Below are 72,089 nucleotides of genomic sequence, written 5' to 3'. Positions count from 1 at the left end.
CATTCAGTGTTTAAATACAGATTAGAACTTTTTCTTGATTGTCTTTACTGTACCAAAATGGGATATTTGACAATAAAAATCTTATTCATGCAGAATTACAGACCTTTTTTTAAAAAAAAAATATTTATAAGAAACTACAACAAAAATAGTCAATGAAAACCAGAAAGTACAAGGTCATATTATTTTTATACTAGAAAGAATCTTTGTTAGCTTCAAACCAGATCTTACCTTATACAGAAAAAAAAAAGATGCTAAGTTTTCTGGCACATGGTATAATGGTGTTTTGTTGTTGTTATTGTTGTTGTTGTTTTTTTGTTGTTGTTGTTTCTAACCTTAATAAATTTAATATATATAAATATTTTTAGATGTCACCGCCAAAAGTTTTGTATAAAACTCTAATGATCAACTATACATTTTTCCAAGGACATGGGGCAGAAAAATCATGAGATAACAAAGTAATTTCCTGATCCTGTTGTATACATAGTTAACTTTTATGCAATCATAAATCTCTTTGCTGTCTAGGTAGAGTTTATTATGACATTTCAGTTTTTACCGAAACAAAAATATAGAAATTCTGAGAAGGATACTATTCTATTTCTAGGCAAGAGACAAAAGCTTTTCTAACATTCATAAATTACAAAGATAAGACAGTTTGTTAGAATAAGGTATGGTAGGTTAACCTTTATCAGCAACAAGACCCTCTGCCCAGATGCTCTTTCATTGACCCTTCTGAACAGTACAAGGGAAGGAAATAATATTAAAACAGGGAGATCGCTTTCCAGTTACTTTCATGCGCAAAACAAACTTAACTTGGGAAAAATTTATTTAATTTATTGCCAGTTAAAAATGCAGAGGGATGATGAGAAACAAGAGTAAAGTGCCTTCCCCCTAAGCCCCTATTCTTCCCAGGCTCAACTTCACTTCTTCATCCCCAACTTTTCTACCTCCCACACACATCAAGTAGTGCAGATGAAATAGGGAATAGGAGATTGTGGTCAGTTTAAAATAGTTGTTTTTTTTTTCTGACACTCGTTGCTCCTCACAGTTATCTTGAGCTCCAGCATGGATCATTCTGTGGACTGCAGTCGTTCAGGGAAATATTAACCTTCTCCATTGGGGGTTCCTCTACAGGTATCTGTACAGGTTCCTCTACAGGCGTGGATATCTGCTCCAGAAAAGTCGTCTACATGGACTGCAAGGAATCTCTGCTCCAGCACCTGGAGCAACTGTGAGTAAACACATTATGGCAACCAGGCTCTTCCTTAAGGTAAGGTGGGAAAGAAAATCAGGCTTATTGCTGGAAGCTTGCACTTCTTTTATCTAATGCAGTTCAATTAGTCTGACCATTTTATGCACTATGCAATTTATGAATTGCTGCCTAAATTGTTTTTTATACATTTATGCATCCTCTGAAATCACCAAAGTCAAGTAAAGGACTTGTTAATGTGCTTTCAATTAAGAATTAAGGTAATCCTATTACATAAGAACAGTCAAATAACATTGAGGTTTAACCTCAGAAGGCAGCTCTGACCATGAACCAGGGCATTTTTTTTTCCCACAGCATTTTCCTGGAAAAGCTGTCTGTCCATGGCTTGGACAAGCCTATCATAGAATCATAGAATAATCCAAGTTATTTACTTGATATCCCCCAAGGATTATCAAGTCCAACTCCTGGCTCCATATAGTTTTACTCAAAAATTCAGACCATATGACTAAAAGCACAGTCCAAATGCTTCTTAAATTCCAACAGACTTTGTGCTCTGACTGTGTTCTTGGGGAGCCTCTTCCAGTGCACGACCACTCTCTCAGTGAAGAACCTTTTCCTGATACCTAACCTGAACCTCCCCTGTCTCAGCTTGACTCCATTCGATTGAGTCCTTTCACTGGTCACCAATGCCTGCCCCTCCACTCCCCCTCGTGAGGAAGCTGTAGACCATGAAGAGATCTCCCCTCAGCCTCCTCTTTTCCAGTTTGAACAGGCCAAGTGATCTCAGCCACTCCTCATATATCTTCCCCTCTAGGCACTTCACCATCTTCATAGCCCATCTATGGACACTCTCCAACGGTTCTACATCCTTTTTTTACTGTGGTGGCCAGAACTGCACACATTAGATGAGGCTGCATCAGTGCAGGCTAGAGCGGGACAATCAATTTCCTCAACTGACTAGCAAAGCTGTGCTTGATGCATCCCAGGATACAGTTGGCCCTCCTGGTTGCCAGGGCCCATTCCTGGCTCATATTAAGCTTGCTGTCAACCAAAACCCCCAGATCCCTCTCTGCGGGGCTGATCTCCAGCATCTTGTTCCCTAGTCTGTACAGTTAGCCAGGGTTGCCCCTTCCCAGGTGCGGGACCCAGCACTTGCTCTTGTTAAACTTCATATGGTTGGTGATTGCCTAGCTCTCCAATCTGCCCAGATCCCTCTGAAAAACCTTTCCACCCTTGATGAATCAACAGCTCCTTCCAGTTTGGTATCATCAGCAAACTTTCTCAAAACACCTTCTAGTCTTACATCCAAATCATTTATGAAAACATTGAAAAGAACTAGCCCTAAAATGGCAGCCCTGTGGGACCCCACTGTTGATTGGCTGCCAGCCTGATGTAACCCCATTTACCCTTTGAGCCCTACCCATCAGGCAATTATTCACCCATCATATGATGTTTTTATCTAGGTGTATGCTGGACATTTTGTGCGGTAGGATCCTATGAGAAACCAACTTTTCAGCTGGCAAAATGAGAAATATAGGTATAATATTGTTAAATAATTAAAAATGAATTAGAAACCATTAAACAGAAAAAAAAATAATAACAAAATTAATTAAAACAAGTAAAAATAAATGGTAATGCCAAATATAAGATGGCACCAACAACAGATAAAATTTTTCAATTAAATAGATAGAATCATAGAATCATAGAATATCCTGAGTTGGAAGGGACCCATTAGGATCATCAAGTCCAACACCACGCAGGTCTATGCAAAATTTTAGACCATGGGACTAAGTGCACAGTCCAAACACTTCCTAAATTCCACCAGGCTTGGTGCAGTGACTACTTTCCTGGGGAGCCTGTTCCAGTGTGCAACAACCTTCTCAGTCTTAGATAAAACATTGCAATTCACTAAATGAGACCATGCAGGAGCAGGTGACCTGGCAGGAGCTGCTGCCCGTGGGGGACCCAGGTTGGAGCAGTTTGCTCCTGAGGGATGGACCCCATGGTACGGACCCATATCTGAAGCAGTTCTTGAAGAGCTGCTGCCTGTGGGAAGCCCAAGCAGGATCAATTTAGGGAGGGATCCCGTGGGTGGGATCCCACATTGGAGCAGGGGCAGAGAGACCGTGAAGCAGTGGTGGAAACGAAGTGCTATAGACTGACTGCAGCCCCCATTCCTCATTCCCCTGTGCTGCCTGAGTGGAGTACACAAAAGAAGGCGGATGAGGGAGGAAAGTGTTTTTAGATTGTTTTGAGTTTCTCACAGCTCTAGCTTGTACATAATAGGTAATAAATCTTATTAATCTCCCTGTGCTGAGTCTGTTTTGCATGTGATGATAGTTGTTGAGAGATTTCCCTATTCTTATCTCAATCCTTGAGCCCTTTTCATCATATTTTCTCCCCCTTTCACTTTGGGATGTGGTTGAACTCAGCTGCATGGTATGAGTGGAACCAGCACAAAGAGATATAGTTCCAATGATAAAATCATATTTTACTCATTGCAAACAAAAATAAGAAGGGAATGCATTAAAGTAGCTTAATAGTAGCAAAAGATTTTTACTTTGAAGTATGCAGATCTCACACAACATCAAGATATATTAACAGCTGTCTTGTTTAATATTTGGAGCACATAGCATCATAGAATCATAGAATGGTTTGGATTGGAAGTGACCTGAAAGATCATTTAGTTCCAACCCCCCATGCTCAGCGTTATACCATGGGCAGATAAAACACTCACTAGATCAGGTTGCTCAAAGCTCTATCCAAACTGGCCTTAAACACTTTCAGACATGGGACATCCACATCTTCTATTGGTAACCTGTACCAGTGCTTCACCACCCTCACAGGAAATAATTTCTTCCAAAATCTAATCTAAGTCTACCTTTTTTTTTTGTTTCTAACCATTACTCCTTGTCCTACCACTACAATCCCTGACAAAAAGTGTCATCATCCCTTCACCCCCTCCAGCTTTCCTCTAGGCCCCCTTTAGGTAGTGGGAAACTGATATAAAGTCTCCCTGGAGCCTTCTCTTCTTCAGGCTGAACAACCCCGACTCTCCCAGGCTGCCTTCATAGGAGAGGTGCTCCAGTCCTCTAGTCAACCTTGTGGCCCTTCTCTGGATATGGTCTAATAGGTCCATGTCCTTCTTTTGCTGGGGGCCCCAGAGCTCAACACAGTATTCCTGGTAGGATCTCACAAGAGCAGAGCAGAGGGGGAGAAGCACATCCCTTGACCTGATGCCTACGCTTCTGTTGATGCAGTACAGGATACAGTTGTCTTTTTGGGCTGCAAGTGCACATTACCATCTCATGTTGAACTTCTCAACCAACTGTCGTGGTTCCGCTCGAGTGGGCAGCCAAACTCCACCACAGCCGCTCTCTCACTCTCCTTCCTCAAAGAGGAATGGGGAGAAAATATGTGAAAAGGGCTCAAGGATTGAGATAAGGACAAGAAAATCATGCAATAATTATTGTAACGGGCAAAACAGACTCAGCATAAGAAGATAGTAAGATTTATTGCCTATTACTAACAAGCGAGAGAAGTGAGAAACAAAGGAAAAAAAAAAAAAACAAAAGCACTTTCCCCCCCATCCGCCCTCTTCCACCTCCTCCCCCTGAGCGGCGCAGGGGAACGGGGGAATGGGGGTTATGGTCAGTCTACAGTGCTTCTTCTCTGCTGCTCCTTCTCAGTCACTCTCGTCCCCTGTGCTGTGGGGTCCCACCCACGGGATGCAGTCCTTGATGAACTGATCCGGCGTGGGCTTCCCACAGGCTGCAGCTCTTCCAGAACTGCTCCAGATATGGGTCTGTACCACGGGGTCCATCCCTCAGGAGAAAACTGCTCCAACCTGTCTCCCCTATGGGCAGCAGCTCCTGCCGGGTCACCTGCTCCTGCGTGGTCTCCTCTCCACGGGCTACAGGTCCGGCCCGGAATCTGCTCCGGCAGGGGTCTTCCACAGGCAGCAGCCTCCGTCGGTGCAGGGCCACCTGCTCCACTGCGGTCTCCTCCATGGGCTGCAGCGTGGAACCCTGCTCCACCATGGTACTCCATGGGCTGCAGGGGGACATCCTGCTTCACCATGGTCCTCACCACAGGCCACAGGGGACTTCTGCTCCGGCGCCTGGACCACCTCTCCCCCTCCTTCTACACTGACCTTGGCACCTGCAAGGCTGTTTTCCCACTCCCTTCACTCTCCCGGCTGCTGTGTGGCGCAGCATTTTTTTTTTCCCTGTCTTAAATATGCTCTCACAGAGGCGCAAAACAACATCGCTTATTGGCTCAGCTCTGGAAAACAATGGGGCCCTTCCCAAACATGGGGCAGCTTCTAGATCCTTCTCACAGAAACCACCCCTATGGCCCCCTGCTACCAAAACCTCGCCACATAAACCCACTACACCAACACCAACAGGTCCTTCTTCTCAGGACTGCTCTCAACCCATTTTTCACTCAGCCTGTATTTTTGTTTGGGATTGCCCCAGCCCAGATGCCAGACCTTGCCCTTGGTCTTGTTGAACCTCATGAGGTTCACACAGGCCCACTTCTCAAGCCTATCAAGGTCCTTCTGGATGGCATCCCTTTATCCCAGCACATTGGCTACACCACACAGCTTGGTGTCAACGGCAAATTCACTGAGGGTGTACTAAATCCCACTGTCCATGTCACCAACTAAGACGTCAAATAGTGCTGGTCCCAATACTGACCCCTGAGGATCACCACTCATAACTCATTACATGCTATTATTACATATCACTTGTTAGTTAGTTCTTCCTGTTTAATTTCTTCTTTCATACACTTCTATTACTTTGGCTTATGAATTGTAAATTATAGAAGTGTTTTGACATTTTTCATAAATATTCAAAATAAATTAATAAATAGTCTAATAAATTATTTTAGAATGCTAAAAGAATCATATGCCCATCAAGGTGACCCATTTGTTTTTATATATTAAAAAAAAAAATCTGCTATGTAGAATTATGTTTTTAATAAACTGCAGACTTGAAAGGACACAAAAATTTTCTGTTTTCCTCAAAGGAGCTCAAGAAATAAAACGTAAAATTTGATTACCTGAAGTGGTTCTTGAAGTGCTGTTAATAAGGATTAGGAGTAAGCAAAAGACAAACTGTACAGAATTAATTTCCACTTCAGAGATGTGGGCTTATTACTGTGTGAGTTGCTAAACTTTACCAGCTTTCAACTTTATCTTAGTGCCAATTTAACAGAATTCACTTTGTTCAATGTGATCTTCCAACTGTACCACAAGTGTTATTTACCAGAAGAACTGAGTTGTAGGGAAGCAGTTACTGTTCCATTTGATGGCACAGAAAATACATTTTTATGTATACATTTTTATGTATACATTATGTATACATATGTATACAGAAAATACATTTTTATGTGGTATTTTAAATAGACTTTCTTCATTAAAACTATAAAAAATTTATAGTTTTAATGAAGAAAGTCTATTTAAAATACCACAAATTTTACTTAATGATCCCAATATTGATTAACATTTTTGTTTTTCCTGTATTAATATATTTCCAGTGTTAATATCTGATTAATAGCCATGACTCTAGATGGTTTCCCAACAATTTTTAATATATATTGTTTTTAATATAAGTTGTATTTTTTATAAACACCCATCCCAATTAAGATCCCAGAGACCATGTCCTTTTCATTCATGAAATATGACAATAGAAACAACATCAGTAGTATTAGTAATATCCTTATACTGATCCATGCAGTGAATATTAACTACCCTGAAAAAAGTGTTCTATCTTGGCTGAGGTCAACTGTATGAAGTTCAACAAGGCCAAGTGCCGGGTCCTGCACCTGGGGCGCAACAACCCCAAGCAGAGCTATAGGCTGGGAGATGAGTGGTTGGAAAGCTGCCTGGCGGAGAAGGACCTGGGAGTGATGGTTGATAGTCGGCTGAATATGAGCCAGCAGTGTGCTCAGGTGGCCAAAAAGGCCAACAGCATCCTGGCTTGTATAAGAAGCAGTGTGGCCAGCAGGGCTAGGGAAGTGCAAGGTCCCAAGTCAATGCTTCTCTGCCATTTTTATTCTCAAACATCTTCTCCCGATTATGGTTTCCTTTACACTTGGGAATGTTGTTTGTCCATCTGGACCTTTGTTCCTGCAGTTCTTAGGCTTACTTAAGGCTGGTTTTCTTCATATTCTAAGATGGTTATGGTTTTCTTCATTTTCTTTGGAATTACAAGTTCCAAATTCACTGTCTGTTCCTCTTCCTGAAGATGACTTTAAATTCCTTCTTTTCTTTTCCTAAATAATGGCAACTTTCACAGACATTTGATCTTGTACCTCATGGTTGATACAACTTGAAACCAAAGAAAACACATGTAGGAGTGGAAACTGAGCACCTTAAAATCAGAGAATCAATCACCGAGGCTGGAAGGCGCCTCTGAAAATCACCTAGTACAGACACCCATGTTCAGAACAGTGTCAGCTAGATTAAGTTGCCCTGGGCTATGTCAAGTCAGATCTTGAAATATATGCTAAGGTAGGAGACATCACTAACACTGTGGGCAACCTATTTCATTGTTCACACCCTCACAGTAAACAAGTTTATTTTATGTTTTTATTTTTTTGTCGTTAAATGGAATTTTGTATATTTCAGAGAGTACCCAGTGAGCATCATTGATAAAAGCTGTCTCAGTCTCCCTTTAGCCCTAAATATTTGGAGCAGACTCTTTCTTATGTCTGGCAATCCTTGATCTGCTGTAAAGAACTGAAAATATTCCTTAAACATGCTCCTCTTTAGTCTGTATGCCCACTGGACTCATCAGTAATGCTACCTAGAGTTCCTGCTGCTGCTTGGGACCCTATCATACAACAAGGACTAATGTATATTCACAATCTGAGGTGAAACTACCCGACTCTCTATTTCCAGTTTTCATTTGAAGTGTTATTTCACAGTCCTCAAAGACGCAAAGCTGATCCAGAAGTCAGTGACTGAGCCTGAAGCAAGATACATGCACACATTCTCCCACAGCCATGTTTTGAATCAGGAGAGGAAATATTTTAACACTGACAGCTGCAGATGGAAGCATTAGGTATTCCTTACATGCCTGAAAGCCCTTCCTCTCAAGCTGAACTAATTCTCCTGCTGTCTTTCCTTGGGACAGGTTCTTCTAGGACTTGTCAGGTGACCTTATAAAGTGCTTTCTAAGCTGGGGAAATACTGGAACTGTTTGTAAGTTTAATCACTACACATTGCAGATGAATTTGGTTTCTTAAAGCAGAAAAGTTTCCTCCATTTTTTCCTAAGCTAGAAACACTAAGCTCCTGTTAGGTCATTTGAATTTGCCAGGCACACCTATGGTGCCCTGCAAAGAGCTATGGTAAATAATTAAAGCCCATCAGTAGTGTCTGATGGGCTTTAATTCAAAATAAATTTATTTTCTCCATATTAATCAATAGATTACTGCAAGTAATGCAAAAACACTTTTCTCTCTGTTGGGGCCCAGTTTTCTAAAACGATCTCAGTTTTCACAGTATAATTTTCAGTAGACTGACATATAGTAGTGGGAGATTGAACTCACTCATGAAAGGAAGAGTACTGAATTCACTAATTCAGGAATTTCTCTTCACTGATTACATAAAGTGACTGTGTTTTAACACAATTAAAACACAGCCTCAGTTGATTAAAATACATTCAAATGTGAGGCCAGAAAAATTGTCCATTTTTAACAATCCTTTTTGATTGCTCTATAAATTGCATCAGTATAATAACAGAAAATCATTTTGTTCCTTTCAAAGACTGACTTACTGCCATTGAGGAAAATCAAAGGAATATCTGACTCAAGTTACATTAAGGGCTTGTAAAGGTACAGGTAAAACTTGATCTGCACACATTCAGTAAAGTTTTGCTAAAATGAATGATTATGGGATCAAAACTGAGGCACAATTTTAGATAAATGTTTTTTAAAAATATATTTTCAGTGGTATCTAGAACTTAAAGCAGAGAAGCACACACTTCAAAAACAATGTATAGTTGTAGTCCAGAGAATGAGGAACTTTGCTATTATATGATAATATATAATTAAATCATTATTATATATAATTAAATCATATTGTTATATGATGATAGCAAAGTCTGTGCTTTCATAAGGATTTATCTTTTTGTTTATATTTTTAGAAAGTGTGTCATTATGCAGCAGCAGTGTTTTGTGATTTTCTGTGTAGCTGTGTATTCACAAATGGTTCTTTTCAGAGGATTTTAATAACAGGAAAGAACTGAAATGCTGTTTCTAATAAGTCAAAGTTTTTCTGTTTTACTATGATGATGATTATTATTTCTCAAGTTTTCAAAATACTAAAGTGAAGATAAAAATATTGATTACTCAAGCAATTTGTGTTAAAAATTATAGAACCATTACTTAGAATTTTTTCCAACAATTTTTACTATTTTCAATAAAATTCATATGCTACTCACGGTTAGATGTCACACAGAGGGTGAAGGAAAAAAAAAAAAAAAAGATAAGTAGCCATTTAGTTACTATGTGCATATTATATATGCACATATTTGGAATATAGATGCCTTGTGTCACATTCCATTTCCAACCTTACAAAAAGATCCAAAGCTCTTCAAACCATTTTGCAAAGTTACTATGTTCAGACTGCATGTTTTTTTTCATGTTTAGTTGAACTGATGAAGGATCCAGAGCTCCAAAGCTCTGAAGCAAATTATTATTAATAATAATAATAATTAATAATAATAATAATAATAATAATAATAATAATAATAATAATAATAATAATAATAATAATAATAATAATAATTTATTATTATTTAAATTATTATTATTATTCATTTGGAGACTGAATTACAGTATATGATAAACAAAGAAAGAAAAAAAAAAAAAAGTATAATTTACACTTAAAAGAAAAAAAAAATGGCTCTCCAATATCCATTTGGCTCTCCGATTGGCTCACCATATCCATTGAGGTTATATAGGACATCATTTATGAGTTAGTTTTATGAATTATCATTTAGAAATTATAACGATATTTGGAGATAGCCTTACACATGTTTAGAAAAAGATTAAAAAAGACGTACAAAATCTACAAATATAAAATACAATAATCAGGTAATTACATATATTAAAATCTTTCAAATTTTAAACTGTATATAATTTCGATATACTTTGCAAACATGCATGCATGAATTAATGGAAAAAGGGAAGGGAGAGAGAAAGGGAAGAAAATAAAGAGAAAAATACTGAAAAAAAAAAAAAGTTAAAAAGCCAGTCATGATGAAAAGTGGCTCGACAAGACAACTTTAATTTACTTCACAGACTTCCATAACTGTTTATAAATTATAAATTCAGAAACTGCGTTTCAAGAAGCTCAAATATCTGAAGAGTTGTTCTGACAAGAAAAACAAAAACAAACAAACAAAAAAATCCATTTCACTGCTATGTAATAATTCTCTCTCTCTCTTGTCTGGAATGCAGTTTATGTTCAAACGTTAGTTGTTTAAATGTTAAGAAAATTGTTATCTTGTTTAGCAGATGCATCCAGTATATATAAAGGAAAAGTTGATAAAGCTGACAAATTTAATATCACTTTCATAATACATGCACACCATCTGAACACCAGCCAGCTAAGGACATTGCGATTTAGTAGTGATTTAGTCATAATAACTACTTTTACTATGAAATAAGTTCTGATCATTTTTTTCTTGTTTGATTTTTAATTAACATACATTTTATAAATTTTACTGTATTTCATTTCTGTTTCCTTTTGTACAAAAAGAGAGGTTTGGTTATATGTATATATTGCAAGTAGTGTTTGACCAAATACAGCATACAATTGCAGTCAGTAAGAGCTACAATACTGATTAATAATTAGCCAAAAATTAGGTTTTGAGAAAGAGAAGATGGGGACGGGAAAGGAAGATTAACTAAGAACATAAATTGTTTTGTTTTTTTAAATGTATTGTTAAAACAATACACTCACTGTTAATTGTGAATGTTTGTTCTGTTATATCCAAAGTGTCTAATCAGTAACACAAAAATGTAATCTTTGAGTGAGACAAGAAGTCTTGATGTTTGTTGTTTTTTGAGTAAATACGTAAGCCTCTTGTCCAATGACTGCCAATTTACTGCATAACCATAGCATTTTAAAGTTAGAAAAGGGTGGATGGAGTGCAGGGTGTTTATAGTTTGCTTTTAGTTTCTCACTGTTCTAGTCTGCTAGTAATAGGCAATAAATTATATTGATCTCCGTCCTCTCTGCTTTGCCCATGACAATAATTGATGAGTGATCTCCCTGCCCTTATGTCAACACTTGAGCCCTTTCTGTCATATTTCTACCCCTTCTTTTCTTTGTGTCTATATGTGCATGTGTGTAAAAGAGAGAGAGCAACTGAGGAGGAGTTCTGCTGCCCAGATGGGTAAAATCACCAAAGTACATTGTTCAACTTGGTTTCACAGGACCATTTCACAGGTCAGTATCAGGTCACATACTTCTGAACATTTAGCTTGTTTACCGTCCTTCATGAAAAGTATACACTGTATATTCAAAGAAGACAAAACAGCTGTGGCATTTTTTCTTGTGCATGGCAGGGGGGTTGGTATTAGATGACCTTTAAGGTCTCTTCCAACCTGAACCATTCTATGATTTTATGCAAATTTCTATATTAAGAAATAAAAGGAGAAAGGCTTACTTTATCTCATAAACTCAAATTCATATCACATATGCACATTCACATCAGTTTTCTTCATTTGAGAGTCTGGATGTTCTGTTAGTCGATACGCAAAATTTCACATCACTTCAAGGTTTGACTAGATGCATGCTATCTTTTATGTGGAGACTAATAAAATTGATTTCAAGATATTTTACTTCTGCTTATTGTCATAGCATCTAAAACCTTACAGAGTCAGAGAATCATATAATATCCTGAGTTGGAAGGGACCCACAAGGATCATCAAGTCCACCTCCTGGGTCCCCGAAGGATGACACAAAAAGTCAGACCATGTGTCTGAGAGCATTGTCCAAACACTTTTTCGACTTTGGCAGGCTTGGTGCAATGACGACTTCTCTTGGAAGTCTGTTCCAGTGCCCAACCACCCTTTCAGTGAAAAACCTTTTCCTGATATCCAACCTGAACTGCCCCTGTCACAGCTTTAAGCCATTTCCTCAGGTCCTAATGAGTAGTGAATCTTTGCAGCCTTCATGAAGAATTACTGACACAGCCAAGGAGTTGTTCAGTCTGAATTAATTATTTGGAGTTTTCTGATGTTTGCAATTTTTTTCCATAGCAAAATTATGTGAGATGATGCTATTGAATCCATCACTTGTGAAGAAAGAGGATTCCTTGTCCTTCACATGGGAAAAGCGAAACCTTTTTGGAAATGTTTTTGCAGTAGCTGGTTGCTATATATCATTCAAACATACTTGAAAATTGAAAATTACTACATTTTAAGTATATTTGAAATAGACTTTTTTTTTTTTTTTTAATCCAACACAGCTATTATTGATTTTTTTAATTTTTATTTTATCCTGACTTCTGATGATTAACACTTACATCTCTAAATATGGGTGCTTCAGCAAAACTTTAGGGACTATATTTAAGATACCACTACCATTCATAATATTCTAGAATCATCCCATTCACACAAAAAGAAATATGAAAGCATTTGTGTACATGTCCTGGAATAAACAGTCACTCATCAATAATTAAACTCAGTTTGCTCTAGGAGGACAAACAATTGGTCTACATCTGATGACTTTAAAATGTTCCTCTCCTCACTCTCTTCTGCAATTTCCCCTTTTATTCTCCTCCCTTCTGAGATAACCCTGAAACAGAAATGTGTAGATACATGCAAATATCTACTGCAGCAGGGCTCACTGAGTATTATGTCCAAGAACACATTTGCAAGGAGAAAAACAGTTGTTTACTGAAGGACAAGTCCAGAATACCAGGCAAAGCAGGAGAATTCCCTGAAGAGAAGCTGTAGTCTTGAATGCTGATATTTAGTTTTGTTCACATAAATCTATTCATAGCTTTTGCCTTTGTCTAGTAAGAGAAGTGCAGTTGCTTTTTAAAAATTATTTTGCTTTCATTGTCACTGTGATTATAATAGGTGAATAGAAACCAATATGATCTGGACTTAAGAGAAAGGAAATGTAAGATATATGAGAGGGAGAGATAACATCCCTGGTCACTCAGCCAAACACCTAAGGTCATGCAGGGTTGCTTCTTATGAAAAGGATCATTTGTAGAAACAAACGGGTAGTTAGAATTCATTGCTTAATCAATGATTACTGAAGCATATATGTCTGAATCCTTTCCTACTTTCTGTATCCTTCAAGGTGTACATAACCTTTATATAAAAAAGATCATTGTGGAGATATGAAATTGGCATGCGTAAAAAGAGATTTTTAAAAAATTGGTTTTTTTTTGCTTAACCTAAATCTATTGTGTATATCAAGCAGAGTATGCTTCATTTGGCTATTACTTTATAACATTTTTCTGAGATAATACCAATTTAATGGATGATGTAAAACCATATAACACCTTGTTACAAGGACTGAAAAGTAGGTAGCTGGAAGCGGTGATAAACTATATATCTATACCCCTTTTCTTACAGGTGGGATTTTTGTTTGTTTGGGTTTTAATGTGTTTAGGACACTATATTAAGCTAAAATTGCTTTCCTCATAGCACACTTTTCAGAAGACTTAGTGAGATCACTAGAGGAAGTCTGAGCAACAGCCTTCAGTGGCTTACTGAGGACAGACACTTTTCCTATAAATACAAATAGGAAAGGGAGAAAGAGAAAAGCTTTATTATCAACAAATAGTGCCTCAGCTGGTCATCCCTTGTAGTTTAATAAATTCTTGGAACTGCACTTACCATTCTTCTGGCTATGGGGCAGTGGCAGGGTTCATCATGCATAGTGCCTGTACCACCTCATTCATATGTTGTGCTGTTACTCCAACATCCACTGTTCAACAAGTAAAAGAGTTTTAGTTTTAGGTGTATATTCTCATGTCAGACAATATGAATGGATCATTTGAACAGGACTGAGCTGAAGATTAGTGTTTGGAGACATTTGGTGATTTAGGTCTATGGAGATATTCTGTAGACATAATAGCAGAAAATACACGCGCAGAGATGTAGTGGCTGTCACAGTCAAAACAGGCTTGGTATCTCTTGACATCTCCAAGTCAAACAATGGAATGCATTGAAAGGCACCATAATTGCCTTCCCCCACTTTAAACAGCTCAAATAAAAAGCAGAACACATTTTCACCATATTTATTTATTTATTTAGCCTTTTATTGATAGATTAAGAAGATGTCCTTGGATGTGCACAGTGGTGATCTGTGAGGCCTGGGGATGGGGGCCACAGAACATTATCATATGGCATGCACACCTTCAGATTCTCCTCATGGTGTAGACGTGTTTTAACCCCAGCAGGCAGCTGAACACCACACAGCCACTTGTTCACTCTCTCCAGGTAGGATGGGGGAGAGAATTCAAAAGGTAAAAGTGTGAAAACGCATGGGCTGAGTTGAAGACAGTTTACTAAATAAAGCAAAAGCCACATGCACAAGTAAAGCAAAACAAAACAACAAATACATTCATTGCTTCCCATTGGCAGGCAGATGTTCAGCCTCTTCCAGGAAAGCGGGGCTCATCACATATAATGGTTTCTTGGGAAAATAAATGTCACCACTCTGAACGTGTACCGCTCCCTTCCCCACAAACCTTGGAGGGTGGTTACATTAAGACAAGAAAAATAACACATGGCATAACTAATACTTATTTTGCAATGACTTCAGTTTCTCAGTAGTAGGCTGTAACTTCAGTAGAAGAAACAATTACACCATCTTTAGAGATTATAATACATCATTACTTCAAAGCAAGAAAAACATGACTTTGAAAACTGTTTGGAGACTATGTCAACTCTCTAGAATACAGATGCTATAGCAGTGTGAGTTGTGTGTGGTGGGAAAATGACAGGCAGCAGTCATAAAGCAAAGCAAGAGAGATAATAAGATAAAGAGTAAAGAATTTGACAAGTTTTTGTTTGTTTGTTTGTTTTTAATTTAAATCAAAAAGGCTCTACAACCTCTTTCTTTAGATGTTTTTAAAACTTTTAAGGGATAATGTAACAGATACCACCTCTAGCAGCTCTAGGCCCAGGAATTCCTCCTGACAGAACTGCTGCACCAAGCCTATTGTACCCAGAGGTCTCTGTCCCAGGCTGATGGATGTGGCTAATGCTTTCCTGTATGTACTTCTCTGGGACTGGTGGAGACAGCAGGCTGCAGGTGCAGGTCCAACCCAACACTGGCTCATCAGCACACACACACACTCACAGATGCCTGTAGCACCAGCAAGGCGCCTCTGCCAATGTAGTCTCAAATTACAGGAAACAGGAAGGACAAAGGAAGTTTTAATCCCAAATTAAAGGAAATCAGAAGGAGGAAAGGAAGAACGTTGCGCCAGGGGAGTTTTAGGTTGGATGTTAGGAAGAACTTCTTTACCGAAAGGGTTGTTAGACATTGGAACGGTCTGCCCAGGGAAGTGGTGGATTCACCATCCCTGGAGGTCTTTAAAAGGTGTTTAGATGTAGAGTTTAGTGATATGGTTTAGTGGGGACTGTTAGTGTTAGGTCAGAGGTTGGACTCGATGATCTTGAGTTCTCTTCCAACCTAGAAATTCTGTGATTCTGTGATTACGTGATATGTAACTCTGGGTTTATAACAGTTTTTGAGACACAGAATGTGGCAATTACATTATTTAAATATATATATATATATTCATTTTGGATGTTCAATATGCTTCTGAAATATAAATGTTTTTATTAATTTTATTTAAAAATCATAATCAATCTGTGGAAAAGTGTGCACATCTGCCTTTATAGTACAGGTAGACCTCTTTGAGCTTCTCTGTGTAGTTCTGTCTTTGTATTTCATTCTTTACCTACAGGCCTTCAGGTTAAGAAATGTCATGATTGTTACTGCCAAGAGCTCAAAATTAGATGACTCAAACAAAATAAGATGACATTCAGTTATATACTCCTGTATCCCTTCAAGAATTACCACAGCAAAAGTTGTAATAGTTGATATAGTTTGTGAGGGGGTGTGGCAGAAGTGTAAGACAGGAGAGCACTTCACAGCAATTTAATTCAATGGCAGTTAGTCTTAATGTGGGGAAATTAGAGTGTTCAGGGAAGTACAAGAGGCTGCCTGGAGCTAGATGTCTTGTTGGTTCTTTTCAGCTGATACTGAGGAGTAACAAATAAGCAAAATTGTGCATTCGTTAAATCTAAGAAGGGGAAAAAATCTCACAATCTCACACTGAAATAAATAAAATACTGTATTCCTTGAGGACAGAGCATGTTTTATTTATTTTTATTTTTTTATTTTTTTTCTGGTAGGTCTCTTATTTCAGCTAAAAAATATAATAATAACCATACTCCAATTCCGACACCAAGAGAAAGTCTCCTGCTCTGCCTCAGGGCTTATAGCTACAAAAACGGTTCACTGCCCTCAAAGCTGAAGAGGAGCTAGATGCCTTCAAGAAAAATATTTGGTCCACTTCACTCTAAACCATGCAAGACCACCAGAGAAAAAAAAACATTGAGTGATTATAATGAGTGATTCACTGCAGGGGAAAAAAGTTACCCATCTGCTAACCTGGTGTATTATCTAAAGAGCTTTGCTGCCTGCAGGGGGCCTGGACCTGGAATATAGTGAAGGGACAGCCAAAGCTCCTCTGACACCACAAATGGTACTGTCAAATGGACAGAAATAATCATGTCAGGGAAAACCTGGACAGTATCAAAAGATTGCAACAGAGCTCTGGTGGTAGTAGAAGAGAGCATGGGAGCCCAGCTGGAGTTCCTCCTAACAAAGAAAATGGTTGTGAGGAGGCCACTGATAACAGTCCAATAAATGGCTGTGGAACTGGTGTTGGTGACAGGGTTTGGGGTTCTGAGTGTTCTCTTTGGAAATCAGTGTATGCTTTGGAGAAATGGGAACCACCAAACTAAACAGGGCAAAGATATTTTGCAAGAAGAATGTGTGACCTGATAAGAAGGGCTTTAAACTAGTTAAGGTAAAGGAGGAAGAGGATTTACCACCATCCATGTGAGGGAGTGACAAACACAGCTGACAAGTAAAGGGAATGGGGTTATGTGACAGAAGAGGAAATGGTGTTTAAGTGGGGTCACCTCCATCATTTACATGTAATCAATGAAGTCTTTACAAGGCACCTTTACAGAGAAATCCCCCCAATTCTTTCTTGGAAATCAACACGCTGGGTTGTCTCTCTGAAGTACATGCACACTAATGCACACAGTATGGTGAATAAACATGATGGGTTAGAGCTCTGTGTGCACTTGCAGGGTCTTGTTGGGATCATGGACATGGGCCTGGTACAGAGAAGGGCCCAATGACCTACCTCAGTCTGTTTCAAAACTGCCCTAGGTAGCAATCAGGGTAGGAACTAGCTGGAGTACACTTATCTTTTGTTGAATAGACTTCAGGAATTGTTATGCATGAGTAGCTCTCAAAAACAGATGATTATCATCAATGTTAATTATTTCTTTACGGTTAATCTACCACTTGAATGTAGACTTGTTACTTCTTATCCATACCTACCTACTTTAAAATAATACAAACTTAAGATGAAAATTTCTGCAATACTCTTGTTCTTATCCACTATAGTGGATGACCTTTTTTTTTTTTTTTTTTTTTCTTTTGACACTTTTAGTTATTGCTGTATTGGAAAGAAAAATGAAAAAGGATAATGCTTTTTGCATTCTTAATATTTCTGTTTTGTTGTATCCACTCAATATAATGGTACAAATGACAGTTGCTATATGAGTTGTTATAATTTCTTTCTCCCAGTGCTTATGTTAACCGAAAACACATTTTAGCACCTGGAAAGAAATGTTTGAAAACTCTTTAGCAAGTTAGTTTACTGATGATTTGACTCTCTCAAATGGGCTGGAAAGCCTTTTGTGTTCATGGAGCAATGACTTTACAAGGCTTGTTCAAGTTGGATACAGAATAGTTCTAGCAAATACAACTATGATGAATACATAATACTACCAAAGATTATGCAGCTGCTTTAGAAACATCTTAGAATTAGAGTGCAAATGGCTTTATGTTATGCAACAGTATAGTGAGTAGTATGAAAATCCAAGAGAAAAAAGAACAACTATATAAATGTTTAAAAAAAAAATAATGGAAAAATGAATAGTCTATGAGTCTCAATAGGGCAGAATTAAACGTTTTTTTTTCACTGAAAAACAACTTTCTCTAAGAGGGAAAATAATTGTTCTTTAATTCAAAATATAAATAAATATGTATGATGAGAATGGATTTTTTTTTTTGGTCTTTGTTTTCTTATTTTTTACTTTTAGATATAAATGGTTAAAACTAGATGAAATCAATGTTGTTCACTATACTTTACAACTTCTGAAACCTTTTTCACATAAACTTTAAGTATTCAAGAATTCTGACCTCAAGAATCAAATCATGTTTTGGGCACATAGATTTTCTTATCATTTATTTCTAGAAGGCTTTCTCTTAATGTGTAAAAAAAAGCAAATACAAACAAACAACTTTATTCAGAATTTTCTGTTCTAGTCTCTGTCTTGAAACCTAAAACTTACGTATTGCAGCCCTGAGCTCACAGGTACCTAAAGTCTGTAGTGGATTTTGCTTTTAGCTAATAGAACAAAAGTGAATTTCACGGCTGAAACTCATTTACTTATTCTGCCTGCCAGTGACTAGATGTAAAAGCTGCAAGAGTCTTTAACTGAAAAGCTCCTGTCAAAGCAGAGAAGGGAAATGTCCACATTAAGTTAATGCAAACTGAATTTCACTTACAGTGAATACAAAACAGACTATATAATTTAAGTGTAAAGTAGGTGCAATCAGCAATGTCTATGTCTACACCATTTGATAGTAAATTGTTTAATAAATATACAAATTGTGTAATATGCACAATGTGTAATAAATATGCAAATTGTGTAATAAATACACAACCCAAAGAAGTCAACAGAGCTACGCTATTTTCATGCTGTCACACAACTGAATGGCTATAACTGCCTTAGAGGTGAGTATATTAAAACTCATAGACAACACAGACAAGTCTACCTTGCCAAAGATAAACTGGATATGCCTGCCCTGAATGTTGTTTTCCACTTAACATTATTATTTCTACCTACTTTGGACTGAAAATCAAAAAGTAAGTTTATTTTGGAAACCATTCTCACACAACCTCATTTAAAAGAAAATTAAGTGTAGGTCTAGTATTTTGACAAAACATCGGTGAAAAATCACATTTTTTTTCTTAATTCACATACTGAGAAATAGGTAACAGAAGGGAGGAGAGATCCTAGTAGAACAAATATTGTAGCAATAATGTTCATCTTGACCTAAGATATTAAGCCACTATAACTAATAATTACATATGAATTTTATGAGACTAAACTATTATTTCTGTTTAAATTCTAAGCTGTTTTGGAAGCAAGAGCATTGACTGAAGGAAATTTTTCCACAGACTTAAGTAGTCAAACCTTGGGTTCTGTATCAAGGTCTAAAACGCTCAGTTAAAGCTCTTTTCTGGAACAGAAAGGTTTTCCAATTTCATTAATGGAACTCTAACTGTGATATGTCACACATGAAAAATATGATGCATATTGATACAAGGATTTAGGTCTAATGCTCATTAAAAGTATGATGGTTACATTAAAAATTGGCCATGACACCAGGAAATCCACAAGCTGGGATATTTATAATGTTAAGCATTAAATTTGGAGCCTTTTCTGACTCTCTTAGGCCACTGTGTAATCAAATATCATCATCACACACCAAGTGCTTGAATACAAGCAGTATATATATTGAAGTAATATAGACCACAAAAATATTATTGCATGTGTAATACTGGACATATTGGATTTGAAGGAACAAAAGCTACATAAATCACTGTAGAAGTTTTATTGTACAAACTTCTAGATGGAGCTGAGCAATCTGTTTTATGATGTTGCTTCTTTATTTTGGTCAAAATTATAAATAAAAAGAAACAAAGAACAACAACAACACAAAAACAAACAAACAAACAAACAAACAAAAAAAAAAAAAACACAGTTATAGCCTTCCACAGTGTAATGTTAACAGTGCTTTCAAACTGCAAGCGAATGACACCAAGAACGTGGAAGACACCAAGCTGTGTGGTGTGGTTGTCATGCTGGAGGGAAGGGATGCCATCCAGAGGGACCTTGACAGGCTTGAGAAATGGTCCTGTGCAAATTTCATGAAGTTTAACAAGGCCAAGTGCAAGGTCATACAACTGGGTTGGAGCAATCCCAAGCACAAGCTGGGTGGAAAATGGATTAAAAGCAGACCTGAGGAGAAGGACCTGTGGGTAGTGGTGGATAAAATGCTCAACATGAGCCAGCAATGTTTATTTGCAACCCAGAAAGACAACTGTATCCTTAAGAACTGTATCCTGTATCAAAAGAAGCATGGGTAGCAAGCATTGTCTCTGCTCTTGTGAGATCGATCCCACCTGTAGTACTGTGTTCAGCTCTGGGGCTTCCAGCACAAGAAGGACATGGACTTATTAAAACAGGTCCAGAGGAGGGCCATGAAGATAATCAGAGGACTGGAGCACCTCTCCTGTGAAGGCAGGCTGAGAGAGTTGGGGCTGTTCAGCCTGGAGAAGAGAAGGCTCCACAGAGACCTTACAGCAGCCTTCCAGTATTTAAAAGTGGCCTAGAAGAAGGATGGGAAGAGACTCTTTATCAGGGATTGTAGTGACAGGACAAGGGTTAATTGTTCTAATATTTTCAGCATGATCTATAAGGTCTCTTCCAACTCAAACCATTCTGTGATTCTATGATTAATATAATAGGAAATGGTATGACAGCCGGAAGAATTATGTGTGTCTCAGGTGATGTTTATATGTCAATGGGCATCAAAAAATTAACAAACTCAGTACACTAAGTAGGAATAATTAAATCATCATTAATTCAGATATGCAAGAAAGTTTGTGTCTAGTTAAAACTTTCCACAACAGTCTAATAGTCTTTCAGAGTATTTAGTCTTTGCCTTACATTATTGAGTTTTTAACACAGAAATATGCAAATAAAGGTTTTTATGTTAACTAGTCTTTACACATATTGTACCCAAGACTGTGCAGACTCCAGGCAGTGACATAGTGTAAAGCATATTTCCTTTCCTTTGTATCTAGGCTAGTAATATTATAAATATTAGTCATATAATAAATATAAGCAATAATGATAAAGTACTTGTGCTGCATATAAATATTTCTAAGATTTGATTTTTTTTTCTTTGTTTTACTTCTTGTTCCAACCCTCAGGGATTTTAGTGCCTTGCTTCACATCTTCCACTGACATGTATGGGAGCTGTGAATCATAGAATGGTTTGTGTTGGAAGGGACCTTAAAGATCATCTAGTTCCAAACCCCCGGCCATGTGCAAGGATGCCACCCACTTGGGCAGGGCTGCCAACCAATGACATCCCTGAGTAAGGATGCACCCCATCCAGTAGAATTATGGTCGAACATTTGTACTTGTCTCTAGATCATCCATCTACATTTAAAAATGGATACTTATGCTAGATGACTGAGGCACAAAAAGATTTGCTCTTGCTAGAAGCAGATGCAACATGGTGGAAGAAGCAATCATTTTCATAAAATGTTCCTCTTAAGCTCCAGAACAAGATTGCAATAATTACTTCATCTAAAGAACATCACCTATTAGAATCATCTTCTATATTTGTTCTTTATATATACTTGTTCTTTAAGTAGGAGATTATAATCATGTCACTATTAATCTGGTACTTCTTGGAATTTTAATTATGAAAATAATATAAAAAATTGTAGGCTATTGTATCACACATAGTTAAGAAAATAGTTTAGGCCATGATGATATCCTTTGTAATTATTGATTCTAGTCACTGTTTTTGTTTTATTATGTCATCTTTTTTCCTGATTTGAATCATCATAATATATATTTAATTTTCTATTCTTTTCTGCCAACAGTCTGTGAGTTCCCATATTTAATTTCTGGATGAATTAATACATAATATGTCTTCAAATATGTAATTTAAATATTTCCCTGAAAGTAATTGAAGGCTGGCCTTTTATTTGGTAACATTTTGATGTGTGATGTTCAAATGCTGCTTTCTTGTCAAATGCTTGACAAGGTAAGTATGAATTAAGAAATTCTAAAGGTTAAATCAGATTTTTCATATCAGGATACAGATATTATAAAGTGGGTAACTGAAAAATAAATAATCTTTCGAATCAGTGACATGAGTCAAATCTTCCTCTTCCTCACTTTAAATGTACATTTTTGTTCTGACAAATGACTTCCTTTGCAGTATGAGTAGTTTGTTTCATTGCAGAAAGTATTAAAATGGATATATTTATAAGTTCAGTGAATTGTTTATTCATGTCAGCATTTAGTTTTGAGTATATAAGCATCTATGTTTTCTCTAGTCCTCCTTTTGCTGTTAACATATTCTTAAAAGTTATTTTTGTTTGTTTGCTTTGGTTTGGTTTGGTTTGGTTTGGTTTGGTTTGGTTTGGTTTGGTTTGGTTTTGTGTGTGTGTGTGTGTTCCCCACAGTACTGGCCACCTTCAACTCCAACTGAGCTTTGACTGCACAAATTTTCTCCCTGCAAAGGCAAACAGCATCTCTATCCTCCCATGTTGCCTGACCTCATATCCAGTGGACATACATTTTCTTTTGTCTAAACTCTTCAAGAAGATCCCTGCTCAGCCAAGCCAACCTTGTGCCCCACCTGTTTGACTTCCAATGTTCCAAAAACATTTTGGAATTGCCTGTTCCTTTGCTCTGAGAAGGTGGTACTTAAAAACTGACTAATACCGTTTGACCCTGATGTCTTCAAATAGAGTTTCCCACGAGACCTTATTAACTAGTTCATTGGGCAGCCTTATGTCTGCTCACTGCGTGTCCAGTGTTGAAGTTTTGATTGCAGTTTTCCTCCTGTCACCAATGATTTTAAACTTGACTGCTTCATGGTCACTATGCTCAAGATGACCACCAATTGCCAGTTCACCCAAGGTGTTTTAGGAATCTCCTGGACCAGTTTGTATCAGCTGCGTGGTATTGTCAGTTCACATCTGGTAAGTTGAAGTCATCCATAAGGACAATGGCAGCTGATCTAGAGGTATCTCCTAGTTTCTTAAAGAATATTTCATCAGTGTTGTCATCCCAGATAGGTAGCCTATCACACAACAACACAGTGCCACAACATCCTCTTTATTTGTTTCTCCCTCAATCATGTTATTACATTAACCTAATGCTGTGATGCAGCAGTAGGTCTATAACATAGGAGAACATATTAAGAAGCGGAATACAGCTGCTTTTCAATGGATTATTTATTCTATGCTCAAATAGTGTTTTGCTTTGATTTTTTATTGTTTGTTTTTTTGTTTGTTTGTTTGTTTGTTTGTTTTTCTTGTGTGTTTTTGGTTAGGACAAGTAGGGTAAAATGCTTTTAGTGAAACTTTTCTCTCCATTAATTCCAAATGAATATTAGGAAGGTATTTCAAACTAGACTAATAACATAAATGGCTAAAAGGTAATGAATTACAGTTTTAGTACCTGCTAGTTACTGATACTTAATCAATTTCATCTGAACATGATCAATAGGCTTTAGAAAGCATCATGTTAAAGATATTAAAGTCATTACAGTTTACCTATCATTCTGCAAAGAACCACTTGAGATATCAATATCTCTGTGTCACAAGGAAAATCTTGAGTCCTTCTTCCTGTACTCCAAAAGTTATTACAATTGCCTGAAGAACAGTCACAATGAGTGATCCTGTTATGGTATTATGGTAGTTTTCCAAAGCAAGAACCTACTAGTTCACTGAGTATTGCCCTTCAAACCCAAGCATAATTCAAGATATTAAGAGTCTGTAATTGCAGGTTAAAAGGCTTTTTTTTTTAAAAAAAAAAAATATATATATATATATATATATATATATATATATAATAATCCTTTTGTGTCAATGCTGTTTCTGTTCTATTAAACCTCAATCAAGCCTCAGAACTCAAGGATCAGAACTCAGAACTCATTAAAACCACTTTTAATGGCACTGCTTTCACTAAAGCTTATCAGTGCAGTAGGTGCTCTTAGACACAACAGATTTCTGACATTTATTCTTTCCTTCATCTATTCTTTAGTCAATATTCTATCGTAGTGAAAGTAATTTTCCTCTCATCAGTCTGCTTTTGTCACCATTTCAACAGTGATTTTTAAAACAAACAAACAAACAAACAAAATCTTTAAGCTTCATTTTATCCTCTATATCTAAAGTATAGAACTGCATTTGGAATAAATTCAATTTTTTAAGTGTAAGATAAGTTGTGAAGGAGTTAGGCATCTGAATGATATAAGAAGGAAAAAAAAAAGTTAGCTTTGCTACAGGCTTTATAAATTCCATAGAAGAACTTCTCAGTTCCTGTGGGATCTGTTATAATCCTTCAATGTGTTTTAAGAGTTTACTGAAATAAAAATAAAATGTGTAGGTGGCAGGTCCCTTGCTCCCAGCATTCACAGCAATCATATTTTGTATTACCTATTTTACAGCTGGATAAAAACAAACAAACAAAACCAACAATTAGAGCTAAACCAAAGTTATTCTTACCTAGGTAATTAGCATTTAGTTCAAATGATAAACAAAATTGACATTTTAAGAACCCAATCCTTATCTTGTAAGAGTTAGCAAGCATTTTTCCCTGCCCACCAACAGTCATGAAAGCAGTAAATAGTATAGAGAGTCTTGCCTTTTTTTTTTTGTTTGTTTGTTTTGTTTTTTTTCTTTAAATGAAATATTTCATTCTTAATCTTTGGTAAAACTATTCCAAAGCCTTCAGGCTCACATATCACTTCTGTCTTTTCAATGTGATTAGTTTTTGAAAGGACTGCAGTTGATCCTATCTCTTTATGCAATCATAGTGATGAAGGACAGTTAGCTTTAGACTTTTACTTCAGTTTGTTTTTCCTCTATTTTTATAGATACTAGATCTTCTTGTCTATTCACATTTTATACAAAACTTCAGTTTCTGAGCACAAACATATCTGAAAGGAAATAAGGTGTCTAAACATATGTGCATGACAGTCTTCTGAGATATGCTAGTGTATACTAGACATCTGCATCAGTTCGGCAAATACATGTATGACACAGAATTTCACAGACTAGATCAACAACTGCATAAATGAAGAAAAATACCCCATACTGCCTAAAATTATAGTGATGTTTAGGCAACTGAATCTTGTACATTTTTTCAGTAAATTGAAAATTGCTATCATGAATTTTCTACACTAAAATTTAAATTCTAAGATGCATAGCACATAGCTCTGCCATTTATTATTATTATTGTTATTATTATTATTATTATTATTATTATTATTATTATTACCATTATTTGTGGGATAATCACAAATCACAGAATCATAGAATAGTTGAGGTTGGAGGGGACTTATGGAGATCACCTAGTCCAATAATCCTGCTCAACCTACAACAGGTTGTCTGGGGACATTTCTACTTGTTGTTCTACAAGAAGTGTTTGTTTGTTTGTGTTTGTGGTTTTGTTTTGTTTTGTTTTTTAACTGACCTGATCCCCGTGAGGAGAAGTCTTCCTTGTAACAGACTTTCCCACTGGTCTCAGAGGTTTGGGGTTCTGGAAGGGTGGTTTTACCTGTAAAGACAAAAGTAAAGAAGGCATCAATATTCTGGTCATTTTTATGTTCTTTGTCATCAGATCCCCTGCCCCATTCAGCATCAGTCCCACAAGTTCCCTTGTCTTGCTTTTGCTTCTGATGTACCTGTGTAAACCCTTCTTGTTCCCCTTCAAATTCTTTGCCAGATTCAGTGTCAGTTGGGCTTCAGATTTCCTAACTCCATCTGTTCATACTCAGACAGTGTCTTTATATTCCCCCAGGTGATCTCACCCTGCCACTCCCTCCTGTATTCTTCCTTTTTTAGATCTGAGTTTTTGTTTGTTTGTTTTCAGGAGCTCTGCATTCATCCACACAGGCTTTCTGTTGCCTTTGCTTCATTCCCTGTTCACTTGGATGGACTGTTCTTAAGTTCAGAGCAAGTGATCCTTGAAAATCAACTAGCTCTTCTGGACCTGTCTCTCCAGGACTAGCTTCACTGGGACTCTGAACAAGAATCCAAAGTCCGCTCTCATGAAGTCCAGAGTTGTGATCCTGTTGTGATCCCTCAAGATCCTGAACTGCACCATGGTCACTTCAATCAAATCTACCCCCAGCCTTCACATCTTCAACCACTTCTTCTTTGTTTGTAAATATAAGGTCCAGCAAAGTGGCCTCCCCTCATTGGCTCTTTCTTCACCTGTGCCAGGAAGTTATCATCAATGCACTCTGGAATTATCCTTGATTGCTTGTGCTGTGCTGTGTTTTCCCTCTAGATGATATTGGGCTGGTTCAAGTCTCATGTTAAGACCAGGACCTGAGAACGTCATAATACTTCCTCCTGGTGGTGTTGTGGGACTTAAATTCAGTTGTTTCATAAGTTTCATTGAATGCAGGTTCCAACTCTTTACTTGTTACCAGAACACTGAACCTGTTCTGTACTTATGAATCTGCAGGTGGGGAACCTTTTGGTACCATAAGTCACAAGCTTACAGCGTTTACCATCACATAGCTGTCCATTTCCCAATCCAATATGCAAAGACTGACAATACTTTCAGTAGCAGTGGAGACTGAAGCTTCTCTTGTAGCTGCAGGGTCTCAGAGAAGATCTTGCTGATCACTTTCTGGTGATTTCTTATGCTGCGCTGACTGTTAAAGTCCTCCTGCAGTTCCTTCACTTAGTGACACAGATGGTTTACCAGCCTCTGAAGACCAGAAGCCTACCTTCCACTGTCCTACTCTCAGCAAGGATTCCCAGGCACCTATGAAGCTCCAGATCTTGGGATCAGTCTGGGTCAAGTCTGCTTACTTAACTTGTAAGGGACTCAAAAAAGGTGACTAAATCAGCCTTTCCATTCAATGCAAGATTACTGAGGAGACAGACTGTTGCTCCAGGCTTTACTGTTTTAGGTCTTTTTAAGGCTATATAGAGGGAGAGAATATCTGTTCATTTAAGATGTTCTGATTAAGGATCTTGTGAAATGGGATGATAAAGAAAAGGAGAAGGTAATAAAACAAGAGAGACACGGACCTAAGGGGCAAACAACAATGGAGACAATTACAAGAAACAAACCTAGTTGGTCACACTAGTTGATGGGATATTAGAGGACTTCAGACACAAGCTGGAGAGGGCCACCTGGACTTTGTAGCTGATAAGAAAGTGGAACAAGATGAAAATGAGGAACTAGGATATTGCAGAGGGATCAGTGAGTGTATGCAAACTAATGAAGGAATGTGCAGGGGAAATAAATTGGGAAGGAACAAATGGGGGAACAGAGGGAAAGGGGTATAAAAGGGACACATATAAACTGAGCCTAGACAGTGCACTTGTTTTACTGAGCCTTGTGCCTTATTACCACAGACTAGTTTTGTATTAAATCCTATCTTAACTATTTCTGTTTAATCTCACTCTCTATCCCGTGTTCCTGTAAGTGCTGTAGGGACTAAGTGCAGCTACTCTGGGGGCTAGGCTGGAATCAGACAAAGGTGCCCATGATCTGTGGTGTCAGCTACTGGAGCCAGTTAGGCGTCTTCCTCCAGCTACTGTGACAAGAAGATTGTGTATCCCAACACCAGGATTGTGTATCCCAACTCCAAGATTGTGTATCCCAACAACTACTGGTGGGAAAAGGGTGAGTAAAGTGAGTGATGGGCTCTGCACCAGCATGGCTGGAGCAGGTCTGCGAGTTACAGCCCATGTGCCTGGTGCTGGCTGTTGGTGGGGGCTCTCTGTATCTTCCCCAGCCTGCATGTGTGTAGGGTGTGTGGTGCATTCTCTAGCAAACTCCAAGCTAGTGAGTAGGGGAGCTGTGCAATGAGTGAGACGGGCCAGGATCCAGGTGTTATCCCTAATAGGGAATAGGTTTGTGCCCAGTGTGCCTATCCAATAGGCACATAGAGTTGGAGTCCACAAAAAGCTCTTTACTTTAATTCTGCACAGAATTAGGTGCTTGGCTATGTTCTGCAAGGCAAGCACATCCCTGACTGAAAGCACAGGTATGTATATATAAAAGCTTGCAAAACTATTTCCCTTTACGGTTTCTGATTGGTTGTTCTGACTGGCCTAATTTACTTCTTCTGGTCATGCAAATTACAGAATCAGAAGGTTATAGATTTGTGGAGGGGTAGCTGTTGTCTCATTTTCATATTGGTGGGAGGTTTTTTTTGTTGTTTGTTTGTTTTTAATATTTTAATGACCCTTAATACGTATAAAGATAAAGGTGGGATGGTTCACAGAATCACAGAATTTCTAGGTTGGAAGAGAACTCAAGATCATTGAGTCCAACCTCTGACCCAGCAGTAACAGTCCCCACTAAACCATATCCCTAAGCTCTACATCTAAACGTCTTTTAAAGACTTCCAGGGATGGTGACTCCACCACTTCCCTGGGCAGACCGTTCCAAAGCCTAACAACCCTTTCGGTAAAGAAGTTCTTCCTAACATCCAACCTAAAACTCCCCTGGCTCAACTTAAGCCCATTCCCCCTCGTCCTGTCACCAGGCACGTGGGACAACAGACCAACCCCCACCTCTCCACAGCCTCCTTTAAGGTACTTGTAGAGAGCAATAAGATCGCACCTGAGCCTTCTTTTCTCCAGGCTGAACAAACCCAGCTCCCTCAACCACTCCTCGTAGGACTTGTTCTCCAGGCCCCTCACCAGCTTCGTCACCCTTCTCTGGACCCGCTCAAGCACCTCGATGTCCTTCTTGTAGCGAGGGGCCCCAAACTGAACACAGTACTCAAGGTGCGGCCTCACCAGAGCCGAGTACAGGGGGACAATCACTTCCCTAGCCCTGCCGGCCACACTGCTTTTTATACAAGCCAGGATGCTGTTGGCCTTCTTGGCCACCTGAGCATACTGCTGGCTCATATTCAGCTGACCATCACTCCCAGGTCCTTCTCTGCCTGGCAGCTTTCCAACCACTCATCTCCCAGCCTGTAGCTCTGCTTGGGGTTATTGTGCCCCAGGTGCAGGACCCGGCACTTGGCCTTGTTGAACTTCATGCAGTTGACCTCAGCCCATCGGTGCGGCCTCTCCAGATCCTCCTGCAGAGCCTTCCTACCCTTGAGCAGATCAACACACGCACCTAACTTGGTGTCATCTGCAAACTTACTGAGGGTGCACTCAATGCCCTCATCCAGATCAGCGATGAAGATATTAAAGAGGACCGGCCCCAGCACTGGGGAACGCCACTAGTGACCGGCCTCCAACTCGATTTGACTCCATTCACCACGACTGTTTGGGCCCGGCTATCCAGCCAGTTTCGAACCCAACGAAGCGTACACCAGTCCAAGCCAAGAGCAGCCAGTTTCTTGAGGAGAATGCTGTGGGAGACGGTGTCAAAAGCCTTGCTGAAGTCAAGGTAGACCACATCCACAGCCTTTCCCTCATCCACCCAGTGCATCACTTTGTCATAGAAGGAGATCAGGTTCGTCAAGCAGGATCTGCCTTTCATAAACCCATGCTGACTGGGCCTGATCACCTGCTTGCCCTGCAAGTGCTGTGTGATGACTCTCAAGATAATCTGCTCCATGAGCTTCCCTGTCACTGAGGTCAAACTGACAGGCCTATAGTTCTCTGGGTCTGCCCTCCGGCCCTTCTTGTAGATGAGTGTCACGTTTGCTAGCCGCCAGTCAACTGGGACCTCCCCCGATCGCCAGGACTGCTGATTAATGATGGATAGCGGCTTGGCCAGCTCCTCTGCCAGTTCTCTCAGTAGAACCATTCTTATTTATCCAACTGACAGAGTAGCTGTACAGTTTGGAGGTGCTAATATAGGGAAATAAATAAATAAATAAATAAATAAATAAATAAATAAATAAATAAATAAATAAATAAAGGAGATGTTTTCAATGTATACTAGATGACATTTATTAAGGGCATAAAGTCCGGGAGCATAAAGAGCTAGGAGGGAACAGTCTGTACTGATGCTTAACTATATCCATTAATTTTCCCCTTAATGAGTTGTTTAAATCTTATTTTATGGTCTTATTTCTGATTTTGACTTTATGATGTTATTTGTCTCTAAATTTTTATGTGCACTTTTGGAAATTAGGGGAGAGAGTTAAAGGACAAGAAAATTCCTGTATAAAACAGGTGAATGTGTTTTCTATATTAATTTTGATTTCTGTGAAACACAAATATTATTTATGGAAACTTATGTCTTTAAAGAGCAAAACAGAATCACAGAATGCTACGGATTGGAAGGGACCTTGAAAGATCATCTAGTTCAATCCCCCTGCCGGAGCAGGATCACCTAGATTATGTCACACAGGAATGCGTCCAGCCAGGTTTTGAATGTCTCCAGAGAAAGAGACTCCACAACACCCCTGGGCAGTCTGTTCCAGTGCTCTGTCACCCTCACCATGAAAACGTTTCATCTCATATTTAAGTGGAACCACCTATGTTCCAGCTTGCACCCACTGCCTCTTGTTCTATCATTAGATGTCACTGAGAAGAGCCTGGCTCCGACCTCCTGACACTCACCCTTTGCAAATTTTAAACATTAATAAGGTCACCCCTCAGTCTCCTCTCCTTCAAACTAAAGAAACCCAGCTCCCTCAGCTTTTCCTCGTAAGAGAGATGCTCCACTCCTGTAATCATCCTCATGGGTCTGCGCTGGACTCTGTCAAGCAGTTCCCTGTCCTTCTTCAACTGAGGGGCCCAGAACTAGATGCAATATTCCAGATGTGGTCTCACCAGAGTGGAATAGAGAGAGGAGAACCTCTCTCAACCTACTAACTACACCCCTTCTAATACACTCCAGGATGCCCTTGGCCTTCTTGGGCACAGTGCTGAGTCATGGTCATCATGCTGTCCACCAGAACCCCCAGGTCACTTTCCCCTGCACTGCTCTCCAACAGGTCAGTTCTCAACTCATACTGGTGCCTGGAGTTGTTCTTGTCCAGATGCAGGACTCTACACTTGTCCTTGTTAGATTTCATTAAATTTCTCCCCACCCAACTCTCCAGCCTGTCTAGGTTCCGCTGGATGACAGCAGAGCCTTCCGGCATGTCAGCCACTCCTCCCAGTTTAGTGTCATCAGCAAACTTGCTGACAGTGCACTCTATTCCCTCATCCAAGCCACTGATGAATATATTGAATAGTACTGGTCCCAGTACTGACCCTTCAGGGACTCCAATTGATACAGACCTTCAACTAGACTTTGTCCCGTTAACCACAACCTTCTTTTCTTCAGCCAGTTCACAGTCCACCTCACTACCTGATCGTCCAGACCACACTTCTTCAGTTTAGCTGCAAGGATGCTGTGGGAGACTGTCAAATGCTTTACTGAAATCATGACAGACCATGTCCACTGCTTTCGCATCATCTAGCCACCTAGTTATGTATTCATAAAAGACTAAGTTTCATAAAAGGTTGGTTAAGTGTGGCGTAATGACCACACCGGGGTTCTTTTAGGGTCAGTAACTGCTACTTCTTTATTGATAACATAACTTCAACTCTCTTACTGATAATATGACTTCAACTCCCTCTTATTAACGACAGACTCCCTTCTTATACCATTCACTCTATAGCAGTACTTTTCCACTAACTATTCATTGGTCAAACAACTTTGCCCGGCAACCGCAAACACCTAGCAACTTCCATGCCTTAACTACTGGAAAACAAGCAGTCTGAGACAGCAAGGTATCTCTTCTTTGTTCCTTCTAAACAATGTACTGCTATTCTGGCCTCATCGTTCAGAGTCTGATGTTACCACCAACCATGGGACTTATTGACCTCCATGGCCACACTCCCACAGTTAAGTATGACTTCCTCTTGGTGAAGCCATGTTGACTGTCCATAATGACCTTCTTATGGGGGTCTATGCCTAGAGACAATGCCAAGGATAAGTTGTTCCATCACCTCTCCAGGGATGGAGGTGAGGCTGACCTCATAGTTACCCAGGTCCTCCTTCTTGCCCTTTTTGAAGACTGGAGTGACATTTGCTTTCCTCTAGTTCTCAGAAACCTCTCCCATTCCCATAACTTACCAAAGATGATGGAGACTGGCCTAGCAATAGCTTTCACCAGCTCCCTCAGCATCCCATCAAGTCCCATGGATTTATGCTTGCTTAATCGGTCCTTCACCCAGTCCTCATGAACCAAGGCAAATTCCTCTCATTTTATCCTGACATATCTTTGGTTGGAGATATATTGTTTTACATCTTATTTGATCAGTGCCATTTGAAAATGAAATGGATATCCTGAATATCAGAAACATTGCTCTTACTTCCTGTGGTAAATTAGGGTTCTCTTACTTACCAGAAAACATTTGGTCCTTGTTTGATTTAATCTGAAACATAACAGAGTTAAAGGAAAGAATTTTAATGGCACCTGGATGAAGTTCTTTGCTACAAGGGTACACCCTATGAAAGAGTAATGAAAACCTTTAGGAGAACATATTAAACAAAAACATTATTGAGTGTATGATACAAATACATAAAAGGCAGTGGCTGGTTTTTTTCACCAGTATTTAAGGTATCCAGAGAAACACAGAAGTAAAGAAAGAACTTTCATCATTAACACGTATGCTGGAAGTAGGACTGGCTGCTATTGCCAAAAAATTGGCAAAAAAGGTTTGTTTCCTCTTTTTCTGAATGAAGACATTTGCTTACTGATTTATTTTTTATTTTATAAAATAAAAGGGAACTAATTATGTCTCATTTTCAATATTACTTTTCGGAATAAAAAGGAATTAAAATTAATTAAAATACTGTTTGTTGTTTTTTTTTGTTTTGGTTTGGTTTGGTTTTAATTTTTATTTTTTTTAAGTATAGAACTATTTGGAATATGTTGAAAAAATAAACGTATTTGGTTTTAAACAAGAGATATATCTTTAGATCACCAGATAATGGAGAAAATGTAATAAGATTTTCTATAATTTTCTTTATGCTCACGCCCCTGGAAGCTTTTAGAGAAGTTTATGAAGCTTTGAAAGAGAATACATTGAAGTTTTAAATACAGAATTTAAATTCAGTCACATAAAGTTGGCTATATTGTTGTTGTTTTAGGTACATAGAATAAAAGTACTTTTAGAATAAAAGTTCACAATGTCACACTAATAACATTGCCTTATTAGCAACTGTTTCCACAGTTTCATTATAAAATTGAACTACATACCAGACCTAAAATAATTTTATTTAAGACTTGTGGATTCTTTAAGTTGTCATTAGCTTTATAAAACAAAAAATATATAATTTTTTATACTAAAAGTATAAATATGTACAAAGTTTAAAATTTAAACAATAAGCTTGAATGATCACTTTTTTATTAATCTTTATATTTTCAGTCATTTGAATTTTTAAAGGAGGTGCTTGTGTACAACACAGCCAAAGATAAAAAACATATGTCTGCATTTGATATAAAAGGAAAAAAAGTAATACATATGCTTGATCAGAGATTTTTCTAACATTTAACATTATAGAGAAAATTAAATTAAATTAAAAAATAAAATAAAATAAAATAAAATAAAATAAAATAAAATAAAATAAAATAAAATAAAATAAAATAGATCTCTCTAAAACCAAGCAAAACTACGAAATATCCTTTCTGATATTCTTAGAAATCAATATGTATTTCAGATTTTCTGTTCATTTTACCAACTTGTAAGTAAATCTAAATAAATATATAAAACCATCATAACATAACACAACACAGCACAACGTAGCTTATTGTAACATAATGTAACATACAGAACATGAAGTAACATAACATGACATATAACATGGAAATTCTAAATACATTTTGTTTATCTTTGTTCTAAATCCATTTATGGAAACACATTTTTAGTCTGGCCAAATATAGTTCATATAGAAGATATATATATATATATATTCCTCGTAAGGGGGTGTCGAGAGGCAGGAGACCTTTTCTCCATTAACACTAGTGACAGGACCCACGGGAACGGGGTTAAGCTGAGGCAGGGGAAATTTAGGCTGGACGTCAGGAGGGGGTTCTTCACAGAGAGGGTGGTTGCACACTGGAACAGGCTCCCCAGGGAAGTGGTCACTGCACCGAGCCTGTCTGAATTTAAGAAGAGATTGGACTGTGCACTTAGGCACATGGTCTGAACTTTTGGGTAGACCTGTGCGGTGTCAAGAGTTGGACTTGATGATCCTTAAGGGTCCCTTCCAACTCAGGATATTCTATGATTCTATGATTCTATATATATATATATATATATATATATGCATAGAAAATTTCTGCAAGTGTTCAGTTTAGCAGATTCCTGTTGTTCAGTTCATCTCTTGTCTTACATTCTTACAACCCTTTAAATATTCTATTTAAATATTTATAAATTATAAATTTAAATAGTTATATAGCTGGGACTAATATTCCCAGCTTTTCAGATTAACTGTAGTTCCCTGGAATAATTGAGAATAAGAGCTTTGAAATGTGAAAAAAAAGTCACAGCAGGCATTAAATCTTTATTGTGTTTGTCCAAAAAGTAAGACTCTCCCAAAACAGGCATAGTGCCATTCACAACTTCATTTTCAATATATATAATCATTTAGAAACTGTTATTTTGGTGTTATATGAAGGTAGGGAATCTTGATGCAAAATGCTACCAATTTTTGTGCAGTTAAAAGGAAGTGTTTGTGCTTTTGAGATTGTTGGGCTCTTTTGCTGCTTATTTGGTTTTGTTTTTCTTTGTACAATATATAGTAGTTGTTTAAGCAGTCATTTAATATTTTTAAGGAATTTTCTGTCCTAATAGGAGGCAGAAATTTCCTACATAATAACAAAAGAAGATGCAAAGAAATATGACCTTAAGTGACAATGTAAGATCTTGTAGATTGATTAGAAATGATAAATCTAACAGGCCTAATATGTTTGAACCACCAGATAATAAAAAGCAGAGCAGTACAGTTTTGCACATATCATCAGTTTGCTCAGCTGAAATCTGACAATTATATTCCCTTTAGCAAACTAAAAATTTAAATAATCAAATTATAGCTGAATGCCACTATAATTATATTTTTTCTTTTTTTTTTTTTTAATAATTCATTTTGAGAGCTTCATTAAATAATGAGAAATAAGCCTTCATGATTAAAATGTATGTGGAATTTTAGTGTCAATATGTAGTCTTATCTTTCACATCACCTGTTCTCCACACTAGGAGGCTTAAACAAGGTCTAGGACATTAAAAATAAAATAAAATAAAATAGAATAGAATAAAATAAAATAAAATAAAATAAAATAAAATAAAATAAAATAAAATAAAATAAAATAAAATAAAATAAAATAAAATAAATAAAATGTATTTTAAACCTCTGTATTAAATGATGCACACGGTTTTCATGTCACTTTTACTAGTTTGTGTCATGCAGTGTTATAAAAGCTAAAATGGCTCACAGTTGAAGACTGGACATCAATCTAATTTTGTCATAGGTTTTCTATGTCACTTTGATTAAATTGTTTATGCAGTCAAGGAAGACTGAGGAAGGAATTTGGTCACATGATGAATTTTACACCAAAGTTTGGAGTTTATTTACTGTTCGTTTTTCTTTGATTCTTCTGTTTGAAATGTTCCATTCATCCAAAAGAGGGTTGACAAACTGTTGTGACTTAGGTGATCAATCATACACAATGTAAAGAGTTACTATTAAGAATTCAAGGACAACTGTCAACAGTTAAAGAGTTTGGCATCTCTTGGTTTCTTTTTTTGACTAAATATGCCTCAGATGTTGCAGATTTTTTCCCACATATTATTAGATCTTGAACCTCATAATTCTTTTCGTAAGGTGTCAGGATTTAGCATACCACATCGTCCCTTGTCCTTTCAGCAGTGAAGTTAGTTTGAGCTTTCTGAAGTTGGTTTGGGGAATTTCTTCCGGGTAATAATAGGGGGCCATGTTATCTTGTGCATTAAACAGCAGGGTCTCATAGTTCTTGCAATGTGTGACTAACTTCTTCACAGAATCACAGAATCACAGAATTTCTAGGTTGGAAGAGACCTCAAGGTCATCGAGTCCAACCTCCAACCTAACGCTAACAGCCCTCCACTAAACCATATCCCTAAGCTCTACATCTAAACGTCTTTTGAAGACTTCCAGGGATGGTGACTCCGCCACTTCCCTGGGCAGCCTGTTCCAGTGCCTCACAACCCTTTCAGTGAAGAAGTTCTTCCTAACATCTAACCTAAAACTCCCCTGGCTCAACTTAAGCCCATAACTGTAAGCTGTCTAGTCACTGCTTATATAACTTCATACTGAAGAAGTCATGCTGAATTCAGTTCTCAAACTACTGTCCTTAAGTTTCGTAAAAAAAAGGAGAGAGAGAGAGATAGTTGCTTACAACTTAGGTGGGGGGCAGGGGAGAAGAGTATGTTCATCCAAAAATACTTAGACCACTTAATAAAGTATGCTAAAAAGTGGATTTGATCTAGAATTCTCAATTTCATCTATACACACATGACCTAGAAGGCCAGGACTCTCCAAAGTCTCTTCCCAGTCAGGGCTAACTGAGCTTCTTTTCATGTAGAAAATATGTTAGAGAATGGTTTCTTGTAGTTATGACTGTCTTTTTTGCTCCATGTGATTTGAACATATTTCTCTGATTTGACAGTGCTGTATTTAAAGATAGCTGTTGAGACTGAATCAGTGCTTAGAAAAAGAATACTTAAAAAAGGTTGAGAAATCTGGGGGTGGGGAGGAGATAGGGGGAGTTCAATTAAAAAGTATAACTGTTGCCCAAGGAATCTGTACAAGGACTTCTGGGTTCTTGCTTGTGTTCAAGCAACAGCACTAGACAACTATGCTTCAAGCAGTTTCAGTACCAGAAACCAGAATCCAAAATATATTTTTTTTCTGTGTTACCTAAAAAATATTCATATCAAGTTAGCATGTGCTACTCAAAAATATTTCTAAAAGCTCTTCTAATTTCCTCTCTTAACTAACAGACATTTCCTCCTTTTTGCTTAACCCATTTCTGACAGTACCTTATTATTTTTTTAAAGATATTTCTGTATCACAGTCTAACACATTGACATACTCCTAAAAAACAGCACCTCTATATGTCACATTTTTTTTTAATAGGTTTGTTTTTTGGAGACTAAAACTGTTATTTTTTTCATCTTTTCAGCAAAATATTAAATGCTACTTAGTATGTGTTACTTACATTAAATAGACTGGCTCTAGGAAAGCCCTTTTTGCTATTCAGATTTTATACTTCCTGTTTTCTAGGTATTATAGTTACTGCAATAAATCATATTTCTATGGAAAGCAATAGAAAGAAATATTTTTTTAATCGTTAATGTATCTTTTCTTTAAACAACAATGTATGAATTACAGTTATACAAAATATTTGTTATGTATTTCCTGTTATTTGAATTTCTCATTTTATGCATTCCTAGTGTTGATAGAATATCCATGTCATAAAGAAACTGTAGAAAATCAATATTTTAAGGTAAAATATTTACAAGTTTCAGATGCTTGAGTTATCCATCAAAATTGAGAGGTTTCTTTTGGTACCATTGATAAGTATATAAGAAATGCAAACATCTATGAGTCAAGTGACTAAAAATCACTGAGATATAAACATACCCAAAAGCATTGTTTCCTGAAGTCAACTGTGTAGAGCAGTTTATTCTAGCTTAACAATAACAACATTAAATTATTTTTATCATTTTTATTATTATTATAATCTCTGTTTGGTAAGAGAGAAAAGCATGGGAAAGAGTAGGAAAAAAAAAAAAAAAAAAAAAAGACTTGCTACAGAATACCTAGATAGTTGTATTGCTAGGATGGCTTTCTTTGCTTTTATTTTTTGTTCTTGATTTTAGACATAACAATAGAAGAAATCAGAACTCTATGAATTGGTCATTTCGAGTCAAGATACATCTCCAGGTCAGCTGCAGATAGGTGCTCATACCATAGTTGCTCATACATGAATGTGGCTATTATTCAAAACCTTACTCTTCTATTGTTGTTACATTTCACAGCTTTTTCAGAGGTAGCTAGCTGTTACATGAGTTTTCTGGAGACATAATAGAAGACTGTGAACTACTTAAATTTATTTTATTTTAAATCATGAAATACATTATTTCAATAATTATTTGCATTCTTACATTAATATGTTGAAATATACTGCTTTTATTTACAATCTTCATAGTTTTTTAATCGTTATTTGAACTAAACATTAGTTTAGTTCAAATGTGGTTGAATATTTGCTGCAAGAAAAATCTGACAACATTTAACATTTCAAAATTTTCACCATTTGTAATTTATTAAAAGCAAAGCTATCTTTCTTATAGATATCCAAGAAAAATTAAAAGAAAGTAAGATTCCCCAAACAGGTTTTTCACTTTACAAATACTTTGATTCTTAAAGGAAAACTCCATTGACTCCAGTGAAGTATGTGATTTCAGCTGATTATTTATAGTTCCCACTACAACCGTTCTGAGATTTACTACGTCAGTCTCTTTGTTACCTTTTCAAGGATGTACCATATATGATCCATGACTTGACCCTTAATTTTACTGAGAGAGGAAACACAAAATCCTCCTTGAGAACAAATTGCTCTAGGGGCTGAAGTCCTCAGAGCAGTCCAGTGATTTTCCCAGCAGGACTTGAGCTTAGTGCAGTGTATACAGCTCTGCAAATAGTGCAGTGTATACAACTGTGCAACCTCTTTCTTCAGGGAAATATAAGCAGTGACTAGACAGCTTACAGGATACATACTTACTAGTTTAACGTTTGGGGCAGAGCAATACAGAGAAAATATATGAAGTGACTGACAGATTACAGGTATGTAAAACATACCAGGAATTACCTGGTAAGATCCTGGCAAGTTTAGTATAGAAACATGTTTTTTTTGTGTGAGTGTGATACTTTATGCCTGTAGTGGACTGTCTTTTTATACCATTTGAGACTTTTGTTGTGATAAATCTTGAGACTTTTGTTGTGGTAAATCTCTGCAACCTGCCCAAACTGACAATGACAGTTTCTACAAGTAAATAAAACAAAGCAGTAATTTGCTTTTCCAGCTATGAGAATTTCTATCACCACCACAGATGTATCAAGTTTTGCAGGCTATTTGCTCCCAGGATCTGGAACTCCATGACACATTCTACTGGTAAAGTAGTGTAATAGTTTTCTGTCTGGCTGCCTTTTCTTTTCTTTTTTTTTTTTTTTTTTTTTTTTCATATTTCAGCACAGGAAACGTTTACATGAGCAATTGCAGATGGTCCCTCTAAACTGCTTTTGCCATCCACGCACAATAATTATTTTAGTATTTAACTGGAATTTCAGAAGAGAATCTTGCAAGCCTGCTTACTTTGCGCAGAGAGGCCCACTTGATATTTGTTTAGCCACTTCTTGCCATGACAAGATAGATAGATAGCTATAGTCAGCATCCATCATTCTAGGACTACGCTTGTCGGAGACCTTATAGAAAGAACACGTGGCAAGTGTAAAAGAGGGATTCTTTGTTCAGTGCAGTCATATAGTCCAACTCCACCTCATGTAGTTGCTTAATATGTCATCTACTGGCTTCAATGGGAAAATTTTCACCTCACAAGTTAATACATCACATGGGTGAATATGCATCATTACTTTTGCTATAGCTCTGAAAAAAAGTCACTCAACTCTCTCTCTCTCTCTTTTTTAATAAAGATTTTAATTTTTTACTTTTCAGCTGAATTTGAAAATGCCAAGCAGCAAAATAGCTTTTTAATAACATATTTTCTCCCTTTCTTCATATTACACTCATTGCATCCACACTTCATGATATCATGTAGGTATATGTGCATAGATATACATAAAACACAGTCTGTAATGTTTTATATATGTGCACATACATGTATATATTTATAAAACAGCTTCTTTAATACACCATACATGCAAAATCCTTTGTATGCTCCTGATCTCTTCTGTTTTGAAAGACTTGCTTGAATCATTGCTTACTGCTGAGACAGAAAGAAGACTGGAAACAGATTCCTTGTATGAAAAATGACCTGCCTCCAACTAGTCTAAAAAGGAATAAAACCCTAAGTTTTGGATATAACCTTTTTCATTTTTAAACATGTGTCAAGAAATCATGTGAGGTGTACTGCCAAAAATGGCACAGCCATATAAATACATGCTCTTCAGTTCTCTATTAAAAATACATTTTATACCAATTTACAACAAATAACTATGTCTTTTACATCTTGTTTTTGTCTATAGAATGGAAGATAATAAACTTTTAAGCTCTTCATATTGTCCATTCTTTCCATTAACAATCTAGGAGAACTTCAAAACTTCAAAAATGAAATAAAATGGAAAAAGAAAACATTTACTTTCACTTGTTCAGGTGGCTCATGTCCACAAGCTAATTTAGCAGTTCATAAAATACAGATACATGGCTGGTTACCTCAGATGGTTAATAGATTTGCTTTCTTTTAAAACTCGACCTACAAGCACAACTCTTTTTTTTTATTTTTTTCATTTTTATTGAATTTCCAGATTTCATGATTTGTGATCTCAATCAATAATTTCAACTTGAAGCTTGAAAAGGTCATACCAAATATTTTATATTTTTTCATACCTGAAAACACTCAGATAAAGCTCTTTCTAATCCACTATAAGGTCAAGCTTTCCCTTTTCATAACAACAAATACCACACTTTGAAGGAAATGGGTTGTTTCATTTTTAATGCAACTTGACATTTGTGACAGGAAAAGTTAATGACAGTGTAAAATAGCTTTCGAGTTTAAAGACTAGAAAAGATAGATGCAAGTTACACAGTTTTGAACTGTTCCAGAAATGGAAAGACATTATTTATAGTGTTGTATGAATGCAAATAATATATATCTGGCATGAAAAGGGAAAGATTCTCAAATGCTAGTTACAGCTGGAATAATCAGCTTTCATTGCTCAAATGTATCTTTCTCATTTCTCAAAAATCTTTGAACTGACCATTTCAACACAAATTCTCTATGTTATTTAGCTTTCCCTACTCTACCTCAGGCATCCATTCTTAAAACAAAATTATAGGCATCAATGGAGAAATTCATGACTTTATTTTACACATCCAATATATAGAAGTGTAGGCTCTTTTCATAACCTTTGGTGAGAGATAGGTACCTCTGCAGAGAAAAGTCTTTAACATCTGTCTTTAGAATAGGATGAATTACCCTCTAGAAGCATTTATTTCATATCATAGTGTGGTGGTTTTACTCAGGTGGGCAGCCGAGCTCCACCACAACCGCTCTCTCACTCCCCCTCTCCTCAAAGAGGAAGGGGGAGAAAATACAACACAGAGAACCCGAGGTTTGAGATAAGAAAGGTTTAATTAAAGGGAAAGGGAATGGGAGAAAAAAAACAGAGACAAAAGAAGCAATCAGTCCGCGCGGAAGCACAGAGAGAGGAAAATTATTCTCTACTTCCCATCAGCGAGCGGTGTTCGGCCACGTCCTGGGAAGCAGGGCCCCAAACGCGTAGTGGTTGTTCAGGAGGAACAGCCCCCTCCCCCACGAGAGCCCCCCCTTTTATTGCTGAGTGTGACATCAGGTGTTATGGAATATCCCTTTGGTTGGTTTAGGTCAGCTGCCCCGGCAATGTCCCCTCCCCATCACTTGCCCACCCCCAGTCTGCTGGCTCTTGGGGGCTTGGAAGGAGTCCTGATGCTGTGCCAGCACTATGCAGCAATAGACACAACACTGGAGTGATATCAGTGCTGTTCCAGCTACGAGTGCAGAGTACAGCACTGTGTGGGCTGCTGCAGGGAAAAGGTGACTCCAGCTCAGACAGACCCAACACAACTTCCACCCCTTATTCCATAACATTTGTGTCACAATCAGGTACAGTTTAGTATATAGATGTTCTCATCACCATTGTTTTCTGTCCATTGAAGCATTTTTATGTCTGTACTTCTCTTTATTCTATAGGTCTTTTCCCAAAATGCTCATAAAAACTGTTGATGGTTTCGCCTTCATCTGTCAAAGTGGTCACTCAGGGCAGGCGAAGTTGGTTTTCTTGACACCAGCACCAGCTTAGCTCACATCAGTGTTGCACTTGCCCGGTTCCTTGCAAAGTTGACCTGTCATTGGTTCTGCAGTGTCCTCCTACAACACATAACTTGGATGACAGATTAATTTTCTCCCAGTGTTAAATCTCCTTGAGGCACACACTTGATATCCCCATCTTTCTGCATTACCCACCAGGTATACCCTGGTCCTTGGGCAAAGACAATCCCACGAGTGGGTTTGCCTTTTCCCGAGGCAGGGGCAACCCACACCGCCTTCCCCATCCACTTCCCCACACGCACTACAGGGACTTTAGCTTCTCCCACAGTGTGTAGGGGTTTTGTTTCAGCAGGACCAGGACGGTTTTCAGACCCCCTGTTGTTAACTAGCCAAGTGGCCTCTGGTAGATTTATATCCCAATGTTTCCATGTCCCAGCACCCAATGCTCGCAGCATAGTTTTTAACAGTCCATTGTACCTCTCAACCTTCCCAGAGGCTTGTGGGTGATAAGGGATGTGATACACCCATTCAATGCCATGTCTCTTGGCCCAGGAAGTGATCAAATTGTTTCGGAAGTGACTCCCATTGTCGGACTCTATTCTCTCCGGTGTACCATGTCGCCACAGCACTTGCCTTTCCAGGCCCAAGATAGTGTTTCGGGCCGTGGCATGGTTTACAGGGTATGTTTCCAGCCACCCAGTAGTTGCTTCTACCATGGTGAGTATGTACCGTTTGCCTTGGCGGGTTTGTGGAAGTGGTCCGATGTAGTCAATCTGCCAGGCCTCACCATATCGAAATCCAAGCCATCTCCCCCTGTTCCAGGGAGACTTTACCCTCATGGCTCGTTTAATTGCAGCACAGGTCTCACACTGATGGATAACCTGTGTGATGGCCTCAATGGTCAGGTCCACCCCTCGATCACGAGCCCATCTATATGTGGCATCCCTCCCCAGATGTCCTGATGTTTCATGAGCCCATCGAGCTACAAACAGTTCACCCTTATGTCCCCAGTCCAGGTCCACCTGAGCTATTTCAATTTTTGAAGCTCGATCTACTTCTTCGTTGTTCTGATGTTCTTCGGTAGCACGATTCTTAGGCATATGGGCATCTACATGACGTACCTTTACAGCCAGGTTTTCTACCCGGGCAGCAATATCTTGCCACAGGGTAGCAGCCCAGATAGGTTTACCTCTGCGCTGCCAGTTGTTCTGTTTCCATTGTCGCAGCCACCCCCATAGCGCATTTGCCACCATCCATGAGTCAGTGTAGAGATACAGTACCGGCCACTTTTCTCTTTCAGCAATTTCTAGGGCCAGTTGTATAGCTTTCACTTCTGCATACTGACTTGACTCACCTTCCCCTTCCATGGCCTCCACAACTTGTCGTGTGGGACTCCACACAGCAGCTTTCCACTTCCGATGGCTCCCTACCACACGGCAGGATCCATCAGTGAACAACACATATTGCTTTCTGTCTTCTGGCAACTCATTGTATGGTGGTGCCTCTTCAGCACGCGTTACTTCTTCTGTCGGTGCTCCGAAATCCCTGCCCTCTGGCCAGTCCATAATCTCTTCCAGGATTCCCGGGCGATTGGGTTTCCCCATTCGAGCCCGCTGTGTAATTAACGCTACCCATTTACTCCACGTAGCATCGGTTGCATGATGTGTAGTGGGGATTTTCTCTTTGAACATCCAATGTAACACAGGTAGCCGTGGGGCCAAGAGAAGTTGTGCTTCTGTACCAACAACTTCTGAAGCTGCTCTAATCCCCTCATATGCTGTTAATATTTCCTTTTCAGTTGGGGTGTAATTGGCTTCTGATCCTCGATAGGCCCGGCTCCAGAACCCCAAAGGTCGGCCTCGAGTTTCTCCTGGGGTCTTCTGCCAGAGGCTCCAGGTGAGCCCATGCTCCCCAGCTGCAGTGTACAGTATGTTTTGCACAGCTGGTCCAGTACGGACAGGCCCAAGGGCTACTGCACGAGCTATTTCTTGTTTGAGTTGTTCAAAGGCCTGTTGTTGCTCGGGGCCCCACTCGAAAGAGTTCCTCTTTCGAGTCACTCGATATAGAGGACTCACAAGCTGACTATAGCCTGGCACATGCATTCTCCAAAATCCCACAAGACCTAGGAAAGCTTGTGTTTCTTTTTTGCTAGTTGGCGGAGACATAACTGTTATTTTGTTGATCACATCCGTCGGAATGTGGCGACGTCCATCCTGCCATTTTACCCCCAAGAACTGGATTTCCTGTGCAGGTCCCTTGACTTTATTCTGTTTAATGGCAAATCCAGCTTTCAGAAGAATTTGAATTATTTTCTTCCCTTTCCCAAAAACTTCTTCTGCTGTGTTACCCCATACGATGATATCATCGATATACTGCAGGTGTTCAGGAGCGTTCCCCTGTTCCAGTGTCGTCTGAATCAGTCCATGGCAGATGGTAGGGCTATGTTTCCACCCCTGGGGCAGTCGATTCCAAGTATACTGAATGCCCCTCCAAGTGAAAGCGAATTGTGGCCTGCATGCTGCTGCTAGAGGGATAGAGAAAAATGCATTAGCAATATCAATTGTAGCATACCACTTAGCTGCCTTTGACTCTAGTTCGTACTGAAGTTCTAGCATGTCTGGCACTGCTGCACTTAGTGGTGGTGTGACTTCATTCAGGCCCCGATAGTCCACTGTTAGCCTCCACTCACCATTGGACTTCCGCACTGGCCATATAGGACTGTTAAAAGGTGAATGAGTCTTGCTGATCACTCCTTGGCTCTCCAGGTGGTGAACTAACTCATGGATAGGAATCAGGGAGTCTCGGTTGGTGCGATATTGCCGCCGGTGCACAGTTGTAGTCGCAATTGGCACTTGCTGTTCTTCAATCCTCAGCAATCCTACAGCAGAAGGGTCTTGTGAGAGACCAGGCAGGGTAGACAGCTGCTTAATCTTCTCTGTGCTCAAGGCAGCTATGCCAAAAGCCCACCGGTACCCTTTTGGATCCTTGAAGTACCCTTTCCTGAGGTAGTCTATGCCAAGGATGCACGGAGCCTCTGGGCCAGTCACGATGGGGTGCTTTTGCCACTCATTCCCAGTTAGACTCACTTCAGCTTCCAATATGGTTAGCTCTTGGGATCCCCCCGTCACTCCGGAGATAGAGATGGGTTCTGCCCCTTGGTGGCCTGACGGCATTAGGGTACACTGTGCGCCTGTGTCCACTAAAGCTTTATATTTTTGCGGTTCCGGTGTGCCAGGCCATCGAATCCACACAGTCCAGTAAATCCGGTTGTCCCTCTCCTCTACCTGGCCAGAGGCAGGGCCCCACTAGTCCTGGTCGGAGTATCTATCAATTATTTCTTCCAAACGTGAAGCAGAAATCTCTTCATCAGGGTCAGGAGTAATACTATTCCTTCTACTGCCTCTGGGGGACTGTTCAACAGAAACTGGGGCAGCAATCCTCCTAGGGGCCCTCTTTGTTGCTGTTGTATCTTTCCGTAGCTCACGTACCCGAGCAGCTAGGGCCGAGGTCGGTTCACCATCCCACTTCCTCATATCTTCCCCGTGGTCACGTAAATAAAACCACAAGGTACCTCGCGGTGTGCGTCCCGGATTCTCCCTTGTTTGAGCTGGGGACTGCTGGCGCTTGATGGCCGAAAGATTTTTCCGTTTAGGTGAGGACGAAGCTATGTGTTCATCTAACTGTTGGGACAGTTTCTCCACAGCTGAAATGCAGCCCCGTACTGGGGGAGAGAGATTTTCTTCATATTTATGAAGCTGGTTGGACACGGTATCCACAGTTGGCCCCATCCCCTCGTCCCAACCCATGACTGCCAGTGTGCTGGCATGTGTTGGGGGTGCAGCTCGTACAAACTTCCGCCACATGGATGTTGTGCATTGCACTTCATCGGGGTCTTTAGGTGTCTGGGCGTTGTTTAAATCACTATAAAGCATCTCCAGCACAGCTAATTCCCGCAGCTGCTGGATGCCCTTATCCATAGTGGTCCATTTGTTTACTTGGTAGACAATATCCTCTTTGTGGGGATACCTTTCTTTCACTGCTGTTAGGATTCGCCTCCAGAGGCTGATAACTTGTGCCTCTCTTCCAATTACTCTATCAATGAGTCTTTCTCTAGAAAGGGATCCCAGCTGCTTGGCTTCGTTGCCTTCTAGCTGTTGGGTATTGGCCCCACTATCCCAGCATCGAAGCAGCCAAGTGAGGATGTGCTCACCTGGATGGCGACTGAAGTCTTTCCGTATTTCTCGCAGCTCACTCAGAGATAGAGACCGAGTAGTTTCTGATTCATCTATGATTTCAGTCTCTTCTTCGCGATGTTGCCGTGATAACGCTGCTTTAGAGCCACTTGCCTTTTCCTCTTCTCCCTCATCCGTAGAAGGAGCTTCTTCCCTTACTAAACGACCTGATCTCCGTTTCCACTGTTTCGTCTTTACTACAGGGGCGACTGATACCATAGATGGTTGGTCCTCTAGGGTGGTCACAGTGTGTGCTGTCTCATTATCAAATTCAGGAACCTCCCTATTCCCTTGAGGGTGCTGGGCAATGTTAATTGACATCTGATAGGCGTAAGCCAGACCCCAGCAGAGTGCAGCCAGCTGGTGGAGTTCTCTAGTATTCCCAGGGTCAGGGCATACGTCTTTCAAACATTCCACCAGTTTTCTTGGGTTTTGTACTTGTTCAGGGGTGAAATTTAGAACCATTGGGGGAGAAAACCGTGATAGGTACCTGCCCAAATCCCCCCACACACCTTGCCACCCACAACTTTGTCTGGGGACAGGTCCTTGAATAATATTCTTAATAAATTGCTTTACTTTGGGGAAGATGACAAACACTAGACCTAGCGATAGGAGGATAATATCTGACCAGGAGTATCCAAGATACTGAAAGGCTGCTGTAATTAGCCCACAGGGAGAAAAGTAGAAGGCACTGTAATTCCTAATATTTTCAATAAGATAATCTCCAGGAGACCAGGAGGATAACAATGCCGGGTCTGAATACCAAACAAAACTGAAGGCCAGTATGTTACAGCACAACATGATAAAAAAAACAAGCACAGACTTCAACACTTTCTCCGATCGGATGTAAAGGAAAAAAGAAAACAGAGAGTGGGCTATATACAACATATCCACACAGAAAAGTATTACCAGAAAACCGAGCATTATGACTACCAATATGTTAGTTGTAAATACTTCAATCAATGCTATTGTTATCTCAACCCTCGAGCCCCACGTTGGGCGCCAAAAAGGACTGTGGTGGTTTTACTCAGGTGGGCAGCCGAGCTCCACCACAACCGCTCTCTCACTCCCCCTCTCCTCAAAGAGGAAGGGGGAGAAAATACAACACAGAGAACCCGAGGTTTGAGATAAGAAAGGTTTAATTAAAGGGAAAGGGAATGGGAGAAAAAAAACAGAGACAAAAGAAGCAATCAGTCCGCGCGGAAGCACAGAGAGAGGAAAATTATTCTCTACTTCCCATCAGCGAGCGGTGTTCGGCCACGTCCTGGGAAGCAGGGCCCCAAACGCGTAGTGGTTGTTCAGGAGGAACAGCCCCCTCCCCCACGAGAGCCCCCCCTTTTATTGCTGAGTGTGACATCAGGTGTTATGGAATATCCCTTTGGTTGGTTTAGGTCAGCTGCCCCGGCAATGTCCCCTCCCCATCACTTGCCCACCCCCAGTCTGCTGGCTCTTGGGGGCTTGGAAGGAGTCCTGATGCTGTGCCAGCACTATGCAGCAATAGACACAACACTGGAGTGATATCAGTGCTGTTCCAGCTACGAGTGCAGAGTACAGCACTGTGTGGGCTGCTGCAGGGAAAAGGTGACTCCAGCTCAGACAGACCCAACACACATAGTTAGCTGAAGGTGGCAGAAGTTTGCTACCACATTTCTAAATATTAAAAGTCTTTGGTTGTCAGGTACCCACTAAAATGTACACTCACTCCAAACTCCTCAACGAGGGGGGGGGGGGGGCGGGGAGGGGGGGGGGAGGGGAATTATGAAAAAAAAAAATCATGGATCTAGATAACAAATGGGAGATCGCTTGCTAATTACCGTCATGGGCAAAACAGACACGGACTGTGAAAGATTATTTTTTTTTTTGCTAATTTGTAACAGTAGAACTAAACAGTAGAATTTGTAATAGTGAGAACTAAAAGTAAACTAAAAAGGCATTCCTCCCTGCCCCTCTTTTTCCCAGGCTCACCTTCACTCTCAGTTCATCTACTACAGCCTGTCTTGAGCAGCATGGGGGAAATAGAGAATGGGTGTTGCAGTCAGTTCATAACACATTGTCACAACACCTTCTTCCTCCTCACACTTCTGCTCCAACACGGGGTCCCTCCCATGGGATGCAGTCCTTCATGAACTGCTCCAGTGTGGATCCTTCCCCTAGGCTGCATTTTAAGAGCTTCACTAGTATGTGTCCATACAACATGATGAACTCCTTCAGGAACAAACTGCTAGAGTGCGGATCTTTCCCACTGGTCACAGTTCCTGCCTGATAACCTGCTCTACAATGGGCTCCTCTCCATGGGCTGCAGTTCTTGCCAGGAACCTGCTCCTGCACAGGCTCTCCAACAACTACAATTCCACTTTCAGGGCACATCCTCTTGCAGTAGTTTGGGATCCTCCATGGGCTGCACTGTGGAAATCTGCTCTGATGTGGTCCTCCATCAGCTGCAGTGGGACAACCTGTTCCACCAGTCTTCTCCATGGGTTTCAGGGGAATCTCTGCTTTAGCACATAGAGCACCTCCTCCCCCTCTTTCTTCACTGACCTTGGTGTCTGCAGGTCTGTTTCTCTAACATTTTTCTCAATCATTCCTCTGTCACAGCTCTTGCACAGCATTTTTTCCCCTTTCTTAAATATGTTATCACAGAGTCTCAACAAGCAGCATTCATTGGCTCATCTTTGACCAGCTGCAAGTCCCTTTTGGAGCCAGCTAGAACTGGGTGTCTGATACAGCTGCAGTTCCTGGTCTCTTCTCATAAAAGCCATCCGTTCAGTACCCTCCTCATCTACCAAAACCTTGCCATATAAACCCAATACAGCCTACCATATTGTACTTTATAGAATTAAGTATATGCCTTTGAAGATTTCCAGAGGGACACTCTATCCAAATAAGTTTAAGTACTAAATTTATAGCTGCAGTATATTGGTTATACCAATAGAAACCTAGTGGAGAAACTGACTGAAAAGAAATAAAGAAATATGTAGGCACATCTGTACATTATTAGCAGATTTAATCTACCACAGAGATTTGAGTAGCTGGGATACACTTAGTGAAAAATTCTAGACTCTGGTTGCTCCAACAAGACAGTCACTTTTACTTATAAGACTGAATGTCTATATGGAGAGTCTTATAGCTTTTCTGAATATAACTTTGTTCTATTAAACTGCTGTTGAAATTTTATGTAGACACAGACTATCTGTGGCTGTGAATTAACTTAAATTCCTTTCTTTTCATATGTTGATTTAGGTATCTCTGGCACCTATTAAAAAAATTCACTACTATCAATATAAAATGTTATTTCCTGCAGTCAAGTTCCCTATCGCCATATAGCATAACAAAAGTAAACATTAAAGCTTGAAGTTCTGATCTTTCTCAAATGATAGTTGCCAATGCAAACATTCATGATCAAATGCACACACAAGATTTTTCAGCATGCGCTGATGAGGAAACAACCCTGATAAATTTCAGGGAATCATTCTGGAGTTCAGAAATTATCCTGATGAAAATAATGCTAATGGACTTGTTATGTATAGTAGAAAGGGCTTGAGATGAAGTGTGGAATTGCTATTTTATCTTAAATTCAGTGAGCTACAGTAAAGTAATAGTTTCATAAACCACTCAAATATTACTACGTATTCTATGTAGAATATACTGCCAGCCACTTCAGTGTTCTTTGCATGAGCATGGGTTTGCTTTATTTGTTTTGTTTTAGAGGAGGTGTGTATAAGTTGTGAAAATCCATGCCAGATTCTCTTACTAAGAGATGCCACATAGTTCATTTAAGTGATTCACAAATGGCAAAAACTCACACACACAAAAATAAAATGCACTTTTTTAATTGGGTGTACATGTGAAGGTGTTGGTAGTGGGGTGGGATTCTGCAAGGCTTCTCTGTGAGGAGAGGCCAGGGCTGCCCCATACTGGGCACAGCTGGCTGGAACCAGATGGCTCCAACGGCCACACCGCAGGGCATGGCTGGGCCCAGCAGCCAAGATGGTGGCCCTTCCAGATATAAGAAATGGCTGAAAACTCCAGACAGGCATAGTATCAAGAAACAGGATGCCATAAGGAACAGCGAGATCAGAGAAGGAGTGGGAGGTACTCCAGGTACTGGAGAAGAGATTTCTCTGCAGCCCATGGAGTGGATAGGTATTTCCTGAAGGACCTGCTACCTACAGAGAAGTCCCACAGTGGGGCAGGAGAAAAATGTAAAGAGGAAGAGGCAGCAGAGAAAAACCACTATGTACTGACCATAAACTTCCACTCCCTTATCTCAGCTGTGCCAGTCAATGGGATAAAGGATTCTAAAATGAAGGAGAAACGTTGTTTTAATGTTTCTCCTTTTTGTTTCTAAATACCCATATCTATTTTAATAGGCAATAAATTAAATTTCCCATAGTCAAGTCTGTTTTGCCCATGACAATAACTGGAAGTCATACCTTGACCCCTTATTCCTGTTTTATCCTGTTTTCTCCCCTCCACATCCCATGGGAAAGCTGGGAATGACTGAGAAACTGAGTGTGAGTTTAGCTGCTAGACAAGGTTAACCAAGCATGACTTTATTAAGCCACAACTATCTTGATAAAAATAGAGAATGGAAATAAAAATGCTTTATTATAAGGTTCCATTTCATGCTGAAATTTTCTAAGACATACTTGTTTACTAAGAAGTACATAGCAGGTACAGAATCTGCATTTTGATTTTAAGTAAAAAACATGAAGTTCACTGTTTTCTCTTTACATTATAATAGCTGGGATCATCAAACTTTTGTGTTTAGATTAGGGCTGAAACTTATTTTCAAACATGAGTAAGCTTCTGTGTCTTGGATTTCAACTCTAGAATATGCAGACAGGACTTAGTTTTACTTTGGATGAAGTCTGAGGTAAAAAATAATTTTCTTCAAATATTACCTTGAACAACTAATATTAAGCATGAAAGTTACTTTATAACTACTAATACAAAATATAATTTTAATCAAATTAATAAGGTAATAGAATAAAGAAATCTCAGAATAGTAGAATCATTCAATTAATTTTGTCTGGAATAGATGTCTGTAGGTCTTCTGGTCCAACCTCCTGATCAAATTTAATCTATCTTCAAAATTGGATCAAGTTTCTCAGGGTCTTTCCCGGTTGAAGTTTGAAAATCTCCACAAGTGGTGAGTCTACAGACTGTTTAGGAAACCTGTTCCCTGGCCAGGGGAAGGGAAGGGAAGGGAAGGGAAGGGAAGGGAAGGGAAGGGAAGGGAAGGGAAGGGAAGGGAAGGGAAGGGAAGGGAAGGGAAGGGAAGGGAAGGGAAGGGAAGGGAAGGGAAGGGAAGGGAAGGGAAGGGAAGGGAAGGGAAGGGAAGGGAAGGGAAGGGAAGGGAAGGGAAGGGAAGGGAAGGGAAGGGAAGGGAAGGGAAGGGAAGGGAAGGGAAGGGAAAGAATTGTAAGTATATTTTATAATAATTTGACTTTCTGAGATGCTATTATTACACAATGGCTTGTTACTTGGAAAGACATAGGCCAATTAGTCTATTTTAAATGTCAGCTTGTAGTCTGCTTTTTAGAGGAATCTAACTCTGGACGTAGAAAACAGGCTGCAGAATATTAACAACAAGGAAAACACTTCTTTCAAAAGAAACTGAACACTTTTGTGTAATTTGGAAGAACACATAGAATAAACTTTGCATATCTTTACTGTTTTGTGATTGAAAAAGAAATAGAAATTTATTGTAAATGACATGGTCTTGATTAATTATTGATTTGAGTAACCCTAACAGAGGCCTACTGGACAAGTGGCTGAATTTCAAGCATATTAGAATGGCTCGTGATCAGTAGTGTCAATACCATCAGATGCTACAGGAACACTGTTTTTGCTAGATGAAAACTATGTTCTTTTCACTGCAGAAATTAATTAGTTGTGGAATTGCTTCTCCGATGTACCTTGAGTATCTGGCAACTCAGCTTCACATATTTAGAGTTTTATTAAAAAAGAAAAAAAAAAAAAGTGTACACTGGGTCAAGTTATATAGCTGTCCCTAGTTAATGTTCTGTAACTTGCTTTGTCACTAGATATGAATATTGTTGTCTAAATCTCTTAATTGGAAATGTGTTGGCTGAAGAAGAAAATGCAGACATTCAGCACATGAAGGGAATAAGAAAAAGAAGTTCCTCATGTAATTAGTTAAACAAACAAGCAATAAAAAAATATTTATAGGTTGGAAATTATATATATATAAAAAAAAAAAAAAAAAAAAAAAAAAGATGTATAAGATGTATCAATTCTTTAAGTTACATCTGTTTATTCTGATTCCAAAGAATGCAGTTCCTGGATGACACAGTTTTAGAGTTTTGTTTATCATACAGACACTTGCTAAACTATGTTATTAAACCACTTTTTGTTTTTATCTTCACTTTCACTGAATAGCTGGACTAGATTAAACTTTTTTCAGGTAATTTATTTATTTATGTATTTAAAGCTAAACCTACCATCTTGATGTTTTCTGCATATTATTATGGATGAACCTAAAACTGGTTTCAGTTGGGATAATTTTCTTCCTAATTGCTAGAAAGGTTCTGTGGTTTGGATTTAGGTTGAGAATAATATTGATAAGACACTGATGCTTTAGTTGTTGCTGAGTAGTTCTTACACTAAGTCAAAAACTTGTCAGTTTCTCATTCTGCCCTGCCAGTGAGTAAGCGGGGGGTACATGAGAACCTGTGAGGGGACAGCTAACCTAGACTGGCCAAAAGGATAGTCCATACCATATAGTAACATCATGTTGAACAATAAAACTCAGGGGAGAGTACCATGTGAATTCACAGCATGCCAGCTGCCTGAATGATACATCATAAAACAAGATTATCTAAGGCACTTTTATGCTGGGGCTAGCTACCCAAGTTAATCAAGACAAGAACACAGGAAAAATAGAATGACTAGAATGGAGAAGCCCCTTTTTACATGGGATCTGAACCACTTTGCAATTTCAAAGAAGGGGTGATTATAGAAGAAGGTCTAACTCAAAACAGTAACAGACAGGCTAGTGGCTTAACATTGACTTTTGTTATGGAAATCTATGTTTAAAGGCAATAGCTTTCTGATGGGAGCAACCATGAAAGAGACCTGATTGTAATGTGAAAAATTCTGAAAATGTGAAAATGTATGCTAAAACACTGACAGCCTGGGAACTGTTAGCCTGAGAACCCAGCCTGAGATCTAGGCCTGTGCAAGCATATTTGAAAAGGACAACTGGCATCTTTAAAATGCAGCTGGGTATCTGAGAACTAGAGACATCCTGAGATACTCTCAATAACTGCAAAAGCAAGACACTACTTACCATCTGCAGAGGGGACAAATAGTCAAAAAGGTATAAAAACCTATCTGGAAAAGGGGGAATATATATTCTGTATAGGGCAGCACCAAAGCAGTTAATTTGAAGATCTCACTTACATATGAATGTTGACCGGGTTTACAAAAGCATCAAATAGGCATCAGAAGTTTTAAAGGAATAAGGTCTTGTTTAACTAAGATCCTATATTAAAATATTTGTGCATCTATACTTGTGTGCAGCTGTTGAAGTTTGTTCATGTCCCAGAATTTTTGGAACAACTTGGGTTTTTTATTCATGAAATCTCAAAAATGTTAATAATACGTCAAGTTGTGAGCACAAGATAAATCGTAATTAAATGCTGGGTATTTTAAAAGTCAGTGTTCCTAATTCATTTTATGCATTAAAACTATGCTTCATTATAGGAAAATCAGGCAGATCTTGGAAACTAGAAATATAATTAAGAGGCAGAGATTCTTGAGACTGTCTTAAGCAAGGAATATCAATTCCATTTAAGACAAGACCATGCAAGTGAAAAGGTAGTAAGACTTAGTAAGCTACTTTCTTTCTTTATAGATTAGAGGGATTTATAATTACTGATGAAAAAATAAAGAGCTTAGGCTGTGTCTATACTGTATTGTAAGATAAACATACAATATGGTATGTATTACAGACCAGGTCACTTGCATCTCTAGAGTGGGAGACTTATTATCATGTATCTGCTGTGTATTGCCATGGTAACTTCCATTTGTTCCAGAAATTCATTTGGTTGGGAACTATGGGCAACTAGCATTAATCTTAAGATTGCCTTTGGCCTAGTAACTGTTCTTTACTTACTTAGTTTTATAAAATGACAGATTGTTTTGAAAAACAAGAAGATGGCACATGACAATAAGTTTATTACACCTTTTCTTAATCTTTTCGCTTTAGGGAAAAGCACTTGTTGCTCATGGGATGTAAAATCAGCTTACAATGAGATGTAATCATCTAAGAACGGATGCTCACCTAAAAACTGGATTTGAAAACCATTTCTGAAGTACTGTCGTGGTTCCGCTCGAGTGGGCAGCCGAGCTCCACCACAGCCGCTCTCTCACTCCCCCTCCTCAAAGAGGAATGGGGAGAAAATATGTGAAAAGGGCTCAAGGATTGAGATAAGGACGAGAAAATCATGCAATAATTATTGTAACGGGCAAAACAGACTCGGCATAAGGAGATAGTAAAATTTACTGCCTATTACTAACAAGCAAGAGAAGTGAGAAAACAAAGAAAAAAGAACAAACCAAAAGCACCTTCCCCCCCCATCCACCCTCTTCCACCTCCTCTCCCCGAGCGGCGCATGGGAACGGGGAATGGGGGCTATGGTCAGTCTACAGCACTTCTTCTCTGCCGCTCCTTCTCAGTCACTCTCGTCCCCTGTGCTGTGGGGTCCCACCCACAGGATGCAGTCCTTGATGAACTGATCCGGCGTGGGCTTCCCACAGGCAGCAGCTCTTCCAGAACTGCTCCAGATATGGGTCCGTACCACGGGGTCCATCCCTCAGGAGAAAACTTCTCCAACCTGGCTCCCCTATGGGCAGCAGCTCCTGCCAGATCACCTGCTCCTGCGTGGTCTCCTCTCCACGGGCTACAGGTCCGGCCCAGAATCTGCTCCGGCAGGGGTCTTCCACAGGCGGCAGCCTCCGTCGGTGCAGGGCCACCTGCTCCACCGTGGTCTCCTCCACAGGCTGCAGCATGGAACCCTGCTCCACCGTGGTACTCCATGGGCTGCAGGGGGACAGCCTGCTTCACCATGGTCCTCACCACAGGCCGCAGGGGACTTCTGCTCCGGCGCCTGGAGCACCTCTCCCCCTCCTACTACACTGACCTTGGCACCTGCAGGGTGTTTCTCACTCCATTGACTCTCCCGGCTGCTGTCTGGCGCAGCGTTTTTTCCCTGTCTTAAATATGCTCTCACAGAGGCGCAAAACAACATCGCTTATTGGCTCGGATCTGGAAAACAATGGGGCCCTTCCCAAACATGGGGCAGCTTCTAGATCTTTCTCACAGAAACCACCCCTATGGCTCCCTGCTACCAAAACCTTGCCACGTAAACCCACTACAAGTACATAATTCTAGCATATATATGTATATTTAAGACATTATTGTCATGAATATTTTTTCTTTTTCTTATTAAACCAGGAGTCCCAAGAAGCAGTGAAATTTTATCATGGAATGCATGCTGCAAAACGGATATGAAAAAGACCGTTTGTGCAAACAAAAGTGGCAAATGGATGAAAATTCAATTTTATGTTGTTATGTTAGGTCAAATTCATTTTTGAAGTTATATTACAGATAATTCTGAGGGATTTTTTAGAAGATGCTAAGGTTTGTGTTTGTGGGGTGTTTTTTTTTCCTTCTGATATTTTAAAAGGCATAAGTTAGCATATTTTTTTGTGCAACAGTATAAGTGGGCTTTTAATATCTTGAATAGATATGATTGTTTTCTGAAAACTCATGACAATATATTGCACTGTGGACTGCTAATGTATTCTATTATACCAATGTATAATGTGTTCTACTGAGCATTAGTATAGATGATAATGAGAGATTATTTTTTTTCCTTTGGACAGAGAATGGAACAAATAAATCAACAATGCCAGCCCCTGAGACTCAAATCATCTCTGATTCTCCTTGAAACGGTTTGCTACAAAGCTGGTAACAATTCATGACATCTACCACACTACTATGTGATTTAGATTTCAAGCACTCATGTTCAAGATAGATTAAAATTACACATATACACCTCTTCAAATGGAAGGAGTGTCACGGAGGGCTATTATTCTCTATGCCTATACTATGGATTCTTATAGTCCATGTCACAGTCTTACAGCCTTTCTAAGCTTGTGTACAATAATATCTGATTTGGGGCTTTTGAAATGTTATTGAAATATGTTTGTTTTTTCTTTTGTTTGTTTGTTTGTTTGTTTTAATGCCTAATTAAAATTAATAAATATCTGTGACAAAATGCAGGAGAAATTTTAAATATCTGGTTAATCTGTTCTAGTATTTCTCAAAATTTCCTTTTTTATTCCTTTGTGGAATAAATGCTGGAGGTTACTTACTGAGGCTATAATGCCAAAGCATGTTTCCATCCCAAAGGTCTCTGAGGTGCAACCACCCCTCTCTGAGCATACACTCTGAATTGCTCTGAGCCTATACCTTTAAACAAAAGCGAAAAAAAGTTATACTAACCATAACAAATACACGTATGAATGCAGTCACTCAAGCTCCAGTGAAAAGTAAGAAAGTAAATGTGTCTTGAGAGAAGGAGTGTGTAGGGTAAATCACCATCCCAGACAAGTTGGAAGGACATCACTGACTTCTGGCATCAGCTGACAGGTTGAACCTCTCTTGCACCCCCATAGGGATACCTTCAAACTCTTGGTTACATTGAGTGCTTCCCCAGGAAACCTAACTTTCTCTATAGAGTTGTTTTTTAAGTTAGTACATATGCACTTTGTTGTGCTTGTGATATTCTTGGTATTTGCAGGTGCTTTTTGGACAGTGCATTATCACTGGTAAACCAAAAGAACCTGTACTCCTGTTGCTTCTATAAAATACACCATTTACTAGACTGAAAATGTGTTGTGCTATTTATGCATCCATGATCGTGATAATTTAATATAACTTAATATATTAAATGTGACTGGACTTAGAGTGCCAAATTGTATCTCACTCAGAATCTAAGACCAGCTACCTCCAGTCCCTCTGATATCTGAGGACAAGCTGGAACACAAGTGGGTTTAGGTCCTGCCAAACTTCCTTACCCTTTAACGCAACATCCTTCTATCTCAGTGCCTTCTCTTTAGTAGTGGTGAAAAACAGATGATTTTGGAAAAGGTTACACACACCTAGAATCTATAATTGACATATATGCAATGATATGCATTTTAAAAGATATAGACTAATCCATATCTAGCACTTTGGTGCATAAGTTTTTCTTCTAATTTATTTATTTTTATTCTGTATTTTATTCCATAATAAAAAGTCCTGCATTTCCTATGAAATGTTTTTAATCCTGACAAAATATTGGTTTTAATGAGCTATCTTGGGGGTAATAAATTCTACAGAGAAATTCTGAACTTTATTTTATTTTATTTTATTTTATTTTATTTTATTTTATTTTATTTTATTTTATTTTATTTTCTGTTTTCCTCTACATTGCTTTGGATGATTCTTACTTCGAGTAGTATGAAGGAAAGAAGTAGGATATTTCTAACTAGCTTTCTCAATATTTAGTGTGTATTTTTCATATCTCATTTGATTAGTCACTTCTTTAAATAAAACTTGTTCAGTCCATTGTTCTGTACAGAACTTACACACAACCATTTACTCAGAATATTATATCACTTATTAACTGTCAGAAAAAGAAAAAAAAGTTTGTTAGAAAGACATGCTACCGTCAGGAACAAACATTAAGCAAGTTTTGCCCAAGAGAAACCTATACCCAGAAATAGAAAAGCTGTTTATTTTTTATGGTTATATATCAATGGCTATTACACTTTTGAGAGTAAATCTAGATGTATTTTAATTAGATAACTGTGAATATTTTTATAAGGACTGGTTAATTGTTAATGTTGTCTACAATTTTTAAGATTTAAAAATATATATATATAAAGATTCATATCTGATGTTAAAATGTGTATTTTTATTTAAAATAGTTAAATAAATAAATAATCTTGTAATCCTGGTTTTCCAGTGTGCTATGTAAAGATACTGGAAAATGTGTATGAAACTCTGATGTAGAATTAGCGTTGTGTACATATATGATAACATCAATATAGACTGCACAAAGATTTTAATGTTTTACACTACAGTAATGAAGTAGAATTAAGAATTTCAGGGAAAGATTCAGTTGCCCTTGAATAAGTCTCTAGTGTCATTTGAGATGTCGTAGGGTATCAAGGATATTCATGTAAGTTTGACAGATATGACGCTGACCTTTTATTGGTCAGGTGAAATACTGGAGGGCATAAGGTATTCAGCCGGTTGAGTCTTACCCTTGGGAAGCATTTTGTTGAGTTCTTTCAATGAAAAGAAGTTGGAGAGGAAGGTACAGAAACTGTTCTTTAAAAGGCTGTTTGTTTTTTTCTAACACCTGATAGTATTTGAAATAGATCTATGGACAAATATCTTCAAGGTTTACAGGTTGTTCAAATTTAAGACAGGTACGTAAGTTGGTGTCCAACCACAGTTTAGGAACAGTGGAGGTCTAGGCAATACAGTGAATAAAACCCAGACATTTCAGCCTATTCAAAATGAGACATTTATCATTTAACTCTCTACTACATGAAGACATCTAGTCATTTCTAGGCACTGTGAAGTATATAGCTTCCACCTTGCTGTAGGAGGAGACAGATCTTTTAAAATTTGTGCCATTGTTACCATTGCTGTGCAAATATCTTCTATATTTTTGTCAGTTTCATATGCAATTTTCCACTTAAATTTAGACAACTAAATCCTACCCCAGTACTAGGTCATATAAACTGCTCTCTAGAATCTATTTGCTGTATTGATGAAATCTAAATGACCTACAGTGGGAATTTAAGTTACCTATATGATTGACATGTATACACACCTATCAACTACATATTGAAGCTGAGGCTACAACTCAAAAATTTCCTATGAATTGTAGCTACTGGTCTATAAAAGAACTGATCTCCCAGACATCTTTCTGTTAATATCTGTCATCCTTGTGACATTCATGGAATAACATTGAGACATTTTGTTTAGCTAGCTGAAACTAATCACCTGTATTTTAAATGTTAGAATTTATGTAAATTTAATTATATATAAAATACCTTTCAGAGGTTGCAAATTTACCAATGGTGTCAAAGTAGCCACCATGACAAAGTTTCATGTGTCACACTGATTACATTAGATTGTAGTGTAATTAAAATTCCTATATATCATGTTCATACTGAAGAAAATTCATGAAATGTAGAAAATTTACTTCCTGTATGTGCCATAGTGTTTCAACAGTGCCTTGGATGAATGAGACAGTTTCAGATCCAAATAAGAAGTTAAAAGCACAGATTCAAATGTGGATTTTCATAAAATTTCATAAATTTATTGGATGTTACCCAGTATTAGAAATGTCTTGTGACCTTACTCTTGCTATTATGGTATTAATAAACAAAAGAGATTGGAAGCATAGGAAATATGAATCTTTTTGAACTGGAAAAATGTCTTACATATAACTGAAAAAATTAAAATTGTTAGTGTCGGAATGCTAATTTGTGGCTTCTGTATTGAAGGCATTTCTGATATATTTACAAAATACAATTCTGTGGGATAGTCACATTCCAGTGTAATTAAGATTTTATTGTAAGACATTGAGCCAAATGTAACTAGTTAATTTGGTAACTTTTTTTTTTTTTTTTTTTTTTTTTATGGGACTTAATTATACCTACATAGTAGATGTTGACAAATTCATTTGGACCTTTGGAGTAGTTATTTATTCAGCAATAAGTATGAGATCCAGAAATACCTGAAAACAGGGTTGACCACATCTCTAAAGATTCAGTCTATGCCACTTGTTTATTTTCTGGAAGTGCAATATTTAAAAAACTTTTAAAATATATTCATAGCAGTTTGGTCTGTAATCATGAGATTAGCTTCTAGCTTCTAGCTTCTAATTTAAATTACCTATCCTCAAGAAATATATCTTTCTAAGACAATACAATATTATGCTAATATCATAAAGAATCATCACAGAGTCTCCTCTTATTAACTTTTTTCCCCCCTTTTTAATGGAATATGCATTTTTATCTGTAGTGTGATACAACTGACTTCTTTTCACCTTCTGGGACTTCCTCAATTCCACGTTTTTATAAAGTTGTTTTACACAAAGAAGTGTTTTTTTTTGTTGTTTATTTGTTTGTTTGTTTGTGTTTTTGTTTGTTTGTTTTGTTTTTCCTGGATTTCAACAAGAAAGTCACAACATCCCTTAGAACTAATAATGATTTTATTAACATCCTAGAACTAGAATCCTGCCGAACTTTCACATGAGTAGGATGTTTAAGGTTGCTGATGTGAATCTGTTGTAACGCTACCTACCAGGTTTAAAATTCACAGCCACTTCACAGAATCACAGAATCACAGAACTGTAGGGGTTGGAAGGGACCTCAAAAGATCATTGGGTCCAACCCCCCTGCCAAAGCAGGCTCCTCAGAGCAGGCTGCCCAGGTAGGCATCCAGACAGGCCTTGAATATCTCCAGAGAAGGAGACTCCACAACCTCCCTAGGCAGCCTGTTCCAATGCTCCATCACCCTCACTGTGAAGAAGTTCCTTCGCATGTCAGTGCAGAACTTCCTGTTCTCAGCCATTGCCCCTTGTCCTATTCCCACAAACCACTGAGAAGAGGTTGGCTACATCTTTCTGTCCCCCACCCCTCATATATTTGTATACACTGAGGAGATCTGCTCTCAGTCTTCTCTTCTCCAGGCTGAACAGACTTTCAGCTTTTCTCTCAGTCTTCTTTTCTTTCCCAGTCTCTCAGCCTTTCTTCATAGGGAAGATGCTCCAGGCCCCGTATCATCTTTGTGGCCCTCCGCTGGACTTTTTCCAGGAGATCCCTGTCTTTCTTGTACTGGGGAGCCCAGAACTGGACACAGTACTCCAGGTGAGGCCTGACCAGTGTAGAGTAGAGGCAGAGGTTCACCTCCCTTGACCTGCTGGCCATGCTCCTTTTATTGCACGACAGGATCCCATTGGCCCTCTTGGCCATGAGGGCACAGTGCTGGCTCATGGTCATCCTGTCGTCCACCAGGACCCCCAGGTCCTTCTTCTCAAAGCTCCTCTCCTGTACTGATACTTCGAGTAACACCATACACCTCTACAAAGAAAATTAACTTTATCCCTGCCAAAATCAAGACAGATTTTTTAACAATACATGAATAATATACAGGATAAATGTTCATCTCTTCACATAAGACTGTTATTGTCTAGCAGTTGTATATCATAATTCAAGTTTTGGTGACTTTTAATGTTTTTGTCAGAAGAAATTTTCAATTTTTGTTTCCTTTAAATCTTTAGATTAAGTAGAAAACATTCCAGATTGCAGCATAAAGTAAAATCTAGAGATTCCTACTTAGGGTTTATTATAGTACAGATTTATAAATAATGTTTGATATAAAATTAAAATCTTCATTTTTGATGCATGTAGGTAATGATAATGCAAACAAGATTCTATTTACACGTCTAATTCTTTATCTTATTTTCTCTTATATTCATTTATTAACATTAATTCTCTTATATTCATTTATTAACATTAACTTGTTATTGAATTTTGCTATGCATTTAAGTAAGTATTCTTTGAAAATGGTGATTGAATGTCTAGAAAGATATTTTCAATAATTTGAACGAAACACATTTCAGTTCATCACTGATTTGTACAGTGGACACAGAACTCTGGCCATGTGTAGCTACAAGAGAGAATGCTCTGGGCTTTCAAATTTTCCTAGGTCTTATACAAATAACTCTACTTTCCAATATGTCTTTACATAGTTTTTCAAGAGATTATTATAGTCTAAAAATAAATAATAAAAATTTCAATGTTTATCAGGTACTTAGAACAACAGATTTTACATTAATCCAATACAGCCACTGGAAAAATTAAATGCAACATATAAAACTAAGGAACTAACATTTAGGAATATTACTGTCAACCAGAGTAACAGCTCATATGTTACAAGTAGATACAGAAATTAAAGGATTAGAGCCTAATTTTTAGAAAAGTAATTTTAATGCATTACTATTACATAAAAAATACAGTGTTGATCTTCATTTATACACATTTTTCTTCTTTCTGTGTTGATTTCTCATGTTGCTCTGGAGCTATTGCATCAACTTAACTACTCAAATTGGACTTTGGGATAATCATGTCTTGTATCATGTCTTTGGGATAATCATGTCTTATATTGTTTGCAAATTATTTTGCATATCAATAACACAGGAGGCATCTATTTCTAAGAGATGAAAGCTTAGCCTTGTAGATATGATATTGGAAGAGGTTGTAAATCTGCAATTTGTACTGTTTATAGCATCCAGAATGCCATGAATTTGAATTTAATTGCCTGAAAAAAATGTTCCTATATGAGATATGACATATAGAAAATAGTTAAAAAATGAAAATCATTTTCAGCCCTTCCATTTGACCTTGAAAAGCCCTTTCCCCTCCATGTTTTGAGATATGTAAAGTATGACTGAACATAGCTGAGAAAGCAGAAGAGAGGGAAAATAACATCATGAATGCTGATGATGAGGAGAACCAAGAAACATGAGCACACAAAGATTTTATCATAACCTATATGGTCCCAAGATGTTTTTTTTTTTTTTCTATCCTTTTTTTTCTGATTTCATGTCCACATTCAAATTACCACATGCATATCTTTTTTTTTTTTTTTTTTTTCCTGATTGGTAATATTATAGCTGTGTTTGCTAAAGATAAGAAAAGATGAAAACTTTTGTTTATGAGGTCATGTTCTTGAAGAAAATAAACAAGCTTCCATGTGCAGAGTTCCATCTTCATGTCTGAAAAAGAATCTTTAGATCTGAAAAAGAATCTTTAGAATAGAGAATAAAGACTGGCAGAGTAGGAAGATCTGACAATTTAATTGTTGTTGTGTTTTGCAGTTCAGAAGAAGATGACTGGTTCATTTTTGTTTTATTTTTTTCTAAAGTCCTTGCTGAAGCCTCACCTTACCCTCCCTTCACAGAATATCTCAGGATGACCAAAACAAGCTTTAGTGCTTCATTCAAAGTTCATCTTATGTTGCCAATGTCAATTTCAAGGCAGCTTCTAAGATGTTCTGCTGGTTAAAAGCCAAAAGTGCTGCAGTAATGCCAACAGCAGAAGGTGCTAATATCAACTTTACTTCTAGGGTATCTAGTCTAAGTATAATCAATTAATTTTTGAAAAGAAAGAAGTAAAACTGGTCTTTGTGAATGCACCTAAAAGACACTAAAATGTTCATTAGGTCCAAGATCATAGACTCATAGAATGGCTTGGGCTGGAAAGGACCTTAAACATCATCTTGTTCCAACCAAAAGGGGGGTGCCAACCACTAAACCAGGTTGCTCAAAGCCCCCCCTAACCTGGCCTTCAACCCTTCCAGGGATGGGGCATCCATAACTTCTTTGAGCAACATGTTCCAGAGCTTCACCACCCTCTGCGCAAAGAATTTTCTCCTAACATCTAATCTAAACCTCCCCTCTTAGTGTAAAACCATTACCCCTTGTGCTATCTGCCTGTGTAAAAAGTTTCTCTCTATCTTTATTAGATGCACCCTTTAGGTGCTGAAAGACTGCAACGAGGTCTCCACAGAGCCTCCTCTTCTCCAGGCTGAGCATCCCCAGCTCTCTCAGCCTTTCTTCACAGTATAGTAGTATTGGCAGCCAATTATCCTTTTTACAACCTTTTATTTTTACAGAGAAGCATGGCTTCCTCCATTTAAGCAGTCATGTTTCCATGGAACTTCTTAAGAGCAGATGGTGAACAGAGTTTAATAAGGTGCATGATAAGTGGTGTAATCACTAGCAACAAACTAGAGTTGGATCTGCTAAGTGTCCCAAAAGATTTTGAGGACTGTGACATTCATAAGAAGAAGAAGGAGGAGGAAAAAAAATACATAAAAAAAGGAGGAGAAAAAAAAAAAAAAAAAGAAAGAAAGAAAGAAAAAAAAATCAACAGCAAAAACAATATAAAATACATATATATATTAAATGTTTTACAGTGTTTAGCCTCCAGGTTTCACCACCATTAATCAAGATCAAATACAGTCAGCATTAATCAAGATCAAATACAGTCAACATTCATTAAACCATTAGTATTTGAAAATGTAGATTCAGTAGCACTGGTCAGAAGTGGTTCATTTCTAAACAAAATATTCTGTATGAAGCTGGGATATTTAAAGGGCCACTGGAAATTCCTTTTAACACTCCTTTATCTCTAGAACCATAATGCCCAAAATGGTATGATGTTGATATTAATGTCAGTTGTCTGCTGGAAGAACAGCAAGTTTGTAATAACAAAAGACAACAACAAAGATTTTCAAACGTGCAGATGAAAAGAAAAACAACAAAGGAAAGACCAATTGTGATAAGGAGAGTAAAGAAAAACAGCTTTGATAAAATATGCAGTCTAAGCTAAACGGTACTAGGTGACCCTATTTTTTTCTGTTTATTCCTATTTTTACAGACCTTGCAGCATCAATTCTAAGTATTTTGGGTAGTTCTGTTTGAAGATTTTAAACAGACAACAAAGCTGTCAAATTTAGCCTTTACATTGTGTATACTAAGATGTAGTGTAAAGCCAGCAAAAAGTAGTATCCTGTCCCTTTTTTGTCCATAAGCTTGGAAAATTTTTTTCAGTGGTATGGTCTTTTTGTTTCAGTGGTATCTTATCAAGACAAAATGATTAAAAGATATATTCCATGCGCAGATATCCACAGATAAACCTGATATAAATAGCTGCATAAAAGATGTTAGAAAATGGTGTACTGGGTCTGGCTGGAATGTTAACTTTCCCTGCAGCAGCCCATACAGTGCTGTACTCTGCACTTGTAGCTAGAACAGCAGTGGTATCACACCAGTGTTGTGTCTACTGCTGAGCAGTGCTGGCACAGCATTGGGCCTCTCTCTAACCCTCCTAGGGGGTGGGCAAAAAGTGGGAAGAGAAACATCACCAGGGCAGCTGACCTAAACCAACCAAAGGGATATTCCATACCATATGATGTCACACTCAGCAATAAAAGGTGGAAACAGGAAGAAGAGGGGAGGCGTGGGCTCTTGTTGGGAAAACATCGGTCCTCCTCCCGAACACCGGCTATGTGCGTTGAGGCCCTGCTTCAAGGACGTGGTCAATCATCGCTCATTTGTGGGAAGCAGAGAGTAATTTCTTTCCTCTGCACTTCCACATAGCCTTCATTTTTTCATTCATAGCCTCCCTTTTTTTTCCTTTCCCCTTCACTTTTCCCCTTTACCTTTTTTTTCCCTTTAGTTAAATTGTTTAGTTCATAATAATCTTTCTTTAATTATTATTATTATTTCCCTTTAATTAAATTATCCTTATTTCAACCTGTGAGTTGTTCTTTGCTTTACTTCTTTCCCTTCTCATCTAAGGAGGGGGAGTGAGAGAGCAGTTGTGGTGTTTAGCTGCCCAGCATGGTAAAACCACTACTAATGGTTGTGGGGTTAATTCTTAACAGAAAGTCCTGCCTTCTTAATTTGATCTCCTTCTGTGATAAGGTCACCTACTTGGTGGATGAAGGGAAGGCAGTGGATGTGCTCTTTCTGGATTTTAGTAAGGTTTTTTATATCATCACTCATAGCATCCTTTTGGACAAATTGTCCAACTGTGAGATAAACAGGTTCACACTGCACTGGGTGATGACTGGCTCAATGATAGGAGTCAAAGGGCTGTGATAAATGGGACTACTTCTGGCTGGCGGCCAGTCACTAGTGGTATTCCCCAGGGCTCAACTCTAGGGCCAATCCTGTCCAACATTTACATTAATGATGTGGATGCAGGATTGGAATGTATCCTCAGAAAGTTTGCTGGTGATACTAAACTAGCAGGTGCTGTTGACTCCCTGGAGGGATGAGAGGCCTTACAGAGGGACCTGGATAGATTGGAATGTTGGGTGATTGGCAACGGCATGGAGTTCAACAAAGGAAAATGCCAGGTTCTTCTCCTGGAATGGAGGAATGCTGGACACAGATATAGACTGGAAGACAAGAGGCTAGAGAACAGATCTGCAGAAAGAGATCTCATGAGATTGGTTGACAGTAGGCTCTATATGAGCCAGCAATGTGCCTTGGCAGCCAAGAGGACAAACCACATTTTGGTTTACATTAAACACAGCATAGCCAGCTGATCAAAAGAGGTGATTCTCCACTATATTTATCATTGGTACAGCCTCACCCTGAATACTGTGTGCAGTTCTGGGCTTCACAACATAAAAAGGGTCCTGAAAGCATCCAGAGGGCAACAAAGCTGACAACGGGGTTAGAAGGCATGTCTTACAAGGAGAGGCTGAGGACACGAGATGTCTAGTTTGGAATAAAGGAGGCTAAGAGGCAACCTCATTGTTCTCTACAACTTCCTGAGAAGGCATAGTAGAGAGCGAGATGCTGGTCTTTTCTCCATGGTAAGCAAACTGACCTACCCCAATTTCCCTAATTATGCCCATTATTCAAAACTATTGTGTATGAGCTTAGGTTTCAGCAGAAGGTTTTTCAAAGAGGTTCCCACAGGAAAATAAGTTTCTGTCTTGTAGATGAGATCATTTTCTCAATGGGTCCCAGGTGTTCCTGGGTCCCTTTGTATGGGAATGTTAAGAGGCATCTTTGTCATGATGACAAATATGCCAGAAACTTTGGTGTGAAAGACAGCTCAGAACTGCAGCAACTCTAATGGCCAAACTGAAAATAAAGTATCTAGGCATCTTCTATTTGATACATGGGTAAATAAATGAGAACAAATTTTAACATTCTAACATTTAACATTTATAATATAACATAAATTTAACATTTTAACATTTAAAAACTGCAAACACATAGGGGACTCCTCTGCTATTCAATTATCCATTTCTGGAGCAAGATAGGGGGCATATTAAAATCCTTCTTTTATATTGTCCAATATGGATCATTTAGGGCTGCAGAACTCCATGAAACAGATGTCTGCTAGGCAATTTTGTGCAGTATAATTGTACAGAAAAATGACCACCAGTGAAATTGGTAGACACTAACAATTTTATTCTTCTCTTTTATTATTATGAAAATAATGTAGCCACAGAAGTAGTCATATTTTATTTACTTAAAAAGTCTATTCCTATGACAGATTAAACTAATGATCATGTTAACTTATCAAACAAGTTTTCTCTGTTTAAACACAATTTTCAAGTACTTGCTAAAAAGATAGTTCTGCCTAGTAAGAAACTGATGAGGAAGCTTTTTGATTTTCCAGTGTTTTATTCGGAAACTCAAGCCCAAGATATATTAAATTTATACTACATTTCACAAATCCACATAAGAAGTTCATCACACCTTTTAAAATAGCCAAATGCTAAACCCACTCACAGATTGCAGTATATAACTTATATATACTGATCCAGGCTAGAATATATATATATAATGTATTATATATATATTCAGATACTAGTTCCAGCTAGAATTCTCCAAGGTAGTCATTCTCTTCTTCAGTATCTCTCCTACATAGCTGGATAAAATGGAGACTTGTCCCCGTGTAAGCTTTTAAAATTTTCTTAATGCTGAGTGTTATCTGATATTGCACTATAAAAATATGAGGAGAAACTAACTAGTTTTCATATTCAGAGATAAATATTTTTTCTTCTTATGTACAAAAGTCTATTGTCTACCAGTATAGGATTCTAATTAACTTAGCAATTGACTCTATTTGGTAAAATGAAAGAAAGGTTGTCAACAGTAATGGTAGGGTGTTGTTTGCTTTGACCAGATCAAAAGTATCACCATTTGCCAGACAGTTCCTGGAAAATCAATATCTTTAATAGAGAAAATACATGCTGAAGAATAAATTGGGCAAAATATTGCACTACAGTGAATGGGAGCTGATATGTTATAACTTAACCAGTATGCATTAATGAATCCTATCACATAGCTTGCCCATATGAATGCAGAAACATTTGGTAAGAAAAGCACAGAAATTCAGCATACATAGCCACTACTTTTCAGTAATCATTTAATCTTGGACTTATAGAATCATTTAGGTTGAAAAAGGCCCTTAAGATCACCATTCCAACCATCAACCTAAAACTACCAGGTCCACCAGTAAATAATGTCTCTAAGCACCACATCCACACGTCTTAAATACCTCCAGAGACGGCAACACCACCACTGCCATGGGCAGCATGTTCCATTGCCTAACATTTCTTTAATTAATGATAGACCTAGTCTCTCCCTGGTTCACTGAAGGCAAGCCTGTGAAGTACATTTTCCACAGTGTCAGTGCCAATGTAATTGGGGACCAAAGGAGTTATCTGTTAGTTCTGTAAAACACTGAGAAACCTTTAGAAGGGCAGAAGCTTGGAAAAGTTCAAGGATTAGATTTGATAATGCCAGCCGTTACTTTGATTTCTGGGAAAAATTAGGAGAGAGGGAAATCTTCCATTTGTGCTTTTCCTGGTTTCAGAGAAATGGTGATCCCAAATTACATAGATCCAGATGTATTAAAGGTAGTATGGTTATATTATGTCCTGCCACCAGTCTAGTAGTTTAATGTTTATTTCAGTGCTTTGTGTAGCAGCAAAGGCAAATCCTTCTTATCTGAAATAACTCCGAAGAGGAGAGTGATCTCTGATATTTGAGGGATTGTATACTCAAGATACAGGGATCAAAGCAATGAGAATTAATATATGTCAAAGACAAAGTCCATGAGAAATCTGTGAAGAGAAAGAAGGTCTGTGACCCTCTCTGCTAAGGAGCTGAGGGACTAACTGTTGGGAGAACGTTTTTTAAGGTCAAAAATTAGTCATGAAGACTTGTCTATGAAGGGACTTTTCATGAGGACCCTGAAAACTTAATTTCAAAGAGATTGTTCCTGTAAGGGTTATATATAATTTACTGCACTTCTGTGTAACATGTGAAAGTCACATATATTTGATGCAGAATAGGATAAACCAAGCCATTCTAGCTGAGGGAAAAGCTGACTGCCTTAGTATGAGAAATGGTGGAACCTATTTCTCAGAAAGAACATGATAACAACTTTTCCTGTGGGATGCATGTACTGGACACAGAAGAGACACACAAAAAACACATACAGCTTATATTCATTTTTCTGTAATTTACTTTTGTTGTTGTTGTTGTTATTGTTGAGGAGTTAGGTAACTAAGGTGGTTTAGGGTGACTCACAACATTTCTACTACTTCCTTCTGCAAGTAAGGTCAGACTGATCCAGCAGGTGACTCATTTTCTCTCTATCACACCATGGACAAGAGAGTTGGAGACCAAAAATGTTCTATGTCAACTTGAGGTCTAGGATTTCCTTCACTAAATGAAGAAAAATAATCTATAATCTAGGAAATGTAGGCCCAATGAAAGAATGGGCAAAAGAAAACCTGTCTCTAACGCTACGTGGTCTGGGCTCATAGTTTCAAGGAGCTAGATCTATTTTACTCTAAGTCACACAACTTCTCTCTCACTGGATTCTTTTCCTAACTGTGAACCTCTACTTTTCTTTCCTGATGTGATATTCCTGAATAATATCCTCTGTACACATGGTTTCAACTATTTTTATGTAAATGACTCAGTTGTCACTTTCCACTTCTGAACACTCTCCTCTGTTTAATCCATCATCTATCATCTCCATTTTATCATGTTATTATAATTATTTCCTTTTTTCTTTTAAAAATCCTTGGGGGACTGTTGAAAATAGGATTATTTATATGAATACAGTAATTGGATTTTGGTTTTGATCTTTTCTATCTGTGTTTTGAATCTGAGAAGTACAAAGTACAAGACTTCCAATCAATGACTTGTAAAATTGTTCTGTAGCTATTGCAGCTCTATGCATTTCCTTTCTTGTAAAATATGCAAGGTATTAGTGTGTATAAATTGCAGAGGGTCTTGTACTCATTCAGTACACACTACACAATTTTGCTATTGCAGGAATCCAGGGAATTCATTGAACATTCCTCTCTCCAATCCCCCACCCCCAAGCTATTTTTGTTCTTTGATTTATTTTGTTGTTAGTTTTGCTTAATACTGAACAAGAAAAATATACAGAATGTCATTTCTCTGACTAAAGTTAAGTTAATGTGATCTAAACTTATTCACAGCCACCCTCTACCTAAGTATTTTCTTTCATGGAAGTCTAATTGTCTTCCCTGTGCTAACATTTAAGTCAACATCCTTCTACAAACTCCCCAAGGCTCTATTAACAGCACAGAACTAGCAGCAGGGCATGCATTTCCTGAGCTAAATACACAGAAGTGCAGCATTCATCTCCATACCATAAAAGCAGCCCTGAGTAGTGCACAGGACCACATATGCATATTCCCCAGAAGTAAATGGATGGTAACCAGCAGTTAAATCTAAATATTGTTAATAATTCTGAAACCTCAGGACAAATAGCACAGAGGGATTTGTAACTGCTACCTTTACAGCAAGCTGCCATATCCACATTACCTAATGCTTACATATAAGGGGCACCTGTGAGTCAAATGTGGCCCACCCTGTGGGCCCTATATGATGGCCCAGCTATTTTTTGTTATGATTATTATTATTTTTATTATTATTATTTTAAGCAGTTGAAGCTGTCTGGAACATTGTGACATCTGTGTTGTGATGCGTTAATGTGATATTTTTAAGATATTTTAAACCATAACATTGAAGATATGTGACACTTACTGGATGGTTTATCATAAGAGCATGTGACAGTGTTCAAAGCCTGCTAAGATAAAGTTAAAAGATTACACAGAGCATGGTGTATCTGAGACACATGCTGAATGTTGGAAGCAATCATTGCACTTAATTGTTACCAGATCTACACCTGGATTTTATTCCAAAACAGTCTAAATGTTTGCTCCAAAAGAAATTCTGCAAGTGAATTAGCACTTCTACAGTGTGATTCATTGAGTGCCCAGCACTGAGGTGTTACCTGTATTAGTTAAAAATGTAGAATCACACAGACAGTCTACTATATTTCTCAAAGTTTCATGTCAATAGGCAAAATTAATTCTATAAAGGGGACAAATTAGAGTTTGTCAGAACAGTGTACAGCAGTTCATAAAATATGGTCCTAAACCATGGTATGCTGTCCATACCATCAGAGTTGTTTTTGTTCTTACTTGTATTTTTATTTGAATTTTTATTCTTTGTATTGAGAATCTGAGTGAAGAACGACAGTGTTCTGCAGAATTGCAAAAATTGCTGACCTTGAGAGACTATTGTTACAAGATTGTAATGAGAGTCTGAATCTCAAACACAAAGTAAAATTTAATTGCTGAAAGGCTAATGAGCATACTGATGATACAATGTGCTGAATTTATGGTGGTGGTTGTTAGAGGATCTGATCTACCCTATCTGAAGCAAAATTATGTCATTTCACCTCCCCACTTTTATTTTCTTAGACTTTTTATTAATTACTTTTTCAGATGTACTACATT

Source organism: Netta rufina, assembly GCF_964035555.1.
Source record: "Netta rufina genome assembly, chromosome: 1".
Taxonomy (NCBI): Eukaryota; Metazoa; Chordata; class Aves; order Anseriformes; family Anatidae; genus Netta; species Netta rufina.
This window is presented reverse-complemented; position numbering follows the sequence as displayed.